The sequence below is a fragment of the Symphodus melops genome (genome assembly GCF_947650265.1).
Source record: "Symphodus melops genome assembly, chromosome: 1".
In the NCBI taxonomy this organism is placed as follows: Eukaryota; Metazoa; Chordata; class Actinopteri; order Labriformes; family Labridae; genus Symphodus; species Symphodus melops.
The window spans coordinates 37,318,424-37,380,832 of record NC_136691.1 but is presented as its reverse complement, the minus strand read 5'-3'; the positions used below and the strand labels follow the sequence as shown (position 1 = coordinate 37,380,832).

The following is a 62,409-nucleotide window of genomic DNA, read 5'->3' as shown; positions in this document are numbered from 1 at the left end:
GTTTCATTAAATCTTTGTCTTTTACCTGAAATTGGGTCCTCCCTCCCTCCCTTATGCCCACACTCATGACACCATATTGTGTTTCCTTCTCTGAAAACTGCTATTTCAATGAACAGGAAGTGCTCGTTAAATAAAAACTGGTTAATTCTTTTGAGTTGAATTCATTAAAATTCTCTTAATTTAGAATTACATAAACATAAAGATTATATTTAATGCAACCAAAATTAGGTATTAGGTAAAATTAGATACTATCTCAAACATGTTTGTTTGAAAGTTACTTAAATAATTGCCACAAAATCAACACACATTTATTTCGAATACATTTTAACAGATATATTATGTTAAATGTAGCCTACATGACTACAGAACCATTATGGAAGCCTTAAATGAACATGCATCAATACATTTTACTTAATCCATTTTCCCATAATAAGTAATTTATGTTTTGTTTGTTTAGAGGTATTGAGTTTTCTATCTTGGTATGTTGAGTTAACATGCTGGTTTTCTGAGATAACAAGTTCATTTGTTTTATCAAGATCATTATCTCGGGACGACAAATTTAGTCTTCCCATTATAACATATTCATTTATTCCTTTACAAATTGAGAAAACAAAGCTTGTTTTCTTGTTATAATGGAATAATATTCTTGTAAAAACAACCATAGACTGGTCACTGTGCAAGGCCAGACAAGAATTTGTCATGCTGCCATTGCTCACACTTATGGTAAGCTAGAGGTAAGTGAAGCATGTTTCCATGTTTGGGAATAAGAGACAAGTAACTGGAGATCTTAAGAAAACTGCTTGTAAATGAATTGTTATCCCAGGAAGACGGAGTGAGTTAAACTTATTGCATGTCCATACGGACATGAAGCATAGAAAGCCCTGTCCATGTCAAGGGCTCTCCGTACTTCAACTTCATTTCTGAATCAGAACCTCTGCATCTTTCATACAGGGCATGAGAGGGTCCTCTAAGAGCTAAAGGAACCACCCACATGTCGACGAATGTCTAATTCTGGCTGTGTGAAATATTAACCATTGCAGTGAGCAAAAGGAAAAATCCTTGGCTCTCCTGGGGATTTCTTGTAAAACACGAGAAATGTCCTGAAATGTGATTTCCACTCTTTCCTGTTTAATGTGCTTTCCTTGTTTCCTCTCACATATCATTACAGTTAAAACAACTGAGGCTGAACGTAGCTTTGTAAAAGGCTGCCACACTAGCTATTTTAGGCCGGACATTGTAAGCAGGGGCCTTGGCTGTGTGCGCATCCCCGCATCTCTTATGTAATTCCCTTGGATGGTAACACAGAGAGACCAGAGAGAAAGTTTGTAGAGAATCGCTTCATCTAACATGGAGTTAATAGGAGACAGCTGGAGAACTGAGGGTTGTTTACTGTGCCAGCATGAGTGTAGGAACAAAGCAGAACGTCCGGGTTCTTCCTTATGGCTTGTTATGGCTGATACGTCAGAGCAGCATGTAGCTTGTTTGAGCAGTGGAGGCAGCATTGTGTTGTGATGTTGTTACTTTGTGGTGGTAGAAGCCTGATTGATTCCTGTCAGAGGGGCCTCTAATCAACACAGAGCTATTGATTTCCTCTCTGCATACGAGGTGCCGAAGACACCTGGTAGCAGCCAGCTGACAGACACTCATGCCTGCTCACCAACAGCTGACACAAACTGATGCCAATGCACAGTGCTGAAGAGAGGGTGAGTCACACACACTCAGATAGATCCCACTCTCAGGGAGGCTGGATGCGGCACAATGTGAGATCCACTGTACTGTCGGTCTGAATCATGTCTCATACACGTGGTGTGTCACAGATGGAGGCGAGGGGTTTTTGTAACTGAGATACAGGAGTAAAGATAATAAAGAGTAATGATCATTGTCTACGCTTGAGCAGTGTTGCTCTAGATTTTCTTTAACAACGGGTTCTGTCAAAGCAAAGTATCATCACCATCTTCAGCCTCATCAGTACAGTTGGTCTGTGGTGATTTCTATCTGCCCTCAGAGTGCTTTTGTAAGCAGTTTTCCAGCAGCAGTCACATGCTCCACCGGGCAGGGCTGAGGCTCACAGCCAGCTGTCCCCATCATCAATTCAGACAATGCAGGAGGCAGAGGCGAGGTGAGACTCTGGGGCAGATGTGTGTGGAACAGGGGGAGCACATAATGTAAGATATCTGTAACCTTGGAAGAGTGAAGACAACAAAGATAGTGTGTGCAGACAGGAAGAAAAAACTTGTTGTATCATAATCAGGTTGTATTTTAGAATACAATGTCTTGCATTTACCCTCAAATGGTCCAAGATTCGAATATATATTTTAGTCTTTCCCTCCTCACAGTTCAAAATTGAAGATTATTTTGTGTTGGTCAATTTACAACACCATAAAATCATATGCAGCAGTGACAACATATGGAAAAGTTGAAGGGTGATAAACCTTGTTTTCTATGTGGTTCAAGAGCATTTTGTACAAAGACAATGTGCCAATCTTTAGTATGATGAAAGGAGCGACTCAAGGTCATAAAGGTCAGTTTTAAATATACAGTCAACAACAACGGAACTCATCCATCAATAGACATGTGATTGTAACTGCTTTAAGGACAGAACAACTCTTAAGTAGGGTACATGTAAAGAAAAGTACATGTTATTTAAAGGTGTAGACTTGACAGCCACTCACACAGACACATTTTAAAACTTGTGGATTACTTGACACTGTGGCATATTGTATCAAGCCATCCCTTAGGCCTACATAATACATTTTCCTCCATCATTTTTTGTTTGCCTATATGTCGGCACAAGACTGACTTTTCTAATCAACAAGTTTACTACAAGTCCGAAGTGTGGGAGAAGGACCAGAAGTGACCTGACAAGTGCAGTAGAGGTCTAAGTTTGCAGCCAGTTTTTTAGCCTGTATGCAAACTTTCCCTATAGGCCTAAATGTAAATGTTAGAATTGATTTGCAAAGCACCTTTCACTTCAAGATGAGCTAAACGAGCAGCAGCTCCCCCGTTGGTGCCCATTCAGTCGTCCTTAGGGCTCCATGTTCTGAGATGAGACCGCATTGCTGCTTCGGGACTCAACACCCACCTCCCTCCACCACCAGCCTCCTCAAACACCCCCTACCCATCATGAAAACACGCACAACCACGCCTCCAGAGGCACGCGCACAAGCGCAGGCTCAGACACACCTCCTCCTTCCTCTTCATCTCACACAAACACGCACACCAAAAAAGACACAAGCGAGAGTGTGAGCGTTGCTGGGTGAAGTAGGAAACATGTAAGGCGGAATGAAGGACGGATGGGCTCCGGGAGGATCACGGCAGGTGCGGTAACGGGTGAAGCTGCTCAGGAACGGACCTGCCGCTTCATCATGTCCACCGCAGCGGCTTCACTTACCGACGAGACGGTAAGGCCCCCCACTGATTCACTCTCCGAAATCTGACATGTCCCAACTAAGTCGAACTATTTTTCCCTTCTCTGTCCTTGTTTGAACCCGCTGTCTCTTTCTCCCCCTTAACCGCAAATGATGTCATTGCGCGCTCAAAGGCGTTAGGTCAGCCATAAATGATGGAGGGCCGCTCGTGCCGCAGCACCAAAACAAAAAGGGGCGCACAACTGTGTTAGTGCGAGTATTTTGTAACACTTCACGGCTTAATGCGTCGCCTCGGTTTGGCCCTATAGGGATTATTGTCTGGAAACCTCGCATAGCCTAAAGGCTGATATGCTCTTTTTCGAAGTTGTTTAAGGAACAAATTGGAAAACAAATGAATATAGACAGCCTTATTGATGTTACGAGTTTTTCAAGAACCAAGGTCGCATAATAGAGGCTTAAATAAGATACCCAATAGCAGAATCACAAAATAGCCTTAATCTCTGTTATTATGCTTCATAAACTGGGTACGTCCTCTGATACATTCAACATCACTTGTTTGCCCAGAGTCGAGAACATTAAAACCATTCATGTTGATTATGAGGCCCATGTTTTTTTAGACTGAAATTGTGCCCTGTGTGTAACTCCAGTGGTGTTTCATGGTTTCTTTGCTGTAGCCATGGAGACTGTACATGGCATGTGGTCTTTTACTTGTGTTGGAAAGTGCAGATCCCCTATTGAAGAACAGCCTCTGACCATGAAGATGAGCAGAGGAAGGAATGTGCAGTTAGGTTTTTTAAGTACCTGTTTTGTCTCCTTGTATAATAAAACGCTGTTTTATTTTCCACTTATAATCAATGCAACAAATACTTTCAAGAGGAAAAAGCCCAATAGGGACTTACTGAAGATCTAAACAACTAATTCTTATATTTATCGATCTCTTGAGGCTTTTATGTACTGTAGCATTCCTATACGGTCTAAGACTTATATGGCTTTGGAAGGCTAAATGTTTAAAAATATCCATGCAAACCCTTTAATACAACTATAGTGGGAGCTGTTGTTGGATAAATGATGGTGTTGAACTGAATTCAGCCCATTTATTCTTATTGAAAAATACAGTGTAGAATAGGCCTTTGCCACCTTTCTGGCACCCCTCTTTTTAAAAAGAAAGAAAAAAAGGAAGATAAAAAGTGTATCCATAAGTTACATTTTTCCCATATTTCCCAGACATGCAGTAAAAAAGAAATGCTGAAATTGTGCATGAAAAGGCATTATCATTAAAACAAACAACAGTGAACTAGTATTTATTTGCAATGGGTTTTTTTTAAATGAACTTGTGCCCAAAATGCAAATCCAACAATATAGAAGGGTTTTTAATTCAACACGAAAACTATTAAAAAATTATCTTTAGTGCTGGTTTGTCTGTCAAGGTTGATCGTGTGTGAACTAAAGTAATATTAAGGTGTGCTGTGGACACATAACAGAGAGACGGCTGGTCAGTCCTCTCTCTTCACGGTGAACAGATGGTAACTCAGGGTTAGCTTGTGGTCAGGTGCCAACAAGAAAGCCCATGTGTTTATGACACACACATCCATTGAAATAAAATTGTTTTGTTCATGACTTTTATTTTGTATTATTTGAACGCCTAAAAAATACACTTGTAAATAGATATCTCTAGATGTCTTGATTTGTTTAATTGTAAAAACAAAGACACATAAGCTCAAGCCTTTAAAAACTTTTGCTTCTTTAGTAAGATATATGATGTGTAACTTTTACAAGTTATCAGATTTACTGGCAAATAAGACATGTTGGAGTCGTCCAATAAAATTACTTATATATCATCATTGTAAAATTATGTTCAGCCTATTTTGTCCCCACCAGAAAGCAGGCATTATGCCAATCAAATGTACATTGCCCTGTTAGATAGCTGTGAAACCTTTTTTAAATCTTGATTTTATAAAAAATATCCCCTCAAATATGCTCAAGTTACTGTAATTAATTGATGATTTTAATATGATTGGTTGTAACACTGTTCTTAAGCTGTTTTCTATCAGTGTAGCTGAAATAAACTTGTCAAAAAAAGAGGAAATACCTCTTTTATATATGCTATATGCTATAGCATATATAAAATATAATATATAATGACCATGACTATACATAATGCTAGACTAGAATATTATATTTATGTTTTATTGGTGCCAGGGGAAATTTGCCTTTTGCGTTGGGCTATTGTGCAAAAGTTACATTAAGCTCAGTGCAACTTGGTGTACCATTAAAAACAAACACATCTCAAAAGACTAACAACAATACAAACACGTCAAGTGGAGCATAAAATACCAGATACAAATAATAAGTTTCTTTAATAATAAACATTATACTATTATAGAGTAAAGACAAAATATTCATGGAGATTTATTTCACAGACCAGTCAATTTTAAAGGGATGTTTTTGTTTCCCTCTCTAAGTCAACATTTGTCATATAGCTCTACATTGTACTGATTTCTGTTTGTTTCATTCATCTCTTTTCACAGGCTGCGTTGATCTTGAATAACACTGAATGGAGAAGAGTGATGTTCCTTTAAGATGACACGAACGCATCCCCCTGATATACTTACATCGACTCTATATCAGGACTTTGCTTTAAATCCCCTCACTGACCACTCAGTTTCTCTCCAGTCCTCTCAGCAATGTGACTTAAAAATGATTGACAAACCGGAAATCATTAACAAAAGACACTGCCGCAGCTTTGACTTTATCGAGTCACTGGATGACTCCCAGTCCTTCTCTTCTACAATGGAGTATCCTTACAAGAGGGCAGAGCATCAGACATTGAACAAAGATCTAATGTGGAATGGCCTAGATCAACCTGGGCACCTGCGCTTTTCTTCTCCTGATCTGTTCAACACCAGGCAGTTCCAGCAGCAGTCTGGCCAGGACAAAACTAGCCATCTAACATGGTCAGATTCTAAAAAGAGAACAAGATCAAAAAGTGCTCCAAGAATCAAGGCCACCCTCACTCCTGTGCCCATCTCAGTGTCCCCTCCAGGGGCCGGGAAGGAGAGGGATGCACCCCAGGCTGCGTCAGATACCATGAGGACTTCTGAAACACATCGAGAGTCCTACTCATCCAACAGGGCTTTTTTGAATGATGTGCATCCTTCCAAACTGCAGCACCATACTCCTCTCTATGTCTCGGACTGTTTTGAGGAGGATAAACCAGATAAACCTGCCTCAACCCCTCATGTCAGGTGCCGGGTGGACATTAAACCAGATGCTGCTGTTCTGCAGCACACATCAAGGCAGGTTCCCAATATGCGGACTGACCATCTTTGGCAAAGATACTCCCAGGCCAGTAGCAGAGGAATATATGTACCACGACAGATTATCTCCTCACCAACTCCCACTCCGAGTGAGTGCTACAGTGGAGACTTTAGACAAGGATACCACTATACCACGAATATGTCCCCAATCTCTTACCAGCATCTAGACATGCGAAGAATGCCTTCACCAACACCACCATTTCTCAGTCAAGAACAAAGAGCTTACTCAAATCCAAATATACCAACCAAGTTTTTCTACACAGAGGACCCTGTTCGATATTCAGTTCATCCCTACTCTAGAGCATATTACCAGGATGATCGGTCCAGTCTTACCAGCCATGGTAGTACAATAACTGGTCAGTATGATCCAAGGACTCGCTGGGTGCACACTCTTCCTGTTAGGTCATATTACACGGACCAACTTTCCAACAGAGACTCAATAAACTCTGTATATAGTAGGCCTTACTCCACAAGTGAGGCAGGATCATACTTTTCTCAAGCTCCACTTTCTAGATCTTACTATGGAGATGATAGCCGGTTCAATCCATACCATTCCATGAGTAGTTCCAGGTTGTTTTATCCTAAAACGTACAGTTCCCCTGAAGAACAGTACTTTCCAAGGCCATGTCATACAGAGGGTCGCCGTCGCCCTCGTATGTCCCAGGCCTTTTCTGACGACTGGTATCGGTCAAGCATATCTGGTTACTCTAACCAGTCCTCTCAGATTACACCTCCAAGAATTGGGCAAGACCCTAGTATACCCCCTTGGATTACTAACAGTTGTTTGGAGAACAGCAGACTGGGATCAGAGGTCAGAAACCACTCAAAGTCATGGGACAATATTCTATATCCACGGCATGACAGAGAGCAGTCAGTGCCTCGTGGACGAAGCTATGAGAATCTGTTTTACCAAGCAAGGCATGGCACATCCTCCGATGTAACATCTCAACCTGTCATTCTTAATCTCTCAAGTTCACCAAGGCGCTATGCTGCCCTTTCGCTCTCTGAAAACTCCTTGGAGAAATGCTCAAACAATCCCTGGAGAAATACCAAAAGTGGGAACTGGTTTGTTACTCCTGAAATCACCATTACTGATAATGACCTGAATGCAGGTAAGAGCAAGCGGCGTGATGTGCACTCTGTCAGCTGGGATATATTGGACAGTGAAAAGACACCACCTCCTCGAGTATTGCCCCAGAAGCAGCCATCTAACACAACAGAATTTACCAAAGACAGGAAACACAACAATTTCTCACTTCAGCAGAGTCTAGAGCAACTAGATGAACTCTTAGCTGATTTGGTAATTGATTACAAACCACCAACTAGCAGAAAGTCAAGTGTAGACCTTTTAGACCAGCTTAAACAATTAATCACTGAAGACGATGATAAAGACAGAGGATCCTCTGGAGTTGAAAACTTAGGGAGTCCAAACACGCCACTGCCATCCTCTAAATCCAGCCCTGACACATTTAAAGACCCTGATAGTGGATGTGATGCTTTACAAAGGAGTGCAGAAGATTGCTCTCCAGACCACAGCACAGATGAAGATGACACTATGGTGTGTGCTAACAACAAGTGTAACCGGACTGAGAATATGTTCAACGCCTGCTTGTACTACAAATCCTGTCACAGTTGCTACACCTTCTACTGCTCACGAAACTGCCGTAGGGACGACTGGGAGACCCATAAAGAGACATGTCTCTATGGGCGTGTTAACAGTGTGTGTAGACATTCACTCAAGTTCTGCAGAGAGAATTCAGAGATCCACAAAGCCTTCTCTCGGGTTGCTAAAGCTGGCTACCTCTCCAGAGGAAGAGGTGTTCTCTTTCTGGGATTTGCTAATCCAGAGACAGCTGAAAACTTCCTGCATGTAGGTCTTGAAAGCCTACTTATGTCTCCTACGTACCTTTCTCTTAGAGAGCTGGATGGCTTCAAGGACAACCTTGGTCAATACTGCAAGGAACTACAGTTGGCAGGCAATGAGTATGACCCCAATGAATGTTTTCTTCTGAATGTATCTGTAGCTGTTGGTGAACTAGTGCCTAACAGACCTTCACCAAGGATCCAAGCACCAACAGTTCGCAAATATGCAAAGGTGTCCTTGGCATCCTCAAGCCCTGACAAAAAGGTGCTCAAAAAGGACAGTGAAATGGAAACTCTCATCTTAACTCCACCTCCAGGCACACCAGACATCGACAAGGAGGGAGAGGAAGGAAGAAAAGCAAGAGAGGTTTGCTTTGTCAATATCCAACGTGAGCTCAGGACCAGGGGAGTGTTCCTCCGTCACGAGTACCCTGTAATATATAATCAGCTGTGTGAGTTTGTTGAGACTAACAAAAGGTTCACTCCGACTACGATTTACCCAATAGATAAGAGAACAGGGAAACAGTTTATGTGCATGATCATGGCTGCTTCAGAGCCAAGAACACTTGACTGGGTGGGCACTCCTCATCTTTTGGATGATATAATATAGTCAAGCACTAATGAGTGATGATGATGATGTCAGCTACATTAAATGTACATACTGTATTTACATGGTGTGGTTTAGCCGATTTGACAATTGATATGGAGATATGTTCAAATATGTGACCAATTTCTTTCTTTCTTTCTTTCTTTCTTTCTTTCTTTCTTTCTTTCTTTCTTTCTTTCTTTCTTTCTTTCTTTCTTTATCTGTAACTTATTCTGATCCTGTTGCACTCAGAAGAGTAAATAAAGAGTAAATAGCCTGCATGTAGACCCCCGTTATCCAGGTGATTTAAATGTGGATATGTATGATCTATTCAGTTTCTGCAAACAGTGTTTGAAGCACACAATATTTAGGAAGAAAACATCTCATTGCAGACATAGAATAATCACAGGCACAGCCAAGGCAACCATCATTGAATTTTTAAAAGATGTTATATCAGAGATTTATATTATACCATGTTGCGGTGGTTGTAATATTAGAACTGTTTATAAGTACAAAAGTATTATTTCCCAAGCAAACCGTAGTTGTGTGGATATATTTTTGATTGTATATATATATATATATAAGTTATTGTTTGATAGATGAAGAGGTTCAATCAAAATACTTTTTTGTTTTTCCAATTCATAAAAATGTAAACAAACTCATCTCATCATAAGACATTGATGTCATTCTTGTGTAGAATGCTTTGTTTGAAAGTGGCCTTCAGTTAAAAAAAAAAAAAATGCATTTGACACAAAGCAATGTAGTTGTTGAACTATTTCTAAAGCATTGAGAGCTCTGGACTTTGAAATACCATTGTAAATGAACTATTATTTTGCTCAAAGCATGTTATTAAATTCAGGTATTTTAATATTGATATTGCTTAAAATTAAACTGATAATGTTCATGAATTTGATGCTTAGAAGAGGTATATATATTGAATATAAGATCATTTGAACATCATGAGACCTTATTGTAACTAGAGTACTACATTATGTTCTTAAACAATATGCAATAAAAGAGCAACCTTACCATATATATTCTAAAATCCTATTTTATTAATATATTGAATAATCCCTTGGAGCCAAGAGCTGCAAAGACTTTGTTTGCACTAAAACTTAAATTATAAATGAGAATGTTCTAAACACAGCTGCAGAGGTGAACACAGATATGATGATATGAGTATATGCCTGCTTCTATTGCCATGTAAACTAATCTAAGATTGCTCTTTTACTTGATGGTATATATCTTTGTGCAAGACCTTCCACGACTTTCTATTTTGTGATGTTTATAACCCATATAAAAATATATAATAAATGGAATTTAAAGAGTGACCTTGGGGTTTTGCATTTCTTTTTCAGATTACAGGCATTTGTTGTAATTATATCGTGAAGGTAATGCGGTTGTTGTCAATTAGAGTAAAACTGTATACCGTACATCCTGATCAATCTTCAATCATCATCTGTAGACATCTGTATTCTTCCATTTTGCTGAGATATTCAAGATGTCCAAAATAGTTTAAAGGCACACATACAACAGGAATACTTAATCCACTCCATTAAAATACTTTCTTTAAGACATTTTAAACGTAAAAAAATATAGTATAACTACTTTGCTTCACAGTGCAAAACTACATGAAAACAAAACGCAAGCAAAGAAATGTTAAAAACACCAGTATTATAATTTTCCTGTCTTGATCTAACTGATGTCATGGTATTGAAACTATGAATTAATACATGAGTACCTGGCATGGAAACATCTCTTTGGAATAAGTAAGTAGACTTTTATTCTTGCAGATCTTATTTTTTGCAGACAACTTGATTCACAGCAAATGAGGTGAAGAGCAAGACGAAACATTGTCAAAGCAATACATTTGAAGAGGTTGATTCACTCTGACTGTGGCTTAAATTATTAGTTGCTGCTTGATCATTTCTCCAAAACCCATGTTCTCCCCCAATATCCTGATTTAGTGTTAATTATTTTGAGTGAGTGGTTCAGATGTAAATAAGCAGATGCATGAACATATCCCATTCCTTTAAAGAATAAAATGCATTAAATTAATGAACTTAATCTCTGACTAGTATTCCTGTTTCAGGATTGTCACTCAAGGGTTGAATGTATAGTGTTGGATCACCACCTAGTGGTAGTATTCATGTATTAAATGTGTTGTATATGCAGCTCAGTAAAAAATACTCCATAACCAAATACTGAAACAAAAAGACAAATACACACACATTATACTATAATAATGTTCTTTTTTATTCATAATGTAGCCTTTATTGAGTATACAAAGGCACTGTTTGGCCAAGAGGGTTTACAGTTTATTCAGACTTGTAAACACCAGAGTGTTTTTGATAAAACAACTATCCATTGACACAATTTATTTTGTGTTTTTCGTTTATCAACATTTGGCTGATGTCAAATCATGATCAGGTCCTGTTGTTTATTACATTTATTCCAACAACTTTGTTGTTTGCACTGTAAAGTAAAAGAACTATACGCACTGAGGGTGCAGTGCAGTGAGAGGCATTTGTAGTTACAGCAGAATGCAGGGATAGTGGTAGACCTGTGCAAACAGAGCTCTGCAGTGACAGGTTGAGAATGGAGTGCAGAGACAGGACTGTGCATTGGCAGCCACAGGCCCAAGCAGTGAGAGGTCTGTCCAGCCACAGACCTGTACAGGCCTATGTACTGTAGAAACATGCCTGTGCAGAGAGGGTGCAGTGCTGTGCTATGTCTGGAGAGTACAGCAAACCAACAGGCTTATGTAGAGACCGGTCTGGTAAGAGGGAGTGCATTGTAGGGATAGGCCTGGGCAGGGACATGCATATGCAGTGAGAGTACAGTGCACTGACAGGCTTGTGTCGTCAGAGACCTGAGCAGTGGAAGTACCTTGCAGGGATAGACCTGTTCAGGAATATTCCTATGCAGTGACAGACAAGTGTAGATAAAATGTAGTGTACTGAAAGGTCCGTGCAGCACAGGGCAGGAATAGGCCTGTACAATGAGAGTAAAGTGCAGTGACTTGCCTTTTTGCTGAGAACAGTAAAAGACCTATTCAGTGAGGGCTCAGCGCAGTGTCGGGCATGTGCATCAAGAGACCTGTGAAGTGACAGGCCTATGCATCCATAGTGCAGTGCAGTACCAAGCCTGTGTATCCATGGTGCAGTGCAGCCAAGCCAGGTGAGGTCGCTCATTCTTTCAAAGAGATTCTTTCTGGGGAGAGGGCTGTGCAGTTACAGTGCTGTGCAGAGACATGCCTATGCATTGAAAGTGATAGTCCTTTGCAGTGACAGACCTATGCAGTTACCTGTGCAGAGAAAACACAGTGCTGGGACTATACAGTGTGCACAATGCAGTGCAATGCCTGTGCAGTAAGAGCCCCTGTAGGTGGCAGGTCTGTGCAACCACAGTGCACTTCAGTGACAGTCCTGTGCAGTGAGAGTATAGTGCAGCGATAAGTCTGGACAGTGACAGGCCTATGTTGCCAGAGCACAGTGCAGTGAAGGCATATACAGTGAGGGTGCAGTGCAGTGAGAGGCCTCTGTAGTGACAGCAGTGTTATGGAAGCTTACTTCATCGTAGACCCTTCTCGAACATGGATTATTTGTGAAAAAAAGAAGCAAAATCGAGCCACTACAGAAAGTATGCCATGATTGTTGTTTACTTTGATTGTAATGTATAGTTTTATTTTACTTGAAAACAAATGAAAATGAATGAAAGAATACATTCATGAAGCTGCATTGTTTGTATTTTGTTGTGCTGTCTTTATGTGGTTGTGTTTTCTGCATTTTTCAACAAAGTCTGTATGATGTTGTGTTTTTTTTGGATTTGGTTGCACTTGCTGTGGTTGGTTGCATTGTATGTATTTGTTGTATTTTATGTTCTATCTTTACTCACTTTCATGTTTAGTGTTAACTTGTTTTATTGAGGTTTTTAGTTATGCTGTCTTTTTTTTACATTACATTACATTTTTAGATGCTCCAGAAGATGCTAAATTGATGAAGATGTCCATATTTACAATGGACTGACAAAGACATAAAAACTTGCCAGTCATACCGGTACAGATGAAAAAAGGTTAAGTCAAAGGGCAGGGTTGTGGCTAACCCCTTTATAATTTGAAAGAAGTTGACAGAGTGAAAAAATCAAAGATCTGAATGTTTATGATAAAACAACAAAATAAATCACTTCATTAAAGACAAGAATGCGTGCAGCACACAGCTAATAGGGCATGCAGTGTATCTTCAACTGGGTGTCTATAAGAAGGCAAATAGTCAAAAATGTAGTTGTGCATTCACAAAAAAAGTTTCCTTTTTTCAGTATCAAAATTTTACAGATGACAGAGTTGGCAGAGATCACTGACCAAGCAATAACTAAAACCCTATTTGAGATTGTAATGAGTTATGTTTGACCACGCCCCTCTGCCCCTCTCTGGAAGGTTCTGTTGATGATGCTTTCTTGCACCATGGCCAATTGTTTTTCGGCAAGAAGGCAGACTCAGTTTGCAGAACAAACACCTAGCTGTGGGAGAATCTGTGGAGGAGTTAATACACTTTGTGATGTCATGAAGGAAAAATCCCCAGACCAGCCTGTTTGAGCACACATGTTCTGTAAAGTGGAGAAGGCAAAAGACAGAAAAAAAAAAGATTTTCTTATAGGGTGTGTAGACAGACTAGTGGCATATATTAGTATTAGAAACCCAAGGTAAAATGAAATTTGCAATATATATGTATATATGTATATATATGTGTGTGTGCGTGTATATATATATATATATATATATATATATATATATATATATATATATATATATATATATATATACCTTTTGTTACATTCTACATTATCATCCATGTCATAAACTTTGCGCAAAAAAATAAAAATGAAATCAACATTGACCTAATACTGACATGGATATGAGGACAATTTCAACTTTCTTTTTCTCTGGGAATTAAAGTAAATGAAAATGTGAAGAATGTGTAAAGAATGGGAGGAAAAGGATAAGGTAAGGCATGTTAAAGTTATGAAATAATGTTGTTGTGATTAAAAACTAGTCTTTTGGGGGGGTTGTTCCTCTAGTGTTATTTAGGCTCTACTGAACAGCCTTTTCACATTGGTTTACACCAAACACTTTTTAAACAAAGGGAAAATCTTGAGATTGTAGCCATTGTTTTCATTCTGAATATGCACATGTGTTCATATGTTCATGGGGTGATACTTATTATTCATACAGTATCACATTTACACTATCACTTTGATCACTTTCCCACCAAAGAAGTTTTCTCAATATATTTTCTCACTGGTTTTATTTCAAGAATTGAAAATTTTTCACTTAAAAGCAAAGTCTTTACAGTCTTTACACACCTTTTGGATACCTTTCTTTTAGTGTAAATACTTCCGGTGTGAATGAAATCGTAACTTTAAGCACTTTGATTTAAAAGCCTCCTGAAAACTGTTTTCTTTACAAGTGTGGAATCGCCCTTTAACGAGCTTTTGCGCATGCGTGCTGCGCATGTCTCCTCGTGATGACAGCAAATGACAGCACTGTTCGCTGCTGTAAGACGGCTAACCGCCAACAAACAACCTCTCTGAATCAGGAAATCGTATTATCAGCTGTGTTTGGACGAACTGTGAACAAAAACTATACGGTGATTACGTTTGGTAAGTTACTGTATCCGTGTTAGCATGATTTATTGATCCTATTTGAACACTCAAGAGCTTGTAGCATACAGCTAGGCTAACGTTGCGAACTAGCAGTACGTTAGCCTAGCTCCTGCTATGTTAGCTGGTTCACCAGTTTACGTCTGTGTTCCTCCTTCAAATCACTCGTTTGGTGCAAGACACTCACTTGCTTGTTTTTGGCTGTGTCAGTTTCCTTCAAAATATTTAACTGCAGCTAACCTGACGCCAGTTACGTGGTTTATTTGTAAGGTTCAGATTGTCTGCTGTCTGGTGGTAACCTATGCTAAATTAACCTAGCATCCGGTAACAAACACTCACTAACCCAACCCAAGTCTCTTTTGACTGCTGAGCTAAATCTCGGTTACCAAGTACACAATAAAATCACAGTCCACTGTCATTTAGCATTATTAATATTTAAACAGTGCATATTGCCTTCACTCCGGATGCAATAGAAGTACCTTAATTGTCTCTCAACAAATTACTGCAGTAATTATTCATGGACAAAATGATAAATAAATAATGTTACTCTTTAAACTGTATTTCTATTACTCTGTTTTTTTTTGTCATGTAATGGAGTACATTTGACAATGTTTCCTCAGAATAACCTGCTAAGTGAACTTTAAGCTCAAATGAAGAAAATTCAGATATACAGCCACCACCTTCCACTTTCACTCTTAGTATTTAGGGTAAAGTTAAATTTAAGTACTTTTGAAATCATACCTGTTCAAAGAGCTGATTCTGATCATGTAGTGTACCAGCAGTACTAACATTGTCTGCTGACCAAATGAGGTCGAACTTCTTCATGAATTGTGATGTTTACGTTTTGTCCCCATAACAATATGTGTCTGATGCTTTGTTTGTCTATGCTGCAGTCACTGATTTATCAGTCATGTTGTTTTGGTGTGTGTGTTTGTGCTGTTTGCATAACTTGGTCTGCGCTACATGTTAAGGATTTTGTTTTTGTCTATCTCAGACAAAAGGACAAGGTCCGTCTCATCTAAACAGGTCTTGGTTGAAGTCAGTTCTCCCTCTGAAAGTAGATAATGAATGTTAAAGATAGAAGGGGATCAAGGGGTCAAGTACTGACATTTCACTTTTTCATATGATGAACTAGTTTACAGTGTTTAGTGTTGATTGAAGTAACGTATATCCCTAACGTTTCATGTAAAACCCAGTTACAGATATCATGTCTTAGTTGATAAAGAATGATTTTTTTTTTTTAAAAGGTCAACTTTATGTGGGGATAAAGTTTTCTCAACTGAAGATAAAACCTCAAAAACAGGTCTCATTCTGCCCTTCATATTTAGTTTGGTATGGAAACAATGAAGGCAGATTATGTGTGCATTGTGTATTTACTCCCACTACAGTTTCTTTAATTCAGAGACACTCTCTCACCCCACCCAACAATCTGAAAAGCTCCGATTTGAGGGTTCATTTAATGTCAGTTTTCTTCACCATTGGCACGGAAAGATTGAAGTAAGGAAGTTTCAGGTTCAATACCCAGCACGCTTGTGGAAAAAGGCATCTTGTGAGACCCGTGTACAGTATTTTACTGCTGAGCAGTGTAAGAAATGATCTGTAAGGGAAGTGTGAAGAGGATGTTGGCTGAAAACCATGAATACCTGTTGTAGAAAGTGAAAACGTTTGGATATCTATAAAAAGTACAGAGTTTCGTGTGTGTGCGCGGGGTGGGGGTGGGGGTGGGGGGTGTTGTGTGTTGTGTGTTGTGTGTTGTGTGTGTGTGTGTGTGTGTGTGTGTGTGTGCTACAACATATTGTAGGAGGAGCGGGATGTGTTCCAAAAACCTTTTTCTCAGTTGTTTTGATATAGATTTGAATGTTTTTGTGTTTTGTCTTTGGGATTACGTTCTCAAAATAATCCTGTCTTTTTTAATCATTCTTTACTATGCGAGTCGTTGGACTTACGATGGTATTTTCTTGCTTTTGCCTCCTCTTTTTTGTCTTGTGCTTTCTTGCTGTTATAGCTGTTGTGCTAACACAGATGCTATTTCTTGGAATATGCGGTCTTCTTGTCCGTCTCTTGCAACTACTGTTTCCCTCACAGAAGGCAGCGGATTGCAGACGATGCTTTCCCTCACGCTGGCCCTTGTTTGGTATCTCTTCTGCTTTCAAGTTCCTCAGCTCTCTCCATGTCTGACTCACCAGGTAGCTATAAATGGGCTGGATTGTATTGAAGCTGATGGGCACAGACAAATGGCAGCTAGATGCTTTTTCACTTTCTTCCAAAGAATGTGAGGAATGTGTTTGTTCAAGAGCACAAGTATACACATGGACGTACTGGTCAGCAGTTACCTGTCAGCTGAAAACAAAAGTGAAAAATGAAGAACTGTAAAGGCCCGGCCTTAGAGCAGAGAGAGAGAGGCTGTTATTGTTAAATGGACAAAATACTCAAGTTGTAACTGTTATATATTACCCAAATTGTAAAGCAGCATCAGCAGTAGGAACCTAGTAGGAAACATAGTTTAAAGACACGTCAGGATAAAATCGTACTCAATTGACAGATCTATAATGCCCTGACTCTTTCTCAGGTTTTTGCTAGTTATTTGTATACAATGTGCACTTGAAACAATTGGTCAATAGGTGACCAATACTTAATCAATGAAGGCCTTCTCGTACTATTTTTTGATTTAAGCGAGACTGCCAGAAATTCCTGTTTGTCCAGTCTTTCAATGTGACGCTGTCTGCCTGTTTTAGTAGAAAAGTCGTTTTTGGAGGTTTTAAATATTTTTCAGATCAAAATGAAATTGTACGACTTCACCTGCATTGGGAAATGTTGATAATATTGATTATACTTAAAAGACAAGCAATCAGTAGGCAATTATCTGCAAATTATTAATTACTTTCTTTTTTTTTTTTTTTGAATTTTTGAAACTAAAAAGTGGACGGGGTAAATTCTAAATTTAACTCTACTGAACCTTAAGGACATTTATCTGTTTATTAATGTGAAGTGTATTATAACTCATCCTATGAAGAAATGATATCTGTTGATAAATAATATTATTACACATTAACTGCTATTACTAGGCATGCAACAATTCTCAGTAAAATATTTTACTGTTCGGTACGGCATCCACAGTTTACCTAACTAGTTTTCGCGCCTTGTACTCCTCTTTAAATTGGCTCTGCCTGTGAGTCAGCGCGCAGGGATGAGGAAACCCTGCCAAGTGAGTTAATAGCCAATCACCACTCACCAAAGTTTGGTTCTCCGACAACAAATTAACTTTTTAGTATAGCTAGCAGTGAGGTGCAGCTATAGCTTGACAAAGCACCGCAGTCTTTAAAAACATTTCGCTTTAATCGTAGAGTGTAATGACAAGGAAGAGAAAACGGTGAACAAAAAAATGTCTGTAAACATTGTTTTACACGTATCGCCTACTTAAATGGAAACACTGCCAACATTACTTCATATCTGCGGCGCCAACATCCAGTAATGTAGGACCCCGAACTTTCGCCAGAACCACGTGCATGAAGTGTCCACTCCTGTGCGTGACGGCTCCGTGCACCGTCTTCCATCAACATCCACCGGCAGCGTTCTCCGTCCTCAGAGCGCAGAGCACAGCTGGAGTGCAGAGAGAAGGAAATCCTGCGATAATTTAACAGATTCACTCTGGACAGCGCGAGATAAGACGATGTTTGTAGTTTAAAACTCACTATGAACCTTAGAAACACATAAGTAAACACACATCTGAACCATCAAAACACTTCACACTGTCCACATTCAAGGGTTTCCACAAGAGGAGTGATGGTGTTTGACAAACACTTCAGCTCATACCTGAAGTAATGTGGTTTATCAACATTTATCGCATATTGATGCTCATTTGGAGAACTTAAAGTAAAGTGTGGGGGTTATTTCATCATCAAGTCAACCATAGTTTTTATTTAAAAATATATATATTATATTATATTATATTATATATATATATATATTATATTATAATGTTTTTTTATAATGTAGTAATTTCTAGCTCAAAAAGGAGAGCGGTTGTCTCCATGTATTCTAGAAATGCCAGAGAAATTCAGTGTGGAGATCATCAGTTTGTGTTTAAATCTGCATAACCAATCAGATTTGTCAGGCACATCAACACAAGTGTTGTGGTTGTTCCTTAGCTTGTGTGCAGTAACACTGCCTTGCAGCCATTCCCACTGTGAGGCAGTTTTCTCCCGTCGAGGCTCATTCTCCTCATTTGGCCGTTACTCCACACTTAAATCTGTGTTTGCTATGTTAGCAGCAAGGCCACAAAGAGGCTTTTGTGCAAAGGATTCACCAAGAAATCATTCAGATTTTATGCATTCGGTCTGGTTTGTATGTCTTGGCGTTGTATATCTGGAGAAGGAGAGAGTGATTAGCATATTTTGCTACGAAGCGTCTCCTCAGGCTTGTGAACAGGGTGCTTTGGTTGTTGTTGTCGGGCCAGTATGTGAAGCACATGGAATGCAAATGGTTTCATTGTATGACCGCAGTGTCACTTGTGAACTAGCGTCTCACTTCCTGAATCTTTTAATTTTATTTTCCCCACTTTTCTTTGGAACCTTGAGGGAATTAGCAAACAATTTTCGGATTTTCTTACATGCTCTCTGCTACTACCCCCCCCCCACACACACACACACAAACACACACACACACACAAAAGTTTGTTACATGATAGCTTAGATCAAGGTTACAAGTACACATACCTGAAACTGACAGAGAGAAATGCTGTTTTTCCTCTTTAACTGATTCTAATGAGTCACTGTAGTGAGCCTGAAACAGGTAGTGTGGGGTTTTATTATTCACCACCTTAAAGTTTGAGAACCTTCAGGAGATGCATGACTATGTTCTCAAGTTTGACGCATCAGAGGCAGATGTCCTCTTTTGGTTTTCCTGCAGTTTACCAAAATGTAACCTCCAGCTTCTGCTCGTGTATCTCACTCTGCTTCATAAACTCACGTCAACTCTGTTCAACACTTAGAATACTCGCTAATAAGACTTGATTTTACATAACTGCCCAACAGTTAAAAACCAAAAATGTTCAACCCTCAATGATAATAAAACAAATATAGCATTTAACACCCTGAAAGGGCTAAGCATCTCTACTCCAAAAAGTTGATTTAAAGCAGATGTGTGAAAAAGATGTGCTGAGTACGTTATCCAAGACTGGAGATGTTCAACTTTGATTCCAAATGTTTTTTCTCATTTACCTGTTTCCGTTGTGTCTGGTTCCTTTGTCGCTCCAGTCATTTAGCCCTCGGCCCGTGTGAGCTGGTGAAGATGGTGAAGCCAGACATCCACACTCTGGCCCACCACCTGAAGCAGGAGCGGCTGTACGTGGCATCAGAAAAGCAGCTGATCCAAAAGCTCAACAGTGATGTGCTGAAGACAGCCGAGCGGCTGTGCCGGGCCGCATGGATCGCCAAGCAGCAGAGGATCAACCTTGATCGACTCATTCTCACCAGGTAAGATCCACCATCATGATACACCGTAGCGTTTGAATGGATAAGTCCAACCTGTTGGGGATTAAAGAACAGATCTTGGTACAGGAGCTTGCTATCTAGCCTCAGATTAGGTTCGAGTTCAGGAGGCTAACAACTAGCTTGTATCATTTTGGAAAAAAAAAAAATATATATAATATTTAGGGCTGGACCCAAATATTCAGCTTTTCATTCGTCGTAGGCCATCGATTTATTAATTTTGGTATTTGGATATTCATTTTTTGGGTACCTGATATTCCTATCTTCACAGCGGTCAGTGAACGTCACGCTTCAGTTCATTGCGACCATTAAAGAGAAGACGAAATACAGAAGTCTTTAGCTGTGTGGGAACACTTCAAATTAAGTGAAGGCAAGACAACGGCAGTGTGCCAAATATGCAATTTGAAACTGGCCTACCATGGAGGCACAACACGCTTGAAAAGTCACCTGAATGTTGTAAGTAGTAACGTTTGAGAGGCTTACGGCGGTATCTAACGAAAATGACTCGATATAAGCCACAAAGTCAGTAAAGTAGCTGTAATGCTTTCTTTGTTGTTCTCCGATGTACTGACACAGACACGACAGCGCATTTTTAAACTGAGAACGCTCTGCACATTGAGCATACATTTGTTATATTACTACATTATGTACAAGAGGGCACGGTTAGATCTGGTGCAGTGTGACCGTGCCCTTATTGAGCCCCCCACCCCCCCACCCCACCCTGACTATTCGCTGTTGAACTACCTGTCCCAAATGCTATATTTGGGACAGCCCTACTAATAACACCTCTAAAATTCCTGTATTAAAGTATTTATTCCCAACAACATATTTGCGGAGGACATTTTTAAAGCTAATGTTTCCTGTTAATCATGTCTGTGGTTTATTAATGTTTCCTGTTCTTCTCAGGCCAGTTCTTGGATAAATCTATATAATGCTTTAATGAGCATTTTTAACTCATAATAGAATGAAAATAGTTGAACAATTTGAATTGCTTGGTGTTTGTAAGTGCACTCCGCCTTGCCACTTCATTGGCAGGCAGTTATCCTAAAAAGGAGTCTGCAGAGCCAGCATGCTGTAATACATGTACTTGCTTGTCTAAATGTTGACGTATGTCAGGGCTTGGTTTGATGGGGTGTTGTCGAACACACGAGAATACCGTGTGGTTGTAGTTTTGGAGACATGTGGCATCATAAAGAACACTAATATCATCATGGGATGATTGTGGAACAGGAGACTTGATATGATATTTGTTGGTAATCTGACTCTATTCTACAGTGCGGAGGCCTCTCCTGCTGAATGCTGCCAACACGCCAAAATGCTGGAAGACACACAGTTTGTCGATGGTTACAAGACTTTGGGCTTCCAGGAGACGATCTATGGGGAGTTTTTGGCCAGGTTGAGGGAGAACCCCAGACTGGTAGCCTCCTGTCTGGTGGCAGGAGAGAGGCTGAGTCAGGAGCACACCCAGGGTGTCATCCATACAGTTTTTACCTCACTTTATGGCAACTGTATCATGCAGGAGGATGAGAGCTACCTGCTACAGGTCAGCAGCCCTTTTCTCTCTCTTGATTCACACATTTACAAAAGAGTAGTCTTTTGGTAAGATGTTTTCATCAACCTTCTTATTTGCCAGGTGTTGCGATACCTGGTTGAGTTTGAGCTGAAGGAGAGCGACAACCCTCGGCGTCTACTGCGGCGAGGAACCTGTGCCTTCAGCATCCTCTTTAAGCTCTTCTCCGAGGGCTTGTACTCGGCCAAGCTCTTCCTCACTGCCACCCTCCACGAACCCATTATGCAGCTGCTGGTGGAAGACGAAGACCACCTCGAGACTGACCCAGCTAAGGTAACAGAGCGCCTCACTCCAGCCCAGCAGGAACGCTTCGGAGAGAAGGGCTCAGATAGCTACAGACAGAGGGTGCAGGCAGCTGTGGAGGCCAACGAAGCCAAGCTGGTAGCTCTGGTCAACAAGTTTATCGGCTACCTGAAGCAGAACACCTACTGCTTCCCTCACAGCCTGCGCTGGATCGTGTCACAGATGTATAAGACTCTGTCGTGTGTGGAGCGTCTGGAGGTGGGCGAGGTGCGCACCATGTGCACAGACCTGCTGCTCACCTGCTTCATCTGCCCAGCTATAGTTAACCCAGAGCAGTATGGCATCATCTCAGATGCCCCCATCAATGAAGTGGCCCGCTTTAATCTCATGCAGGTCAGTGGCACAGCAGCTTTTCTTCTTTGCACAACACTTTTGGGAATCACGCTCCCGTTTGGGCACAGCTTACATTTCCTTGTTGTGCAGGTGGGGCAGCTTTTGCAGCAGTTGGCCATGGCCGATGACGACGCAGACCCGAGGCGGAAAAGCAGTTTGTCTAAATTTGATAAGGTGTGTGAACCACTGTGATGTTTTCTGTATTTCATTGCAGCACATGTTGTCTCATAACCTGCTGAGCTGTTTTAATGTCCGTCTTTAGAGTTGTGTTGCTGCCTTTTTGGACGTGGTGATTGGAGGAAGAGCAGTAGAAACCCCGCCCATGTCCTCGATGAACCTGCTCGAAGGCCTCAGCAGGACTGCGGTTTATATTTCTCATAATCAGCTGCTCGTGTTGGTATGTTCTTTAGTTTTTAGTATCAATCTATAGTAAAAAAATAAGTTTGCGTGTTCCGAGGAGAGCTTTAACACTGGCAGGACCACATCTTAGTTACTTCCTACACACCATGTGATTTGATTTTGAAGAACTTTACTACATAAAGGCAAAGAATTTAAAAGAGGAACTGTGCAAGTGACTGACTTTTATTTGTAAGAATTGACACACAGAAGAAGAATGTGAAAGCCTTTTAAGATTTGGGACGAACGATTGAACACTTCAAAGTTTCTGCTCATAGTATTCAACCCAATTATTTTGGGTTGAAGTTACCTCCAAGGCAGCTCATTAATAATTGAAAGCTGTATGCATCTTCTCTATTGATATTTGTTTTTATTCGTTACATAATATATTTAGTCTCTGGTCATAAGAGACCATGTTTTGAGTAACAGTTTACACTGTAGACATCCCGCTCCGTCCGTCAGAATAACTGTCAATGTCGCATGTTCTTACAGATAAAGTCTGTCTTTTTCTGCTCAGGTGGACTTTGTTCGGAGCGTGATGGCCGGAGACCACCTTCGGGAGGAGGAGCACATGGCTCTAGAGACTCTGCTTGCCAACGTGCCCCAGTCTCGAACTGTGAAGAGTAACAGCCTGGAGCTTACTCCCTCCAACACCCCTCAGCTCTCCCCAGCCACCACGCCTGCTAACAAGAAGAACAGGCTCCCAATAGGTATCTGTCTTCACAGCCTCTGCATTTCTGACATTTATTTATTTTATTTTTTTTGAGAATTGATGTATTGATGCGTTCCCTTGAAGAACGCTCGTACGATCTTCTGATGTGAGGAGTCTTTTTGCTTTGTGGGAATATCTCATTCATTTTAAAAACAAGACCCAGAAAAGAGAATTGATGTATGTTTTCTAATGAGTAGCAAAATAAACAAGTAGAGTCGAGCGGTGATGGCTAGTGAAAAGCCTGTGTTTTATAAGAAGCTAATGAGCTTCTTCTCTGCTTGTTAAAAAGATAATTAGCATGGCCTGGATTGAGGCGCAATTACAGAAATGACAACCAATTAAATTACCAAATATAAATGAACTCATTTTAATTGGAATGGATGGAAAAGATGCATGGACTACCTTCATTAGCATTCTCAAGACAAATGATGCTGCAGTAACGCCCCCTTAATTAGAAATGAACCACTTGTACTTTTCTGAAATGTGACATTTCTTCACCCATTTTTTGATTTTCTTTTATACTTGAAGTTCTTTAAAGTTTCGAGATGTGCTCTTTCTTCAACTCCCTACCTTGTCCTTCTTCTTTCCTCTTTTGCTGCCACTGAATGACCAGGACAACACTTAGCCGCTATAACATCCTGGGACCCCACAACCACCTCTCTGTCTGCTCACATTCCATTAGTAACCCCTTTCGGTGGGTAGCCCGCAGAGCTGGAGAATACTTAACCCGTGTTGTTTCGCTCAGTTGCGTGTCAGATAACACCCATGTAGTTCATTCTCCCAGCTGCACAGCAACCTCCCTGCCTTGCCAGAGTTGCCTAGCGCTGCATTCGTTCATATTGCTCTCACCATGCTTGCTTTGCCTTCCACATTGCTGTTACTTATTGCTCGAGCTGTAATTGTTTCTGCACTGATTTTGTTCACAAGTTTCTCCTGTTTTTTTTGTTTTTTTTGCTTCCTCATCCAGCGGATTATGGCTTTTCATTGCCAGGTAGAGAAGGGAAACAATCTTTCACCTTTCCTCCCTCTAGTCTGTGCTTAAGTAGTGGTGAAAAATCAGTGTAACTCATTCAGTTTTATTACTTCCCACAATTCTGGTGTCAATGATAACGCACAAGGCGTCAACCGGTCTCTGAGGGAGCAGAGGCTAATCCAATTAGAGTGATCACATTGGCTGTTGTGAATTAAATTGGAGGGCGTGAAGGGTTTCAGAATTCACATTTTCAACCTGGGATAATATGTTGTTCATGGGCATGTAATGTGCAGACATTTATGTACACTTGATGGCACGTTTATAAATGAGTTGTTAAAAGAACTGAGCAACAAAAAAAGTACCTCCCATTGGATTAGAGTTATCTATTCTTGATTGGTATTTGTGTAGCTCTTGAGGTGATTCAGAAATTGCAGGCCAGGCTCCTTTTATTTAGTTCCTCTCAATGTTTTTGAGAAAGCCGCTAAAACTTCTACAGCCACAAAAAGCATAGAGCCGGAGCATGTCAGGCTCTTTAGGTCAGCAGGAATGTCATGAGCTGCTGAAGTGTTTTATTATTGAAGGCCTGGGAGGTATTTTGACATGCACAGAGTTCCATGTTTGAGCAAATGCCAAACGTATTTAAGCTCCACAGTGAGCCTGGTAGACACGTCCTTAAAAAAAAAAAGGCAGATATCACTTCATCTCTTTTCTTAAGACACCATGGACTGAGCCTTCTATGTGCTTTGGGTGTGTGTGTGTGTGTGTGTGTGTGTGTGTGTGTGTGTGTGTGTGTGTGTGTGTGTGTGTGTGTGTGTGTGTGTGTGTGTGTGTGTGTGTGTGTGTGTGTGTGTGTGTGTGTGTGTGTGTGTGTGTGTGTGTGTGTGTGTGTGTGTGTGTGTGTGTGTGTGTGTGTGTGTGTGTGTGTGTGTGTGTGCGTGTGTGTGTGCGCGTGTGTGTGTTTCTGTTTCTGTTTCTAGCTTAACCAGCCAACTGTTGTTATTTCAGAGAATTGGTTTTCATGCTGAATCAAAGCTAATCCTTTTTTTTTTTTTTTTTTTTTTTAACTAACTTCTGTTTGACATTTAGAAACCAATGAAGAACTCGTCTTTAATGTCACAAAGGTGATGACCTACCTAAGGAAAACACTTCAACACTTTCAAATGTCAATTTAGGTATCTTCTTAGTGGAGCTCATGAAGATGCTGTGACTCATGATGATAATTCCCATTGCTAATGAAATGAGTTGCAGGCAACACCTTGTTGTGACATGCAAGACGAGATTTCTGGTTCTGTAGTTTTCAACTTGTTAGCTTGAGGTGCTCATGTTCACTTTGGCTATTTGGTTTTAAATTCCTACATGTAACAATCATCAAATGACATTTTTTTCCCCACAATTTTCTTCCAACTGGCCAACAAGCAGCAGCTCGGAGCCGAAGCCGTACCAACATTGCCCAGGAGGGGGAGGCAGAGGCCAGCTCACAAGAGTCCCTGCAGGAGCTGATGCCAGAGGAGGTGCTGGTGATTTCACTAGGAACTGGTCCACAGACCGTCCCTGGGATGATGTCAGAGAATGAGGTAATGTGACTTGAATTAATGTAGTCATTTGCAGGAGATAATGATGATGTTATAAATTCAATGTCATATTTTTTTTACTGCTACTGAGGGGGGGAGTAAGGCTTCATAAGAGTCTGTGTCAGGCGTTTTAGTGCTTTGTGTGTTCTTGTAATGTTCTGGAACTGATAAGAAACATAGATTTTGTTTAGGACGCACTCCCTGATTCAGATTGACCTTTTCCTACTCTGGGAAAATGAGTCTTGGCAAAGCTAGTTTGTAACTAAATATACATTGTTGTTTTCTTTGCAGCAACAAGTGATATGGTTTTATTCAGTATGCGTTTCTTGTCTTTATGGGTCTCTAGGTTTTGAACCTTCAAATGGCCGATGGGGCCCAGGGAGACGGCCATGCTGATGATACTAAGCTGCATGGTAAACCAGACAAAACCCTGCGCTTCTCCCTCTGCAGTGACAACTTGGAAGGCATCTCAGAGGGTAGGTCATCAGCCTGGTGGCATATAATGAAAAGATAGAGCAGTTTTTTTTAATGTGTTTTCAGAGAGGTATCTGGACATCTCGAAAAAAAAAAGTTTGTTTGGGGGAAGCGCACTGCCAAATAACATAAGCAAACAAAAAAAGGATTGGGATTCAAATCACATCTACACTTCAATGTTCTTTGTTTAAGATCAAAACTTAATGCCTGGTTCATGACTCAGGCTCTCAGCTCATGCATGTTCTCTTTTAGGTCCATCCAATCGTTCTAACTCCGTGTCGTCTCTGGACCTGGAGGGAGAGTCTGTCTCTGAGCTCGGAGCTGGACCATCAGGAAGTAATGGGGTGGAGGCTCTACAGCTTTTGGAGCATGAACAAGGTGTGTGTTACATTTCTTCAGACATATTTGTTTTGAAGCACCATTAACAGGTGATTGGAAGCGAAAATTCAAAGAGGACAGATACTCACGAGTGTGTCTTCTGCAGCCACCACTCAGGACAACCTGGATGACAAACTGCGCAAGTTTGAGATCAGAGACATGATGGGTCTGACGGATGATCGGGACATCTCTGAGACGGTCAGCGAGACGTGGAGCACCGACGTGCTGGGCAGTGACTTTGACCCCAACATGGATGAAGATCGGCTGCAGGAAATAGCTGGTGGGTCACGGGCTGTGTTCATTCGCCGCCGTCATCACGGAGCACGTTGATTGATGTTCACAGACTGAGTGATCATTGCAAAGTTTATGGTATGAATTAGCTCCACGCAGGGACCCTCTGTGACTGCTGAAGAAGTCGTTTAAGGGAAATGTCATCACCTTGTGGTGTGAGGGGGAAATAGCATCAAAAGGTGGGTCTTGAAGTAACCGCAAGTCCTTTTAAAGACATCAACCTTTTTCACCACTTAAACACAAACCACTTACCATAATAACATTCTTGTCCTACCTTTCTATAATAAATAAATACTAAAAGATCTTTAAAGGATATACAGGAAATACAATTCTAATAGTTTTGTTTGATCAAATCAAATATTCAGGTGGAAACAGAATAAAATAAGAAAGGATATGTTTTATAACTCTGGAAGTATTCCCTTGAGTTAGCTCGCATTATCACAATGACCAGGACTATTAAAAGCAATCGTATTAACAATACGTTGATACCCAATCTACTTTTCAGAACAGAGACATGAATCTGTCAGCAGGACGAAGGTTGTAAAGATATCGAGTTCATCTTATGTGAAACCAGATCTGAGAAGAACTTTCCATCTCTTCTGCCTGAGTCTTTTTCGTCAGAGCCTTCCCGTGCCCATCTCTCCATCCTCTCTCTCTCTCTCTCTCTCTCTCTTTCTCTCTCTGACATTCACTCAGTCCCTGCAGTCTTATTGACCTTGGTTCCTTCTCATTTGCATCCACCATTTTTCATTCTTCGGAATATGGCGTTGGGGGACTTTTCCATCATTAAGTGAATTTACAGCGATTTCCTTATGTGTTTTCTCCAAGGGATTGGGTTATGAGATGCACATTAAATATCCATTAATACCTCATTATCCCACTGATAAGATTACCATGATAATGAGGCAGAAATTCTAATTGTTTCACTTCTTGTTGTGCCACTCATTTAATCATCCACCTGAAAGACAAGTACTCTGCGCCCTACCTTGAAGACTGTAAACACGGACAGCGGGATAGAGCTCTCCCACTGTCACCGAGAGCCCTGCCCCCGCCAACATCAGCGCACACTGTTGCCTGGCTGCTGGCATGCATACACATACTCACGGTGCGCGCGTGTGTGCCATGAAGTGGAATCATGACATATCAGGGGGTGAGGCTACCACAGGCCGACTTCTTGGTCCTGAGCCTTGGCCACTGACTCCCACTCACACCTGCTCGCTCCTCTCCCCCTCCTCCACATTCTTCCGCCTTGTTAAGCCACGGCTTCTCAAATGGAGATGGAGGGAGACGGTGAAGAGGACTTTGTGGGAGAGTTGTGTGGGTAAAGCACTAATTTGGTTGTGAGTAATGCCAGGCTTAATCAAGAGCACAAAGTCATGGCCCCGGAGGCCAGGGCAGGGTGAAATATGACCATTAACCTCTGACCTTTGGCGCTGTGGTATATAGGCCTGTGGGTCCCAGCATGAAATGTATGTGACCTCCAACTCTCTCTGTATGCAAAGCTCAGTGTCTCTGAAGCCCCCCGACCACACAGCAGTCACAGAGGGTTTGTCTACTGTAGTATTTTTTGCTTATCTCAGGCCTTTACACAGCGTTTTCTGAAGGAAAACTGTAACTGTGGTGAAACAGGTGTAAGTAAAGACATTCAGTCCAAAGTAAATAGAAAGATAATCATTGGAGATTAGGGACTGTATAAGCAGTCTTTTTTTTTTTTTTTACTCATCTTTTTCACTCATTTTTAAATGATGTAAAGGACTAAATTATTAATTTTTCAATTAAAAAATGAAACTAAAAAACCTGCTTTAAAATTCAATATGTATTTAGTTTCACCCATAAGACCAAACTTTGATGTGTTTTTAAACAGACCCCTCAAATTATGAACATTCATGCATCTCATAATCTTTCAAGCTTTTTATGAAAGGCATCATTTCTGCAGTGGCACTCCAAAGTTCTCAAGATGCTCATATTTAAAATCTGAATAATTTATAAGAAGTAATTACAGAATATGAATCAACTCCAGAGCCTTAACAACATACAGATGTTTGCCAAGGAACAATAAGGTGCCTTCAAGATGACTTTCACACAACTGGAGATTTTGCTGTTCCAACACTTTTTTTTTTTTTTTTTTGGGCGGAAGGAGGTTAACTCTTTGTCCCTCTGCTCTCTTCCTCTGCTCTCAGGGGCAGCTGCCGAGAACATGCTTGGCAGCCTGCTGTGTCTTCCTGGCTCGGGTTCAGTACTGCTGGACCCCTATGGCTCCACCATCTCAGAGACCACGAGCGAGGCCTGGAGCGTGGAGGTCCTGCCCAGTGACTCAGGTGGGTAACCAGGCTCATCCTGTTGTTGTTGACTCCTGATGTCGTCTTGATTCTTGCACTTCATCTTCATGAAAGCATTACATGCGTGTGTTTGCATGCACATGGATGTTTTCCTCCATACAGTGGGGGTGGGAACGCCAGGTGTGGTTGCACAGCATTCCATACCACTAAACGTGTGCATGCATCTGTCATCCCACTCATGCACATTTGCCTGCTTTTCAACGCAGATCTGCTTCTGCCAGTGAAAGGCAGCTCGGGGTTTCCTCAGAGGGACCACCAGGTGTGTTTGCACCTGTGGTGGAGTGTTGAGGAGGGAAGCACAAGGACAGCAGCTGTCCTCACTTTAAACAGTGTCAGTTTTTTTTACACGTCTAGATGTAAAGCTGCATTTCTATAGAAATTAAATCTTTTATAATGGCAACAATAATAACAATAATAACCCAGCACACCACTCAGAAGTGTCACTGTGTTGGACTGACGGACAGGAAAGGGAGCTGGCACATGCAGAAGGATGAACTTTATTTTTTAAGCGATAATGTGAATACAATCTTATGAATAAAATGTTACACTTTCTTTGTCTTTACTTACATAATGAACATACAGTCCCAACCGTTATTAATGAGAGATTATGTAGTTAACTCCCCCTTCTGAAAAGCAGTGTTTTGTGAAAATCACCAGAGTGTTTTTATTACCAGCGTTAAGTGTTTCTTTGAAAAGCCTGAACCTTATGTTAATTGAAGTAGTACACCACTTCAATATGTGCGGTGCAGAAATGACATGCATGAGTGTCCTGATTGCTTTTTGTTCCGTTTGCTGCCCCTGTTCTGCTCGGTAATAGCACGATAGGAGACTCGCTTTGAGTACAGCGCTTGTTTCATGGCTAGGCAGCAGAAAACTACACTCTGAAGAGCACTTCAGCAACACATTATTACTAACGAGCATGCAAATGAGTACTGCTGTTAGTATGGAGCCTCTGGGTTTGACCCAACAGCTCCATTGGGTAGCCAAAGAATTGGCCGCACTAGCTTTACTGTGCGGTTTGGCAGTTATAAGACATGATAATGTATGCTTTGTTTGATTTCTCGCATATGTGCCCGCTTGGTTGCCCAATAATCTTTCAGGAGTTTGGAGGGGGGGGGGGAAGCATTATTTGAAGCAAACAAACACAAGTACAATGAATTATGAGTTTATTTCAAATAGCACTTCATCCATACTTGATTGAGAAAAGCCGACCACCTTTTTTCTGTAGAGAGAATTTTTTACATCTGTCCCTTTTTGCAGAAGCCCAAGACCTGAAACAGGAGGAGCGTCTGCAGGAGCTGGAGAGCTGCTCCGGGGTCGGCAGCACCTCAGACGACACAGAGGTCAGAGAGGTCAGCTCGAGGCCCAGCACACCCGGACTCAGTGTTGTCTCAGGTATGAATCCTCCCAGAACTTTACTCTCTCGTTTTTAGATTATTCTGCCATTTCTTTTGTCCTCTATAAGTAAAACAGTAATGAATTTTTATAAACTCCTTTTTTCACCCTCTTTGATTTTTTTTTTTTTTTTTTTTTTTAGAGCGGTCATTTTTCTGGTTGGTTAGTCAGCCAATATAGCAGGGTCAGTGAGAACTTTTCTGCATGGTACAGGCTATTGTTGGGTGTCTTTTCCATGGGCTCAGGTGGGCATGTTTTTTTTTGACACACTTTGTTGACAGGCGTGAGGTAGTATCCCAGATTAAGAAGCCAGCGGTGATGTTCCTGGCTCAGCTCACAGGAAAACGTCCCACGGGATCCAGTCGATGGATAGTCTGCATCTGATGATCACTCTTTTCTGTGTCTCTCCTCTAACCCATGGGAGCTTACGCTACCAATTTGGAGTTCCCAGTGGGTTCCCACCTGAGAGAGACCATGCAGTATTAGTCTAAAGAGAAAAATGTCCTCTTTTTGGTTTGTGAGAGACGTTCAACTTTTTTTTTTTTTTTTTTTTCTTCTGGCCGCTGCCAAGCCAAAGTTTACTCTACTGCCTTGCTTTTGTCCTGAATGTCAACACAACTGTTTTGTTGTTTTTGGTCCTCCTCGCTGCAGGGATCAGTGCAACCTCAGAAGACATCCCCAACAAGATCGAGGACCTGCGGTCAGAGTGCAGCTCAGACTTCGGAGGGAAGGACTCTGTGACCAGTCCAGATGGGGAGGAGTCAGGCCACGGTAGGAGACTGTCACATCCCTGCTAGGCTAGCTAAGCCATCAGTCCAGTGTCTATCCGTCCTACACATCAACAGCTAGAGCTATCAATTCCCATCACTTCCACAGCTGCCAAAAGTTTGCATTACAGCACTCGTAGCTATTTAATAAAGAGGGTACAATCAAAAAGAAATGTTGTTAGCCAATAGTTGTTTGATCACAAATGTCAGCGGAGATGTTTTTAAACAACAGCACTTCATCAGTGAAGTAAATCCACTTGTATGCTCTTGTGTTTTAACAGGACACAGCCTGACATCTCCCCCTTCCCAAGCTGAATCCTTACTCGCCATGTTCGATCCCCTCTCCTCGGGTGAAGGTAATTTGCACTCCCAGAATGCACTACAGCCAATCAGGGTTAGAAATAATCATCATTTAATCCCTACCTTAATGTGTTGGGCTCACATAACAGCTTGAACTCTGTGAAATAAATTGAAAGAGTGACTGGGCCCCAATTACCGGACATATTAGCAAAATGAAATGTCTTTTTAAATTGGCTGATTAAGTGTCTGAGATTAATTTGTACAGTCTTTGTTGTGTTGAATGTTGTTTATAGAGCAGGTGTATAAAGTGTGAGAGAGGAATGGTCGTGGCTGTGTGTCTGTGGCAAGGTGAAGGGATGACAGGTTGAGAGACCTCACCCCAGGCTCTTTGGCACTGTCCCCTCGTCCCACTGTGCTCATGGCACGATGCTGCCAATGGAAGCTTTTCAGGAGAGAGCGTGTACCCTTGGAACAGGTGGCCCACCTATACCTAGGGCTCATGTCCCACAAACATTCCTCTTTAGTGCTCTCGCCTAATTTTAGGTGTTTTTACTTTCCTTGTTATATGAAGTTAAGCAAGTTATTCTTTAGGAAAGACTAAAACTCTGTGGAACAGGACAACGCTACCTACTTTTTGTAGAATCTCATAAATATATTTAAGGTGTGAAGTGCAGTTCAACATTGATATTTAAACAGTGTTTACGAAGCCTTTGCATTGAGCTGGTAACCTGGAGATCATAGAGAATATAATAAAAACTGATTATACGGTATGCATAGTGTACAGGGATGAATAAATGTTCATTATTTTCATTTGAAAAAAAAAAAAAAAAGAAACATCAACTCCACGATCATTTATATGTTTCTTTATTACCTCAGGCTCCTCCACTGGAACAATAGTGAGGCCTAAAGTACACTACGCCAGGCCTGCTCACCCTCCCCCCGATCCTCCCATCCCTGAAGCGAGTGCCCTGGGCCAGGAGACTCGCCACTCTCTCTTCATGCCTCACTGCCTGGCCCAGGCTGAGCTGGAGCACACCAAGCAGCGCCACTCCTTCCCTGACAGGCTGGTCCGTAGCCGCAGCTCTGACATCGTGTGCCCCGGCCGTCGGCCCACAAGTGACCCCGGCCTAAACCGGCGGGTAGCTGTAGAAGAGCGGGACCCTGCTGGATCCTTTGCCTTAGGGCCGTCCTCGTCGCCTAGCAAGGACTCCCTGAAAGGAGAGGTAGACAGGCACACTTGTGTTATTGCAATGAATGCTGAGAACAAGCGTAAAGACTTGTAGATTAGTTGAAAGCTCTCGATATTATGTGTAATAATCTGCCTGTATCATTCCATCTACAGGTTGAGGACAGGAAAGACAGCGATGATGAGAAGTCTGATCGCAACAGACCATGGTGGAAGAAACGATTTGTGTCAGCCATACCTAAAGGTAAGGAAACAAAGTGTTAAAGCGTGCCCTCTTTCCTTCGATAAAAACATACCTTTAATTCATTAAAAAGAAATCTGTTTGCCCACAGCACTCCTTTTTTTTTTCTTGTTGCAGAAAAAAAGTTCTCTTAATCACAACTGACAGGAAATATCACACTTTAAAGAACCGAGCAAAAAAAACCTCTTCATATTGTGAGAAAGAGAGTGATGATCCATGTTGTCCACTCCATTGCTGACGCTCGAGTTGTAAAATGATGTTTCTTGTTGTTTGAAGTTCCACCAGAGACGTGTCCGGCCCTTTTTCCCTCACGTCTCGCTGGCTGCAGATTTATATAGACTTTTCAAAGCTAATCAGTCATCAGAGGAGCTTTAGCTGTGTAGATTGTATGGCTGTAGCCCTCCCAGCAGTGCTGTCAACCAGCGGCTAATGGTCATTAGATAGACCTTTCTGTCATCCGCACTGATAGATGACACATCTCTTGTTGCAGTTCTACTCTACAACCATCTCTCACACATCTGTCTGGGAAATAATGAGCTGTGCCCACACACAACGACTGCTTATTACTCTTTGAGATAATGATGTTTCTTAAGTAAACAATACATTGATATTCATAAAGTGGACGACAGTCTGCACATGGAGAAGAAAAAGAGCACTGAAGCCGAAACCACCAATCTCCCATCAAATCTCTGTAGAGTCCTCTGTGTGTGTGTGTGTGTGTGTGTGTGTGTGTGTGTGTGTGTGTGTGTGTGTGTGTGTGTGTGTGTGTGTGTGTGTGTGTGTGTGTGTGTGTGTGTGTGTGTGTGTGTGTGTGTGTGTGTGTGTGTGTGTGTGTGTGTGTGTGTGTGTGTGTGTGTGTGTGTGTGTGTGTGTGTGTGTGTGTGTGTGTGTGTGTGTGTGTGTGTGTGTGTGTGTGTGTGTGTTGCTCTGCACGGTGACGCACAGTCACGCGGGCCAGAGCTGCAGCCTGTGTGTGTGAAAGGCCAACCCTGTCTGTTGTGTCCCTCACAGTGCTTTATTGGACGGCTGAGAGTGATGTCCCAGGTAACGCTTCTGCGCTGTTGTCTTTGCGCTAGCTTTTCTGCTGGAACCAGCGGCTGCGTACCCGTGCTGCTTTCTTAGAGCTGTAGGGCTGTGATGTGACTATGGTCCCCTACACCCACACTCCTCATCCATGCACCTGTTTTACCACCCTTTTCCTTTTGTACGTCCCCCATCTTACAGTAAAGGCAATACAGAATATCAATGTAGATAAACTACCCAGCGTTTTCTGTTTATCCAGTTCTAGATTTAGTGTCTGTCTTGCTTGTCCTGTTTGCAGCTTTATTTATAGGATAATCATCCGTATGGTTATTTAAATCTGTTTGAATTTCAAAATAAGATACCGTGAGCTTGTGATATTCTGGTATGAACCAATGGGTCCATCCATTCAACCATTTCAGTCTTCTTTTGCTCTTCAAAATTATTTATTTTTGGCACCACAAAACCTGAAATTTAGTGCAACCATAAAAAAAAAAAAAGTTGACAAGTGGATCACGATCAGCCGCCACGCCAGTGATATTGAGTCAATTCAGTCGATAATGTGTCTCCTTCTTTTACAGCTCCAATAGCAGCATTTAGAAAAAGGGAAAAGCCGGAGAAAGATGACATCCCCCATGAACGTGTCCCACAAGGTCTGTGTTTGGTTCCATTACATTTCTCATGTTTCCAAACCCACCTGAATCAACATGTGGATGTCTGTCATGTTGGGTTTCAGTCTCATTCTTTTTTTTTTTTGCTACTGGTTGTTTTATTAGATGACCCATTGCCAAGACAGAACTTTCAAGCACAGGCCGCCGAAGACATCCTGGACAAATACAGGAACATTAAGAGGACCAGCCCGAGTGATGGAGCAACAGGTGGAGCCTCCTACGATGGTACAGGAGGTCAGGAATAAGAGACACATGTGGCACCTCTGGCTATTGCACACTGTAGATACAATGAGCAGTTTGAATATTGTTGTGTGTGTTGTCAGATCTTTGTGTAGAAGAAAGCGTGCATGACTCTCCCAGAGAGGACACCCTGCAGAACATTTCCACAGACGACCTCCCGGACTCAGCCAGTCAGACCGCTCAGCAGCACGGCTCCAAGTTCTCGTTCAGGTTAGAAAGGAACCAATCCCTAGAGATCAGCAAAAAAACAAGAAAGAATTCTCGCTCCTTTTACAAGTAATTGTGACCTTTGCTCTTTCTTTATGTTTCTATTTGTTTTTGTCCCTTAGTGATGCAAAGAAGAAGTTGAGGTTGGCATTGTGCTCTGCAGACTCAGTGGCTCTGCCAATCATGGCTCCTGCCACCACTCGCAATGGGCTGCCTGATCACATGGATCCTGAGGGTAAACACTCCTAAAATTGATATGTGTGCATGTTTATTGTAACATGCGTGTTTAGTATCTATACACAGGAAGTGAAGGAGTATTTCTCCTGCTTTTTATGTCCTACCTTTTTGTGTTAACTCATTCTCCGCCATTGACGGAATATTCCGTCAATTGGAACCCAACCGTTCCCCGCCATTGACGGAATATTCCGTCAATTGGTGTTTTCAGTGTAATACGATAGGGGGCGCTCTGGCGGACATTGTGAAAAAGTTACAGGACTGTGGGGTCAAAAACAAACAAACAAGACCACCCGCGGGAAAGTAAAAAAAAAAAAAATCCATCTCCTTTGTTCTTATTTTCGCGCCAGTGGCGTTCTATCAGTCTATGAGTTTGACGCGCGTCTAAAAGATAAGCTCTTGAATAGTACAAACATGCCGGCGCCAGCGAGGAGATATTCGGCTGCCCAAGCTTTAGAGTTAGTTATCGATTCAGACTCTGATAATTCATTTTTTGACGTTCGTGAAACTGATTTGGATGAAGACAGCAGTGGCGACATCGAGTGGAGGGATTCAGGACCTACATTCAGACCTTCAGGACGTGTAAGAGGTAAGATATGATCACATTATTTTTTTTGATTCACCGTGATAGCATACGCATCTGATAATTCATGAGATAACGTGACGTCGAAATAACATGTCTCTCATTTCTGTACATAAACTATGTACCAAACGAATTTTTGAAGGACATTTTATTGTTATTGTCCAGACACAGAGTCCAGGTCTCCAAGGTCCAGGTCTCCTTTACACCGACATACCCGAGGTGCAAGAGGTGAGTTATGATAAGGGTGTTTTATTTAGTTTGACAGTATGTTACTTAGATTGCATGATTATTAGACACTACACGACGAGAGCATCTGCTAACTTGGGAGAGGAGATGAAAAAAAAATCATTTATCTTTCATTCTGTACAAAGTTTATCAAATGAATGTTTATATGACATTTTACTGTCATTTTCTAAACACAGAGTCCAGGGATTCAAGGCCCAGGTCTCCAAGGTCCAGACATTCCCGAGGTGCAAGAGGTGAGTTATGATAAGGGTGTTTTATTTAGTTTGACAGTATGTTATTTAGATTGCATGATTATTAGACACTACACGACGAGAGCATCTGCTAATTTGTGAGAGGAGATGAAAAATAAATAATTTATCTTTCATTCTGTACAAACTATTTACCAAATGAATGTTTATATGACATTTTACTGTCATTTTCTAAACACAGAGTCCAGGTTCCCAAGATCCAGGTCTCCGAGGTCCAGGTCTCCTTCTTACAGACCCACCGGAAGTGGAAGAGGTGAGTTATAATAACATGGTGTTTTATTTAGTTTGATGGTATGTTATTTAGATTGTGTAATTATTAGACACTACACGACAAGAGCATCTGCTAATTTGTGAGAGGAGATGAAGAAGAAATACTTTATCTCAATTTGTACACAAACCGTTTGTCAAATGACTGACTATATGACATTTTACTGTTGAGACACAGAGTCCAGGTTCCCAAGATCCAGGTCTCCGAGGTCCAGGTCTCCTTCTTACAGACCCACCGGAAGTGGAAGAGGTGAGTTATGATAACATGGTATTTTATTTAGTTTGATAGTAAGTTACTAAGACGATTATTACACGATACAAGACAAGAGTGTCTGCTATTTTGTGAGAGGAGATGAAAAACAAATGAATCTTTCATTTTGTACACTATTTACCAAATGAATGTTTATATGACATTTTACTGTCATTTTCCAGACACAGAGTCCAGGGATTCAAGGCCCAGGTCTCCAAGGTCCAGACATTCCCGAGGTGCAAGAGGTGAGTTATAATAACATGGTGTTTTATTTAGTTTGATGGTATGTTATTTAGATTGTATGATTATTAGACACTACACGACAAGAGCATCTGCTAATTTGTGAGAGGAGATGAAGAAGAAATAATTTATCTCTATTTGTACACAAACCGTTTGCCAAATGACTGATTATATGACATTTTACTGTTGAGACACAGAGTCCAGGTTTCCAAGATCCAGGTCTACGAGGTCCAGGTCTACGAGGTCCAGGTCTCCTTCTTACAGACCCACCGGAGGTGCAAGAGGTGAGTTATAATAACATGGTGTTTTATTTAGTTTGACAGTATGTTATTTAGATTGTATGATTATTAGACACTACACGACAAGAGCATCTGCTAATTTGTGAGAGGAGATGAAGAAGAAATAATTTGCATCTCAATTTGTACACAAACTATTTACCAAATGAATGTTTATATGACGTTTTACTGTCATTTTCTAGACACAGAGTCCAGGTTCCCAAGATCCAGGTCTCCGAGGTCCAGGTCTCCTTCTTACAGACCCACCGGAAGTGGAAGAGGTGAGTTATAATAACATGGTGTTTTATTTAGTTTGATAGTAAGTTACTAAGACGATTATGACACGATACAAGACAAGAGTGTCTGCTATTTTGTGAGAGGAGATGAAAAACAAATGAATCTTTCATTTTGTACACTATTTACCAAATGAATGTTTGTGACATTTTACTGTCATTTTCTAGACACAGAGTCCAGGTTCCCAAGATCCAGGTCTCCGAGGTCCAGACATTCCCGAGGTGCAAGAGGTGAGATTTGATGACATGTTTTTTTTAGTTTGATAGTATGTTACTTGGATTGTATGATTATAAGATACTATATGAGAGCATCTGCTAATTTGTTAGAGGAGATGAAGAAGAAATAATTTATCTTTCATTTTTTACACAAACTATTTATCAAATGAATATTTGTATGACATTTTACTGTCATTTTCCAGATGCAGAGTCCAGGGATTCAAGGCCCAGGTCTCCTTTATACAGAACTACTCAAGGTGAAAGAGGTAAGATATGATATGAAGAGGCCGAAAAATAACGTTCCTCTCTTGTGCACATCACACTGTTGAATAAAAAAAAATTGTCATTCTAATTATTTACAGGTCGAACACAGCAAAGAGGCAGAGGTCGGACCTGTGGATCTTATGGCCGTGGTGGTCAAGTACCTGGTGACCAAGCAAGAGGGTCTGTAAACCAGCCAGGTGCAGGTCCTGGTCCAGGTAATCTGATGTGGAAAGAAATGAACTGGCAACCAAAAGACTTTCCTTTCACTGAGAATCCTGGACCTCTAAATGATGCTGCTGCTCTTGATTCAGAACAACCGGTTGACTTTATTGAGTTGTTCTTGTCTGATGAACTGATACAGAACATTGTTGATCAGACCAACTTGTATGCAGATCAGTGTATTCAAGCTGAGAATGGTGCTTCTGCACATGCTAGAATTCATGCATGGAAACCGGTCACAGTTTCAGAAATGAAAACCTTCTTGGGGCTGTTTTTTTTAACGGGTATCATTCGTAAGCCTGACCTTGAAATGTACTGGTCTACAGATGACATTTTGGCCACCCCCTACTTCAACAAGGTCATGTCCCGCAACCGGTTTGAAATCATATGGAGGTTTCTGCACTTCAATGATAATGACTCAAGGCCAGCAAATAGCACTGACAGGTTGTACAAAGTCCGCCCTGTCTTAGATTACCTCGTATCTAAATTCAGTGAAATGTATCAACCTAACACCAACATTTGCATTGATGAGGGTATGCTTCTGTGGCGTGGACGGCTAGCGTTCAAGGTGTACAATCCCCAAAAACCAGTCAAATATGGGATCAAATCCTACATCCTTTGCGATTCTGACACAGGGTACTGTTACAACATGAAACCCTATTGCGGAGCAGGCGCATCCCTGGGAGACACAGTTGTCTCTCTTCTTGATGGTTTAGCAGGTCATGGCTACAGATTGTTTATGGATAACTTTTACAATTCTGTAGACTTGTGTGAGCGCCTACTTGATCTGAAAACCCACGTCTGTGGTACACTTAGGAAAAACAGAGGCGAACCACCAGTTATTCGAGATGTTGGAAATGCTGACCTTAGGATTGGGGAAAAAATCATGCGTCACAGTGACAATGTAATGGTTTTGGCTTGGCGGGACAAAAAAATAGTGAAAATGGTGTCTACATTCCATCCCAACAACATGGAAAACATAGAGGTCTGGCAAAGAGGTCACAAAGACAAAATTCAAAAGCAAAAGCCAGCCTGCATTGTTGAGTACAACAATTCAATGAATGGAGTCGACAAATTAGATCAAAACATTGTGTACTACCCATTTGTCAGGAAGTCACACAAGTGGACGAAGAAATTTGTAACGTATCTCCTCGAAATCAGTATCTTCAATGCTTTTGTCATTTACAAAGCTAAAAACCCACAGGGCAAATTCAGCACTCTGCTCTCGTTTATCCAGAGTGTTGTAAAAGCATGGACGAACCAAGAGCCTTTGAGACATGCTAGTAGTGAGGAAGGAAGAGCTGACTCTCCACCTCAAAAAACACCCAGAGCACCGTACAACAGTGACCCAGGGAGAAGGATGCTGGACAATTTTGCAACTCATGCACTTGTTCCGATCCTGCCAACAGCCAATAAGCAGCACCCAACTAGAAGGTGCAGGGTTTGTTCACGTAAGGGGTTGCGGAAAGAGACGACATACTACTGCAAAGGTTGTGGTGTCCCCTTACATTTTGGGGAGTGTTACACAGTGTACCACTCAAAGGCACATTACAATGCCTAATTTTATTTTTTGCTTCATTTTTCGTTTTCATATGGCTGTTGGCAATGCAAACAAATGTAAATATGAAGTTAGCTCTGCTTTTGAAGATGCAGTTTTCTCAGGTTTTTGTTTAACAAATGTTTTATTTAAAATAACCAATATTTAAGTTTGTAAAAAAAAAAGACTTTAAAGAAAGTGTTTCTGAGTGTATATGAGAAGAAAAATGTATAAAGTTAGTGAGTTATCTCACGATTGTAAATGTTGTCATGCTACACTATTCAAAGAGAATGTCATTTTATGTAACATTTTTTATTTATTTATTTTAAAATATAACTTATTTTATATAATATAACTTTATTTTAAAATATAACTGTGAAATGAAAGCAAGAAGAATCAAAATGTAAACTCAAAATCATTTTTTTCTTGAAAATAAGTGTGTTTCACAAAAGTGCTGTTTTCTCAGCTTTTTGTCCGGAATGTTGTTTTTTTGTGAAAATTGACGATGTTCAAGTGCTGATAAAAAAAGAATGAATGAAGCTTGAATAAAACTGTTTTTTGTATATGAAAGCAGAGGCTCTGATCTTTCTTTTGATGTATTCACTATTTACATATTCAAAGAAGAAAATATTCTGTGGGTCTTGAAAGATTGGTGAAAAGGGTGAAAAAGGCTGGCGCTGGCTGGCAACAATTCTAGAATTCTCTGGCGGGGAAAGAGTTAAGGGGAGACAAATAAGTACAATACGAGTGCAGCATTCATGTGAGATCTGGAACTTGAGTTTGAACTGAATCGAGCAATTTGTTTAGTTTTTAATTTTTTTCGACCTAAGTAATCTGACTCTCCGCTCTGTGTCAGGAGAAGGGTGCAAACTCTGAATGTCGTAGAATCCAACCCTGCTGTAAGTGTTTTTAAGCAAGACAACGAATCTGCATCACCTTCACCTTTACAAGGTGAAGGTGATGCAGGTTTAATCTTTCCAAGGTTTAAGGAAAGATTGAAAGAGAAGGATTTTGAAGAGAATCCCATTTGTAGCTGGGAAACGTCACATTACTAAACCATAGTACAAATAGTACTTATTATGTAACACAGATTAATACTGATCCAACATGTTATCAATAAGACATAAGAGTTCTGGTGTAGCTTTCCTTCAAACAGTTCTGCAGGCAGAATCAATGGTCAACATTAAAAACCCATCGTCATGTGGAGGCAGCAGGTTGATCAGAGCAGCTAGCAGAGATGTCTAATGCCGTCCTCATCGTTCTCTGTCTCTTTCTCTCAGAGAATGAGATCGTCTGCTTCCTGAAGGTCCAGCTAGCAGAAGCCATCAACCTCCAGGATAAGAACCAGATGGCTCAGATCCAGGAGACCACACGCTGCGTCAGCCGCTTCGACGCACGCACCTGCAGGAAGCTTCTGGCTGCTATTGCAGAGGATTACAGGTAACCGTGGAGACGACGCGAGCTCATTTAGGCCACATTTGTTGTTACCGTCTCCATTTAGTGCTCGGGTGTCGTTTCAGGCAACTACGGAGAGACATAAGCAACAATGATAAAATATGTGGTTGAATGTGTTCCTTTCAGAAAGCGGGCCCCATACATCGCTTATCTAACCAGGTGTCGTCAGGGCCTTCAGACCTCCCAGGCCCATCTGGAGAGGCTCCTCCAGAGGGTGCTCAGAGACAAGGAGGTGGCTAACCGCTACTTCACAACTGTCTGTGTTCGTCTCCTCCTCGAGCACATGGAGTCAAAGATGCTTGACTTCATTAAAGGTATCTCTACTGTATATCTTCACATTTAGTGTAATCAACCTTTGACTTGTTTTTTTTGTGTGTGCGTGTGTGTGTGATAGCGAGCTTTAGAAGACTGGAAGTTATATAACATCAGTGCATCCTGCTGATGTGTTGGTGCTGACTGTTACTCGTCTGCTTCCCTCCAGCGTTCCAGGGGTGCACAGCATCAGATGACAAGACTGCATCAGTGGAGGATTTTCTGCGCTACTTGTACGGTGCCATGGCCCGTGATGCCATTTGGCAGTATGCAAGCGAGGACCAGCTGCAGGACGCCCAGATGGCCATCGAACGCAGCGTTATGAATCGCATCTTCAAACTGGCCTTCTACCCCAACCAGGATGGAGATATTCTCAGAGACCAGTGAGTATCTGGAAGGACTCCAGAGCCGCACACATGCAGTCTCTCTACTGCTTTGTTGAAGCCTTAAAGGAACAGGGATCATTTAAACTGGACTTTTACACAAAGCCCACATTCATTAAAGTCATTTTTATGGCATAAAATTCCACGATAGAACTTCAACCTCCACTCTGTAGTAAAAGTCACCATGTTATCCGTTGTCTCAGGTCTGTATTATTGATTTTAAAATACATAAATCGATTGAATCAGCTGATTAAAGTTTCCCCTCTAGTTTTTATGTGTTCAAGTTATTTCAAGTCATCTCACTTGTGGAGAACATGATGTGAAGCTACTCTGTGACACTTGATGCAAAGAAACTACTGCACTGTTGAATCGAGCATTTTGTTTTTGTCTCACACAGGCTTTTCTATGAACATATCCAGCGGCTTTCAAAAGTTGTGACGGCAAACCATAAAGCCCTTCAAGTCCCTGAGGTATTTACCGAATGACTGTAGAGTTCCTCATCACTTGCAAAAAGAAACAGACATGTTGGGACAATCGGCAGCACAGCGTTTGTCAGCGTTGGAGTCATTCTACTTTTGTGTTTGCAGGTTTACCTGAGGGAGGCTCCCTGGCCCTCCGCTCAGTCCGAGATCAGGACCATCAACGCGTACAAGACACCGCGAGACAAAGTCCAGTGTATACTGCGCATGTGCTCCACCATCATGAACCTCCTCAGTCTGGCCAATGAAAACTCCGTCCCAGGAGCTGATGACTTTGTCCCTGTGCTCGTCTTTGTCCTCATAAGGGTGAGTACACCCCGACTTCATAGTCCCACAGTTTGACTCTTCAATTTCCTTGGATTCATACATTTAGTTTGATTACTAATTGTGGTTTTTTTGATGAATGAAGACGAAGAATAAACATGATATTCTTCCCCAGACGAGTGCAGTTTGCTAACCTGCGTGGATATATTTTACATATTTATGATTAAAATCTGTACGGCGTAGCGTGAGCGTCTTTCAGCTGCTAATGTGAGCCCATCCCCACATCTCCTCCCCTCCAGGCAAACCCGCCCTGCCTGCTGTCCACCGTTCAGTACATCAATAATTTCTATGCCAGCCGGCTGAGTGGGGAGGAGTGCTATTGGTGGATGCAGTTCACCGCAGCGCTGGAATTCATTAAGACCATCGACGATCGCAAGTGAAGCAGAACAGCCACCTGTATGGGCAGACTGCGGGGGAAGGAGCCGGGAGACTGGGAGACTTCCCAACCAACTGCTCCCTCTGCACAGCTTCTCAAACCTGGCCCTCAGCCTGCTCTTTATTTGTATAGCTTGTACATAGCCAGAGACGTTGAAAGATTACAAAATATATATTGCTGTAAGTGGACAAATCCAGGTTTTAGCTGTCTGAGGAAAAAAAAAAAAAAAAAACAGCCTTGGGGAAAAAATTGGCCAGATGTTAACTTTGAACCTGATTTAGATTTCTCCTCTTTTGTCTCCTTATTCATGTTTAACTTTTGGGGTCTGTGTTAGGAATTGTATATAAACACAGCTATTAATATGACATTAAATCAACCTAAAAGATAATCCTATATAAAGGGACCAGACTTCCTTGATGTGATCACTGATCGTTATTTCCCCCTGAGTGAGAGGGAAGGGCTTCCAATTAAATTACAGTATAATGTTCATTAAATTCATTGTAACGTGGGGATTTACAGTGCGTGATGGTTACTGATGGGATTTACAGACTCATAAACACTGATATGAATTCACAAAAACCATAATACTCAGAGAGTTAGTGTATCAAACAGTCGGGCAGCTTCTTTCATGAATTGTTTACTTCATCTTATTCCCAAACACAAATGTGTCAGTGAGAATTTGGACATAAGGGCCCACATATTTATATGAAATAAAATGTATTTATTTCTGTAATTCTATTTAATTCTTTATCTCATTTGAAGAAAAAAAAAAAAAAGAAAAAAAATCCAATCGTGCCCAGTTGAGATGTCTGAGGCAAGCTGTGTTATTGTTATAAACTTGCTAGAAAAGCTCGAGTTAGGAAAGGCACCTTAGTGATGAGTAGCCCATGTGTGGGGGACGCTGGGCGGTCAGGAAACAGGGTTGAATGTGTACAGAGAAGTGGTGGCATTTTATGAAAATATTGAATACAGTGCCTTTGATGTTGGGCGCCTTGTACATGTGATTATTTTTAGCTTCTTTGTTTTTAAACCCAGGATAGGTATTATCCCCACCTGACCACCACGTACAAACACTCCAACGGACAACCACGCGTCACCACATCACTGATTGTCAAGGTTCAGTCCCTTTAATGCACTTCAATAAATATCCCCTCTGGTATACTAGATCCTACCTCAGAGTTGGAACCAATGAGCCTGATATCAGCCTGTATACAGTTACTGTCCTGAATTGGTTGACAACAGAGCTCTGGATCATTTTTTTGCACTGGGTAAAAACAGTGAAACATTCAGGGGGAGGGGAGTAAATTTGGATATTGAGCTACTGTGATGGTTTGGTAACATCACCCTTAAATAACGCACACGTTTGTCAGCGAACAAAGACATTTTAGTTGCTAATTTGATACCTGAGATGCCACGTCTACTTGGGCAGACTATTGGATATTAGCTCTCTACCTCCTCCTAAGTTTCAAGAAAGGGACTTTTGCTTATGTGCACTTCTATTTCTTTTCTTTCTATTTGGCGAGCTGTGTTATCCCAGTGCCATTGTACCTTTCCAATTATAGTACACGCATGTCTTTAATTATCCGGAAATAGCTTAACACTCCCCCTGTCCTGAAATCCTCTGCTTCTTCTTTCTTTTGACTTGCCACTTGTATGATAGTTTTAGTACCCCAGTTACTTTTCTTGGCAAACAACCTGACAGCACAAAACGAAAAGATAGAAGAGCAAATAATCAACACTATTGACTTGTTACTGACTTTATGCTACAGTGATTGGTGTAGTACGTGTGTGGTTTTTATCTAGTGAGCGTGCGCGTGTGTGAGCTGAGTGTGGGATTGCTTGACCCTCTGCCTCCTCTTGCATGAAGTCGTTGGTTGGTCTGTAGCTCCTCTATTATGATAAACAGTAGAATAGGATTACTATCTGCCACAGGCCAGTAATTGAACCTGCAAGAGGATGCAAAGCTCCTCTTTGTGTCTGTGATACTTGCATATCAGAACACGATGATTTATTTTGCACAGAACAGATGCGTTTTCCTGAACAAATTTACAGGGAGCAGTGCATTTTTCATTACTTCTAGCCTTTGCGGTCATAAACGTGAACATATTGTGGTTAGAATAATATTTGAGTAGTTTAGTTTTTCACCTGACTGTTACTCTTTCAAGCTGATGATTTTACAGGTACATCAAAAAGGCAGGGGTTCTTTGTCTGTCAACAGTAGCATATGCACCACATGTATCCGTGTCTTGGCGGTGTACTCTGTAATCAATTTGATGAGAAAACCATGCACTGGAAAATCAAGTTGCAGGTTGCGTCTATGCTAATTAGGTTTATGTGATGGAAATTCATACTACACAAACCTGATGAAATTATTTGGGACCTGGCTTATGTTTCTCCACAGACAGCCCGTCTCTGCAGCTATACAGACAACAAGTGACATACTGATGAAATCGACACATTATTTATATACACCACTGTAATAGCAACTTTAACTTTAGCTCTGATTGTATGCAAAGTCAGCAGACCAAAGAGCAGGTCTGTTCCTCAAAGCTTTACTGCTCTGCTCCCTGTACAATTGAGTCGAAAGGCTGAGCAGAGGAAAATAAAAGTTTAACATCTTACATCTAATTTTACATTTAACTGTAAGCTTGCACAATTATGACATGCGGGGAAAGTCGGTTTGTCTTTACTGTGATCAATGCATTATGTAATTCTTTAAAACAATAAAGAAGCAGAAGTTTTTCCCTTTTTTTTTTTTTTTTAAATTTCTTTTAAAGCTCTTGAGACATTCTCGTCTGCAGGATGAGAATGTCGTACCTACTGTACTGTACACGCACAACACTTTCATTATCACTGCACAGTTGTAGGTATATCTGTCCAACAGTTCACACAAAAGAGGAGATGGAGAAATTTATGCACAGAATATAATTGTTAGTGGGGGCAGTGGAGCGGCATCATCCAATCTAGCAGCCACAAATAGCAACCTCTCAGCAAACATTTCATTACTGCTGACAAGTGTACGCTGGATTGTAATTGGAGATATCCCCTCATCAAAAAGCCCTCCTTACTTCACCGCTTGCCTTCTCTAATACTCATCTTTTTTTCATCATAAACTTCTTTGCGGGGTGCTTTGTGTCCCCTGATGATATCTTGCATGTGTTAATTTAAATTCAAATTCCGGTGTGTGAAGTTAATTAGTTGCATAAGCCAATGGCTAGATAGGCCAGATTTGGAGATTGGATCTTTTGACTATGTGGCACTTGGCTGACTTGAAAGACAAGCAGGCTCAATTTTGTTGTCTATAATGCTGCTACACATACTGTATTATCATTGGCTATTACCATCTTTAGCTGTAGCAATATCGCACATAATTGGTGCAAGTTGAGTTTGCTATGCAGGTGATGTTTTATGATGTGAAGAAGAAGACCATTAAAATGGGGGACGTTTGCACTCATTTAAGTTTATATTGATGTCAGACAAAAACAGGCCTGAGGGGTCTCACAGATGGCTGTGGGATGACAGATGATCAGTCCAGCGGGGCTCATGCATGACTTCACATGGTGGTCTGCTACACAACTTCCTGGTTGCAGCATAGCAGGAAGAAGTACACCTCCTGCTAAACTGTATCCTGTATCACCCACAGTACGTTTTAAAGACATACTATAAAGTAAACTAACTTGACTCAACAATGGGAAGTCATTGAACACATCAGAAGGAAGCGATTGTGGACTTTCTCATTGGACAATAAAATTCCCATTCACATTGTGATAAAAAAAACAAACAAACATGTATTATAGTGAATGTTTTCCGTAGTAGATCCTTAAAAAGGTCCTGCTGAAGTGACAATACAGTATTAAAAAAATAATGTAGCCTACTATGCCATGACAAAAGGTAAACCTACACCCAGTGGTGCAGTGCAAAGTATTCCCACTCTACAGTCTCCATAGAGTCCCATTCAAACCACTGATCGACACTATTCAGTATGATGCTTCATTTTCTTATCGAGAATGGTGCAGAGACTACCTTCAATACAGCCTACATACTGACTATACAAGAGTAGTCTTACATGTCACAGTTTATAATAGAGGCCGTTTATTGTCTGCTGAACAGGTCGCATACACAATTGGATGAAGGCTTGAATCAAGTGTAACCTGATTTACAGTGTTTAGAACAAGTTGCTTTATTTTTGCCAGTTTGTTTGTAATCCAGGAATAACATGCAGACCATGCAGCCGAGGACAACCTGCGTCAGCTTGCTTCACGTCTGAGTGTGTTGTGCACTGCACGTGTGCGCGTCTCTCCCTGTGTGGCCTGCAGATGGCAGACGCACCATTCCTGTCGACGGTGTGCAGATCTGATCTGAGAACGGCTCGCTCAGACAAAGAATACCTCAGGGCACGACGGCCTGACATTTGAAACCACTCGCTGTCTGGAACTGGATCTGCTTTGTTTATGGGGATTCGTCCAAAAAAAAACAACAAAAAAAAACATGTAGGCTATGACATATGTTTCGTCTCAATCATCATCATTACTGTCTATATTATTATTTCAGTAGGCATAAAGGGCATTTTTATAGGATGGACAATGAACGTCACACTCAACCCTAGGCAGCGTATAGCCTACATGAAAGGCAAAGAAAAAACATGTTCATATTTTTATGAGTTATCCCATGAAATGGTCTGTTGTTGACTAAGATTTCTAGTCGTATTTTCCTCATTGTGTCCGAATAACATCACGCGCCCTCTTTCCATGATATGATTGGCTACAGGTTCATATGTTCTTATCAACCTGCTGGCTGTGGCGGGAATCTTTACTAAGGGCAGAATAAACGTCAAGGTAGCAGCACGTCAATTAAATTAAATGTGGGGGGCACCGAAGAAGAGGAAGAGGGGGGTCTAAATGAAGGCAAATGTCAAATACGCAACACATATTAAAACCTAAATGATAGCCGCGAGGACACAGGCAGAGGAGGAGATTAAAGTCAAAGGGATACCAAGGATGTGTGTCCTGAGGTGGAGACACTGTAAGAGATGGAAATAGAAAAAGTGAACACAACTCTTTGTGATGAGTCCAGCTTTAAATGCAAAGAGGTGAAAAGGAGATGTGTCCTAAAAAAACATAAAAGCAGATCTCTTGTTTATTATAAGCTAGCTTTAGAGAGTTAATAATAAAACATGAAAACACAGTAAACCAAAAAGAAACGTATATTCAGACTTTATAGCCTACTTTTAATTCTATCTTATTTTGCATAAAATGAAATAAATAAATAAATACCCCCTCCCCACCTTTTCCATCTCTGCTCAGCACAAAGGGCATCAATTAGGCAAAGGTGTCAGTTACAGTGGCACTTGTGAGACTGCTGCTACTTCCTTATATTGTGCTTATATCATTAGAAAAAGAACAATTTCCCTGGCAAAGCTAATCACCTATGAGAAATAAAGAGTGGGTGGTGGTGACACCAAATTGAACGGCAGAAATAGAACAGGAATTAGATGCACTTAGGCATCACATGTTAATGGCAGCAATCAACAGCCAATTATCCGACGTACTTGAGTACCTTGACAAGTGCAGGTGTAGCCTGCAACAAAACACAGGCCCCTTTCATGCATTTCCATAAATTGGACAGTAAACTCTGTCTCTGATTGAGCGTGCATGTTTCATTGAGGTTGCAATTAAGCAGTATTGTTAGGGAGGTTTCACGCGAACACTCCCCTAAGGGCAGCAGTAACATGCATGTAAATCAATACAGTTGTTATTTGTTCGTAATAAAATGACCCTTGTTTTTCTCAGAAAAATGCTAAGGTGTCATTTACATTTTTTCTTATTTAAACATTTTCAAATCAATGATCAGAAATGTGTTGGCAGAGAGGTTTTTTGTACCATGGTTATGCTGCATGGCAAAGGTCTCCATGGTGAACATGATCCAGGCTGAAGATCTGCTGCTGATGCTGATGATCTCTGTCACGGGGATGGATATCAGGCCTTAGCTCAAAAAGCACATGCTTGCAACCACATACATGAAATGAGCACATCATCTCCCAACACAAACTGTGTGGCCAGTGTCCTTGTATGACCCACTTTGATTATTCTGTCCTTAAGCAACAGGTGACTGGGCTTCCCTGGGTGTCATCTGTGTCGTTGGCCTCTGTTCAGACGCTGCGTTCAGGACCCAGAGAGAGCTCGCTGGCAACATGCCCGATCTACAAGTGAGCTGTCCTATCATTGACATCAAGTAAGCCTGAGATGTCATGTCTTCATCTTGTGAGAGTTCAATCCCCCTTTCAGGATGGATCAGGCTCTCTGTCGCTGCAGAGAGGCTGTGCAGATAAGTGTAGCGGGTCATACGCTACTTCCTCTTCAGGGGAATGTCTAGAAAATAACCCGTTGGATACAGGCATGCTTGATAAAGGCTGATTATGGAGCAATAAATTGCACTAATGTGTCTGTGCACTGTCTACTACACACAATTTTAAATGCACAAATGCCCTAATGGAAATGTTAAGCTTTGGCTGCTTTTTCTGTATGTTGAGCCCTGCATGACCTGGTATTCAGGCTACAGTCCATCTGGTCGACATGCAACACAGAAAGCTACAGCTGTGGGAAGCTGTGATCGCAACAGCTGGTAGACAAACACTGATAAAGTTACTAAGACGCAGGAAAATAAAAATATGTAAGAATAGAATTGTTTAAAGACGTTATAAACAGCAAAGAACAAATTAAAACAATTTATACAGAAACAAATATTTTTATTGGAAGATTGCTGCTGTTGTAACAAATAGTATGTCAATAAAATTGGTCCTGTAAATATCTTTGTGTTCATTCTTGGTTGATAATCTTGCTAAAATAAGACAGCAAATGACTTAAAGCAGTGTTGACTAGCAGCTAACATATTCCATTCTATTAAATATAGTACAAAACTATTATTGACAGTCCATTAGCTTTTAAGAATGACCCGTTCTTTCCTTCCTCTTTCTCTCTCTTCTGATTGCCCTCCAGCTACTTGACTTGTTCTACTTGACTCCTGAACCATTTTAATATCAGGCTGCCACGAGTTTCCTTCCTGTAAGCCATCGTCTTCATATTTCGGCTCCTGCCCTCCCACAACCAGAGATAAAAACTGGACTTGTAAGCCTGCTGTTGCTTTAGTCATCCAGTGTATATTAATAAAGTGAGTGACCCTGTTAACAGTCCTTTTTGTACACCATACAGGATGTGCAAGGTGTGAGAATTAGTGAAAATATTTTGGTATACTTAGACTAAGATATTTAACAAATATGAAACCCTGTGCCCTACTGCAATTATGAAATACTGCAATACATATACATCAATTTCAGGTCCAGAAACTAGTTATTCTTTGCACATCACTTTGGAAATACAGACGCAAACATTCAAGAAAAATATTTTTGTCATTTAATACAGTAATATGAATAATTTTAGAACACATTCTAGTTCTACAGTGTAAGAAAAATCAAAGGAACACATTCGATGTGAAATGCCAGTTCAGTTTTTTTTACCCTTAATGCTACAGCTAGTTAACAGTTCATATTAATCACTTTTGAAATGACATCAATAAAGCAGCCCAACGGAAAAATGGCAATTAAGCATTTATTGGCCCAACGTGATCAGTGTTGTCAGAGGTCATGTGCACACATCAATAGCAGCGTGTGCATGTGTGAATGCATGTGCAGTTTGTGTGCTTGTGCATGTTAAATGTGGCTGAACTTTCTCCTCATGACTAACAGCCTCTATAAAAGACGTGTCTCTGCAGAAAAACCTCTTATGCTCTGTCTCTCTGTCATTGGCACTTCATTGCTTCCTTGCAGAGGAGTTCACAATACTATATATTAATTAAGGGTTTCAGAAACAATAATGGCAACAATAAAGACAGTCCTCCCTCTTTGTCCTCAGCATTGTGCCGTCAGACGATATTAGGAGGTATTCAAGAGGAGATAGGGGAGGAGTAGGAGAGGATGGAGGGGGAGATGGAGCTCCTTCTCTCAGGAATGTAATCTCCCTGATGTTACATGGTGCAGCCTAAACTGATAAATTGCAGATTAAATGGCGGCCACACTCCACTTCACCCTGCAGCCCACACCACACCCCCTTAGTTGCACACATTTTTGCTATTCACTGCCTTCTTGGCCTGTCAATTCTGCCTAATCGTGAGAGGCACTAAAACACCAGGTCCTGACAGAGCCAGATCAAGAATGATGAACATCTCTCAATGGCAAAAGACTCGTGCTCCTAACTCTACTCGAAGGCTCGCATCACTTATGCAGAAATCAGTGGCGTGCCAGCATCCAGGAATTATGCCTGCTGACAGGAGATGCATGAGGTACGCATTGTGCGGCTGCAGCAGCCTTGACAAGTTATGGTTAACTGCAGCCATGGCGACCCCGAACACAAAAGGATACAGCCGCTTATTAATGGTGGAGCATCCATGTCAATAATCTCTGCTTTTGGGTTCTGTCCAGACTCATGCATCTTGCCATTACAAGTTGCTCATACACTCTTGGTTTCACAGCAAACACACACACACACACACACACACACACACACACACACACACACACACACCGTGTATTCTCTCTGGAGTTATGGGCCGTAAAGCTTTCTTTTCCTTTAGAAGGTATGGCACAGCAGGTTGAAAAGAATGAAAGGTGAATATAAATACCAATACATACACCTGTGTTTAATTATTTATCTGTGTCCTGCTTGGGGGGAGGCGCCCTCCCCCAAACCTGATCCATAAGCATGAATACAAAGAAATAAGTCATTAAATTCCCTACCGCATGTTGCTGATGTCTTCTATGGAAATATTTGTAATGTATATTCTAATTTTTCTGAATAAATTAGGCCGAGGTGCATTTCCATGTAAATTTATTCAAAAGCGTAAGGAAGAGGAGTGTGGGGGGTGTGCTAAGATCTGCCAGATTATGCATAATTGTAGTATTGTAGCCCTCATTTCTACATCTAGCTCCGTATTGCGTGGTCATTAAAATCCAAAATAATGGCAACCTCACAGCTTCTCCGTCCTAATTGCCCCTTCCATACAATTGCCTTCCTGAGACAATATGATGAAGTGTGCTGTAGAATGTGTTAATAAGATGGCATTTCTAACTGTGGAGGACAAAGCTGTGGAGTTCTTCTTCAATGAATCAGAGTGACTTCACTCACTCACTGCTGATCTTATTTGCTCACCTTTTTCTCAGTTTGAATCCTCTGAGACAGCAAACAAGCCGCGCTCGCTGCGGTGCTGACATATCAGGAGGAAACTGGGATTTCAGCTTGTCTCCACTCATTTCAATATGTGCAGAAATCAAAGAGGGGGAAAAGGCTCATTAATAAAAAGACATGTCTCTAATCCACTCAGTGATTGGAAAATATATTTTTTTAATGAAATGCAACACGTTACCTAATTGCATGGCTGCATCAGGATCCCACTATACATTTCAAAGGAAAATATTTATGAATTTCAAATGTGGTATCGCTCAATTTAGACCACATAAGGGTGTGAGGAAAAGAAACAGAGATCAATCTCTGTGATAATGTGCGAAAAGGGCAAGCTCCTCACCCAGCATGGACTTTTCCTCATTACTTTTCATTTGGCAACTGCGCATCTTCCACTTAATTCAAAATAAACAACTTGTACACAGCGTGATGATGATTTTTGGCCGTCTGTGGACCTTGCATGGCCTCATCCGGACATATTCGTAAATACACATTTCAGACTGAAAGCATTAGCTGCACATGCATGATCGAAGGTTATTATAATGTGTTTCAAGTGTCCCCCAGTAGACATTTGCTCCATTCTGAGACTTGCTGGACTCATCACCAGCAGTGCCCCCCCAATACACACACACACACACACACACAAAACACCCCAGAGTGCTCTCCTCATAGCCTCACCCACCTAAACATCCGCTCTGACGTTCAGCCATGCTTCATCTCCACAACCTTAAAAGCAGAAATTAATGACAAGCACAAAGCTGCTCATTTATAATTGCTTCATTATACTGTTGTGTTCTCCTGACAATAATGGTGTTGCTGGTGTTTTTCTAATTATATGGCAGTTTTTTTTTTTTGCTCGTTATCAAGGACTTCAGGTAATTGTGGAGAAAATAATGACTGCCTGCCTGCCTTGCTTCCTCTCGTCTCTCATGGATTGCACATCACAAACAGTCTCAGTGCAGCCGAGAGCCTTATCAAGGAGGCTGCTGGGTTTCCTTTTAGAGCCGACTCCATTTACACTGCGAGTCATCAGAGGCCTGGTGGCTCAAGCGTCTCTAATGAGCAACTTGTATTCAAGTGTTTAACTCAACGTTTATGACAGATTACAATTAGCTTCTTTTTAACTGTACTTGAACCAGACTCTTACACTAAAATAAATAAATAAACATTTGCTTGATTAACATTAGCCAGTTATGGCAACAATTGAGTTGATTCTGATATAATTAATAGGCCTGGGTGACAAGGGTCCAGTGAATTAAATCATAAAAAAAGTGTTTTTCTTTTTTTTTGTTTTATCCTTATTTAGCTGTGTTAATCAATGCGTTTATTGATGATTCACTCTTTACAAACATGTTTTCCTTTTTTCATTTATTCTTGATTCCTTCTGGTTAAATGACTGAGTGCATGCATTGATAAACTTGAGCTGTGCTTTATAGAGGAACCTTTTTTTTAGTAGCTTTTATCTGCAAACCTTGGAAGAAAAAACATAATACAATATTTAGACAGAGCTGTGAAAGGAACATACAACTTTGTTATGTCATGAAATGTGAAACCACTGTAACCAAATGTCTGGTGACATATAAACACACGAGGGTCAGGCACTTTTTGGTCATCCAATCAGTAAAATACAATCCATCAATCATAACTTGACAGTTGGACCCCATTACCAAAAAGTATATGTTATGTAATATGTAATATGTTAAGATAAAAAAAAAAAAAAAAAAAAAAAAAACTTGCGATTCGCTTTAAGTAACAAGTTTCATTGTTAAAATGTAATGTAATGTTAAGTAAATCAAATTAATAATTGATACAAATACTGATACTATTTGATTCATAATCAGTTTGATGCAACATATTAGGATGACTAAAAACATAAAATTGGTATTCCTCAACTATTTAAATCCCAACTGAATAATATGAAGCTAAAAAAGGCATTATACCCAGTTCTGCAACCATATAAGTCTCATATAAGATTTGTACCAGTGTTGATAACATCACTAATAATGCTGTCTGTGTGCTGTGATTTCTTTCAGCTGTGTGGAGATTAGTGATTTGCATTTAATACCCGGTGTGCTCTGCTGTTTCTTTTTCATGCAACATTGCCGGATATGGATGATGACATTATAATAATTAAAGAACATTATGGACAGAGGGTGCTTCACTATTTGCTACAGAGTGTAATAGCGGCCAACACTGTTATTTCTATTTGAAGAATGCATCCAAGTGTGAAATAATAATATTCCCTCCAGGAATACCATTGTCATATTTTATTCGTCAGTATAAAAAGATGAAACAGAAAAGCATGATAAAAATGAAACCCTCACTCTTTATTTTCATCCTTCTTGCTGTTGTTTTTTTTAATTCTGCTGTTGCAGCATCCAGCACTGATGCTGTCTGAAAACCTCAGAGGCGGACTTAATTAGTTGCTAAGAGAAAGCTGCATGTGGTGGGGAGCAAGAAGAGAGTGGGGCACATTTTAGTTTGCTCTGAACTTTGCTAATTATCAGGTAGGATCTAATTTACCTCATTCCCAAGAGACGCCGCAGAGAGCTGCACCAACGATGCAGAGACAAACAAGGCTGAGCGCAGAGAAAGCACGAAATATTGTCTGTTACGAACAAATCCTCCTGTTACTATTCCTGAGAATTATTCTTTCTCTGCTGTTTCTGGAGGTGTGATTTCATTCCAATGCTGTGACACATTGTGAGCACTACCTGAAAGTGTGGGAGAGGATGTTTGCACCATCATGGACAGGTGGAAACAGGATGTAGTACGGCTCCGAGTGGGGAAGGCAGGCAGCAGGGCTCATATCGTTTATATCCAGCGATGTCTGAGCAGTGACAGCGACTGTGTTTAGCAGGTTCCTATCCCACATGCATCACATTATGATTCTGAAGTGCCTCAGACGAAAGAGGAGGTTGAATTGCCGTTGACCTGAGTGAGCTAAAATGACATAGATTCAGACAAATAGAGCACTGAGCTAGGCGGGAAAACAAGATGGATGTGTAGTGGCAGCACATCTGCACAGACTCCCTCTCTTTTGCTCGGTATGTCTGTGTGTGTTTGTGCGTGTGCATGTGTGTGTGTGTGTGTGTGTTTGTGTGGTGAGCCAAAACTTTTGACATTTTCCCCAGATAACCCACATCTAAAAAAGTCTGGCTGTACATTTAATTGGCTTGCAAAGAGCCTACATTCTACTTTAAACCCTAAATATTATGCAACTTCTCATTGCACAAACACTTTTCTTTTAATGTTGCCCTGATGTACAGAAGCTTCTTTAACTGCACACAACTTGGGTTTAAATTGAAGAACTATTCAGTGAAATCTTTGTGTGTTCTGAAATGTCAGTATGAAGTTTTCAGAGCAGCTTTTACAAGCCTCCCAGTTAAATCTTGGCAGACTCCTCTCCGTGTGAGTGTATCTCCATGGTTGCAGCGTCTAATATGCACGCCCCAGTGCATTGAGAAAGAGAGTACTTCTTCCTCACTTGGTTTAATTGTCCCTCAGAGACCTGTGGAATTGGAATCTAAGTGGAATACCAGTCTCTTTTTCCAGCCTCAACCCCCAATACCACCTCCACCCCCACGTTCCTGTGCTCTCTCTGGGGTTCGAGCGGGCTTTCGGAGACTCTTGATTTGGTCCTGTCTTTATTTCATCACAGACCTCTTCTCGGCTTGCTCCAAAAGCACCACAGTGTTCAGCTTTATTAACCCCCCTAAGCAAGAAGTACCTAAGGGAGGTCAGACACTGGTCGTTAAAAATCTATTGTGACTTGTCTGAAAAATGAATAAATGAGCACATTATTTCCCCCGTTCCGCAGCCGCGCTACGCTGTTTGTCTAATCAAGTGCGGGAGCGGGCAAAGTCAACCAGGGTTGACATGCACATTTTATTTAAGTTTTTGTCTGTCAGAGGAGTTTAAATGTGTAATGAACAAAGGAGTGGTGATTTGAAATATAATCCCATTACACTGATGAAATTACAAAGACGGCGAGAGTTCACAAATCACACTCATTGTTTTCTATCATGAGCGATGCGGCTGTTGAGGTTGTGGCGCGCGGAGGAAGGGCAGAGCGTGAATGAATAGTGACAGCACAGTAAGGGGATTGGGGAGAACAGCCTGGCCTTGCTACACCTCCCCATACTGGGAAATGCTAAAGGGCTTTGTTCTTGGCTGTGCTATGGCTCAAGATGAATCCATTAAAACCAGTCCAACACCAAATTAGAAGCCAAAGAAGCTGTGACTGTGTCCGTGTAGAGGTGGACATATTTACTTTTAGCAAAGTCATGCTGTCAAATGAAATACGAAAGGACTGCAGGCAAGCCAAATGAGTTGCTCAGACAACAAGTCATTGAATCAACTGATTGTAATGCTTCTTTACTTCTTATTAGATTTTTAAGAAGTTTTAAGATACAAACCTTCTGAAACTCTACCACAATGGATTGTGTAAGTAACTCACTTGGTTTTGGTGATTAAAAGCTAAGCATGTGTTTTGTTACGCTACTGTTAAGATGTGTTTACCACCAGTGCTTACTCCAACCTTCAGAGGAGCATCAAGAGGATAGATTACTCAGTTTAAATGTTAAGACATTTAAAACGCTGTAGCCATTGGCCAAAATAAATGTGAATGTAATGTAACAAACTCATTACTAATGCTAAGATTCTTTTCCCTTCAACGCTAACTCCAAGCAGCTCCAAGGATGGACATCTGTGCATTATGACTGAACTGTTACTGTAGTTTATCTTTTTCGGTCCAGTTTGGGAGATTTTGTCTTAAGAATTAGTCTGTGTGTGCCGAAGCTACAGTCCTTTGATGTCTGCCTTTGATACAGAGGAGGCTAACAGCCAGGCCTGTGGCTCAGAGAAAAGTTGCATCTAACTCTAAGAAAAAAAGCATTGGTGAAACTTCTGTTTTAGATCGCAACAGATATAATTGGAAGCCTCATATGCCCCTTAAACAACATCATCTGATGCTAATAAGACTTAAAAAGTACATCTGGCTGTAAAACGCTTACCATTTTTAACACTAATGAACTGAGGCATGCAGTGGAGATGGCCAAACTGCGAAGAGATGTACAGTATATTCTGGAGAATTCCCCTGCTTCACAGCAGCTCATAAAACACATCTGAAGACAGGAACTTGTATCTGGTTATTCGTGTTTAATTGGAGGCGCTGAGTGATGCAAACTAGCTTTTAATGCCCTCCCCTGCTGCCTCAGTACAAGTAGCATCCATGTTGCCACCTCTCCTTTTCCATCTATCCTTGCAGAAATGACCAAATACACTGCTAACAAGTCTGAAGCACACTCCCTGCAAACTCACCTCTAAATGTGGCAACACAACATGCAGATATTAGAGGCTAAATACATCTAAATGCTACAGTTTTGTTTTATTTTTCTGGCATACAAAGAAGTGCAAAAGTACTTGTGATGTCCTGCCAAAGATAGAGTCTCCTGACTTATATGGGAACTTTATTAAATCAGATTATTTTGGGCGCTGGGATTTGTAATGTGATAAGTGTGTAATTTCCCAGGGAGTTGAGCCTTGGCTTGCGGCAGAGGTGAAAAACCAACATGTAAAGTGAGAAAGCGGGGTGTCATCTACGTAATATATTAAATCTGGATGCCATCGAGCTGACAATTACATAATTAATAATAGAATGACAGCAAGGGTCTGCCAAACCTGGCAACTTTAATGATCTATATTTTACTGTCAATCGTTTGCTGGTGACTTTTGTCGAACGTCCGTTTTTCTTGGTAACTTCTGACACAACATTCTGTCTTGCGCTTGTCTTTGAGGCTTCATCTTCTCCATGTACAATATAATCGCTCATCCTGTAAACATGAGAGCAGATTGAATAAAGAATACTTTGCCTTCCCTTGGCCCAGGAAAACAGGTCTGTCATGTGCTGTCCACGCTCATCTCAGCTCCGGGCTGGCTGCGGCGCCTTTATTCAATGTGACAGAGGAGAGCTAGGGACTCTTTCTCCTGGCACCTCGGTACGCGCCACACTGACACTCTCCTCTGAAGTGCCACATTAATTCTAATAAAGCGCTGCCTTACCAGGGCCCACGAAGACCAGAGCTGTTGGAGGGGGGGGCAGACGCTCGTATAAATACCAGGCTTAATGAAGGGAGGCAGTGGTGGCGCAGGTGGTGTGGCAGTGCAGGTGGCACCTCTCGCCCCCGGGCGCCTGGGTGAGTCCGCTGCCACCGCCACTCCAGGGGGCACAGCAGCAGAGATTGCATTTTAATTACCTGGTACACCTTGTCCTCCGGATGGGTCACCGCCTTGGTGGGAGCGAGTCTGCAGTCGTGCATGTTCTTGGCTTTATCTTTACCTGCATGTTTACAATGAGATACACTAAACCTTGTTGCAAAACGTTCAGGATCTTATTGGATATGCTATGCTCGTCAGCACCTAACATAACTAATTCTGTTAACAGGTGAGAACAGCATCTTACCTGAAATATGTGCACCTCTGTCCCTGTGGGGAGGCATCCATTCAGCCACAGTCATTGCTAACCCTCCCCAAGAGGAGCACAATCCACAGGGAGGTCCACACCTGTTTCCTCCTCTCTCCCTCTTTTTTTTTTTGAAAAAGAAAAAAAGAATCCGCTCTGTTTCTCATCGAGTGGTAACTCAAAACTCTTGACATTGCAAATGCTTCAAGTTTTGTGCAAGTGGTTTACCTGGATGAGAAATGGATCATGGTTTCATCCATCCCTTCTGTGTTTTAAGACCACTGCACAGATGGGTGATGGCTTGGGTATGGGGGAAGGAGGGTGGGATGGTTTGTATGTACAGGACATGTGAAGACCCCACCACCTCCACCACCAGCTCCCCGTCTCTCTCTCTCTCTCTCTCTCTCTCTCTCTACTTCTCTGGGGACGCTTCTGTCAGCACGCAGCAGCACAGATGTTGTTGCATTGTCTGGAGTACCAAAGCCCAGATCAGCCCAACTGGGAGCTTCTACTCATTAGCCATTGTCTCTGTATGTCTGACTCGGCCTTTGATGAATGCAGTAGTTAGTCCAATATCAGACAGTCGACAGAAAGAACAGAATACGATCCATTTATCCATCTGAAAGATAATACCTCGGTTTGTCCAACAAGGTCGCCAATTTCATGTTAATTTCACATCCAAATAAGGGGTGTATTTTTCATAAATACTAAACATGGATAGGGTGGATCTTCTCCTTCATGCTACAGTTCTTCTCCCAGTTTTTCCTGCACTCAGCAAACACACTATATCATCTTAAGCTCTGTATTTACCATAAAGAGCAGGGGCTCTAAGCTCCGGAAAACAAAAGGGCACCGTGTCTGCCACTTGGAAACTCTGCTTCCCTCTTTGCTTACTCACCCAGAGAAAGGCCAAGCCATTATTTATTTAATTCCCCCTCCTTCCTCTCTTCCCCTGCATGCACCCTCACAACCAGCCAGCCAGCTAGCCAGCCAGCCGGGCTATGAACACATTGCGGGGCCCGAGGGCAGTGCTGTGGACAACCTGCGCTGTGTTCACATGGCTGAGCAGAGCGTGAGTGAGGAAGACTGGCACGCTGAAGCCAAACAGGTGTATGATTCAGAGGCGTGAGCTGTGAAGGGTGAATTTTCTTATACAAGTCAATGTTCCTTTTGGAGCAAACAGAGGCTTGGAGCTGTCCCGGGAAACATTTGCACGCATTGTGACTTTTTTCATCTCAAAAAATAAAATGTGTTTCTTGTGTTTCAAAGCTTCTCAGGCTTGTGCGTTCCCAGTCTTTCTTTGTCATCACTCTGGAATGAAAGGTAAATATTGGTGTAAGTAATATCATCTGGTATCTGCATGTTGCTAATAAGAGTTGTGCTTCAAACAGCGACGTTCATCCTGTAATATCTGTTGATGAGTTCTCAGTTTGTGTAGGAGGCCTCTTCATTTAGCTGCAGACAGCTTTTGTCACGGCTCTATTTATTTATTTAATGATGAGAGAGTCATCACTTCCTGTGATCTCTTGATACTTGACAAGTTTTACAATGTCACACCTTATTATACGAAGCAATTTATATTAAATCTGGTAATTATTGTGTTATTATCGATCTGTTTGAAAAAAACATGTACCTTATTTCACCTCCAGAAGCAAGATCCAATTACCAGAAAAGCAACGTAAGAATGACACTATATTGTCTGTAATTGTTGCCATATGCAGGGCATAAATAAAGAATTTAATCTCTAAATTCCCTGAATTAAACAATTCAGTGAACAATGATGCATGTTCTTTGTTAAACATTTGAGCTAGCTGACATTTTTTAGATACACTCAACAAAAATATAAACGCAACACTTTTGTTTTTGCTCCCATTTGTCATGAGATGGACTCAAAGATCTAAAATTCATTCCAGATACACAATATTACCATTTCTCTCAAACATTGTTCACAAATCTGTCTAAATGTGTGATAGTGAGCACTTTTGCTTTGCTGAGATAATCCATCCCACCTCACAGGTGTGCCACATCAAGATGCTCATCAGACACCATGATTAGTGCACAGGTGTACCTTATACTGCCCACAATAAAAGGCCACTCTGAAATGTGCAGTTTTGTCTCACAGCAAAATGCCACAGATGGCGCAAGCATTGAGGGAGCGTGCAATTGGCATGCTGACAGCAGGAATGTCAACCAGATCTGTTGCTCGGGCATTGAATGTTCAATTCTCCACCATAAGCCGTCTCCAAAGGCGTTTCAGAGAATATGGCAGTACATCCAACCGGCCTCACAACCGCAGACCACGTGTAACCACACCAGCCCAGGACCTCCACATCCAGCAGGTTCACCTCCAAGATCGTCTGAGACCAGCTACTCAGACAGCTGCTGAAACAATTGGTTTGCATAACCAAAGAATTTCTGCACAAACTGTCAGAAACCGTCTCAGGGAAGCTCAACTGCATGCTCGTCGTCCTCATCGGGGTCTTAACCTGACTCCAGATCGTCGCCGTAACAGACTTGAGTGGGCAAATGCTCACATTCGATGGCGTCTGGCACGTTGGAGAGGTGTTCTCTTCACGGATGAATCTCGGTTTACATTGTTCAGGGCAGATGGCAGACAGCGTGTGTGGCGTCGTGTGGGTGAGCGCTTTGCTGATGTCAATGTTGTGGATCGAGTGGCCCATGGTGGTGGTGGGGTTATGGTATGGGCAGGCATCTGTTATGGACGAAGAACACAGGTGCATTTTATTGATGGCATTTTGAATGCACAGAGATACCGTGATGAGATCCTGAGGCCCATTGTTGTGCCATACATCCATGAACATCACCTCATGTTTCAGCAAGATAATGCACGGCCCCATGTTGCAAGG

General features: G+C 41.3%; 3 protein-coding genes across 6 annotated transcripts; all 3 read left to right on the top strand.

Moving 5' to 3' along the window:
• The first annotated feature begins 3,054 nt into the window (after positions 1–3,054).
• On the top strand, positions 3,055–10,151 carry unm_hu7912 (un-named hu7912). Its single transcript, XM_079344312.1, has 2 exons — positions 3,055–3,401; positions 5,897–10,151. Exon 2 carries the CDS (start codon positions 5,949–5,951, stop codon positions 9,156–9,158), a length of 3,210 nt encoding a protein of 1,069 aa, XP_079200438.1. The 5' UTR covers positions 3,055–3,401; positions 5,897–5,948; the 3' UTR covers positions 9,159–10,151.
• Positions 10,152–14,612: 4,461 nt separating this feature from the next.
• Positions 14,613–46,591, top strand: gapvd1 (GTPase activating protein and VPS9 domains 1). 4 transcript variants are annotated; one of them, XM_079370888.1, is made up of 28 exons: positions 14,613–14,792; positions 20,048–20,266; positions 21,557–21,824; positions 21,915–22,487; positions 22,578–22,661; positions 22,750–22,884; positions 23,401–23,593; positions 24,209–24,289; positions 25,988–26,142; positions 26,486–26,615; positions 26,866–26,991; positions 27,098–27,271; positions 29,463–29,600; positions 30,882–31,016; positions 31,668–31,787; positions 32,065–32,139; positions 32,960–33,306; positions 33,426–33,513; positions 35,112–35,183; positions 35,307–35,435; positions 35,525–35,651; positions 35,771–35,883; positions 41,801–41,960; positions 42,102–42,289; positions 42,457–42,670; positions 43,068–43,140; positions 43,258–43,455; positions 43,713–46,591. In XM_079370888.1, the coding sequence occupies exons 2-28, from the start codon at positions 20,082–20,084 to the stop codon at positions 43,851–43,853; spliced, it is 4,422 nt and encodes a 1,473-aa protein (XP_079227014.1). In that variant the 5' UTR covers positions 14,613–14,792; positions 20,048–20,081; the 3' UTR covers positions 43,854–46,591. The 4 variants fall into 4 exon arrangements, with proteins under 4 accessions (XP_079227014.1, XP_079227013.1, XP_079227016.1 ...); XM_079370887.1 differs by having other exon boundaries at positions 25,985–26,142; XM_079370890.1 differs by lacking the exon at positions 24,209–24,289 and having other exon boundaries at positions 14,614–14,792.
• On the top strand, positions 36,297–39,070 carry LOC306833949 (uncharacterized protein; the record flags this gene model as incomplete). Its single annotated transcript, XM_079359597.1, has 11 exons — positions 36,297–36,380; positions 36,631–36,693; positions 36,888–36,944; positions 37,141–37,212; positions 37,399–37,476; positions 37,659–37,721; positions 37,914–38,000; positions 38,195–38,272; positions 38,453–38,515; positions 38,704–38,766; positions 38,863–39,070. The coding sequence occupies 11 exons, from the start codon at positions 36,297–36,299 to the stop codon at positions 38,950–38,952; spliced, it is 798 nt and encodes a 265-aa protein (XP_079215723.1). The 3' UTR covers positions 38,953–39,070.
• Positions 46,592–62,409: the final 15,818 nt, after the last annotated feature.

Coding starts and splice junctions, on each gene's coding strand:
- unm_hu7912 (XM_079344312.1), top strand. CDS start 5,949: ATGACACGAACGCATCCCCCTGATATACTTACATCGACTCTATATCAG.
- gapvd1 (XM_079370887.1), top strand. CDS start 20,082: ATGGTGAAGCCAGACATCCACACTCTGGCCCACCACCTGAAGCAGGAG. Junction 22,885..23,400: donor ATAATCAGCTGCTCGTGTTG/GTATGTTCTTTA, acceptor TTTTCTGCTCAG/GTGGACTTTGTTCGGAGCGT. Junction 42,290..42,456: donor GATGCTTGACTTCATTAAAG/GTATCTCTACTG, acceptor GCTTCCCTCCAG/CGTTCCAGGGGTGCACAGCA.